Source organism: Ochotona princeps, chromosome 17 (assembly GCF_030435755.1).
Source record: "Ochotona princeps isolate mOchPri1 chromosome 17, mOchPri1.hap1, whole genome shotgun sequence".
Classification (NCBI taxonomy): domain Eukaryota; kingdom Metazoa; phylum Chordata; class Mammalia; order Lagomorpha; family Ochotonidae; genus Ochotona; species Ochotona princeps.
This window is the reverse complement of record NC_080848.1, coordinates 13,218,307-13,286,128: the sequence shown is the minus strand read 5'-3', so window position 1 is coordinate 13,286,128 and position 67,822 is coordinate 13,218,307. Positions and strand designations below refer to the sequence as shown.

The following is a 67,822-nucleotide window of genomic DNA, read 5'->3' as shown; positions in this document are numbered from 1 at the left end:
GCTGCGGGACGCTGAGAACGAATCCATGGCTAAGATCGCCGAACTGGAGAAACAGCTCAGCCAGGCACGCAAGGAGCTGGAGACCCTGCGGGTGAGGCTGCGGGGCGTCAGGCTGGGTCTCCCGGGCAGCACAGGGGGCGGGAGAGGGAGAGCTTTGTGCCCGGGATCTTGCTAGTAGGCACTGACCCCTCTCTTGGGGCTCGCAGGAGCGCTTCAGCGAGTCGACCCCTACGAGCGCCCCTAGACGGCCCCCCGAACCCGAGAAAGTGCCTCCCCCCGCCCCGGCTCGTCCCTCGGCTCTTGAGTTGAAGGTGGAGGAACTGGAGGAGAAGGGGTTAATTCGCATCTTGCGGGGACCGGGAGGTGACGTCTCCATCGAGATCCTCCCGGGCGCTGTGGTGACTCCAGGGGTGCCCGCCGGCTACCCCAGCCCAGGTGGGCAAGAGCTTCCCGCGGGATGGCGGGGAGGGCTGGGGGCGCTAGGGCCGGAACCGGGCATTGGGAGGGAAGCAGGGGAGGTCAGGGGGTCGGGATGGCATGGGGAGCGGAGCCTGGGGCGTCCCCTGCACGGCCAGTCTGTAGGGAGGGGAACATTTGGATCGTGGGCACGGCGCAGGTGGATGCGGGCGGACTGAAATGGGCCTGTAGGCATGTGGCGCGGGGTCGGGCGGGGGGCGGCGGGAGGATGATGGGAGGTGAAGACGAGACCCGCCCTTTCCCTCCAACCCCAATCCAAGAAATTGAGACGACGTTCCTCCTGCCCCAGGTCTCCCACCTGCAGCAGAGCCGGTTCCAGGAGCTGTGCAGCCGCCACCACCACCGCCCCCGCTCCCCGGCCTCCCCGAGCAGCAGGAAGCGCCGCCCTTGACGCCCCCTGCGGCCCCACCCCTCCCGGGTAGCCCCGAGCCCCCCCCACCACCGCCGTTGCCAGGAGACCAGCCGCCCCCACCACCCCCTCCACCACCGCCGCCTCCTGGCTCTGAAGGGCTAGTGCCTCCGCCCCCACCACCGCCGCCTCCTCCTCCGGGAGGGCCCCCTGATGCCCCTGGAGGACCTGGTCCAGAGATGGGCGCAGGTGAGTGGAGTGGTCCGCCTCGGACTTGGGGGAGGGCGCATTGTGCCCGCCAGGACGCTGTGTCTGGGGACCTCCCACTGGCTGCACATGGCCTTGCCATGGAAGGGTACTCACCGCTCTGTGGCCTCCCAGGAGTGAAAGCCAAGAAACCCATCCAGACTAAGTTCCGGATGCCCCTGTTGAACTGGGTGGCCCTGAAGCCCAGCCAGATCACAGGCACCGTGTTCACGGAGCTGGACGACGAGAAGGTGTTGCAGGTGAGTGTGGCTGGCTGGCTCCCTGGCAGGGCAGTGGAGTGGGCCCCTGGGCACTGTGGGTGATGTCTCCTCCACCACCCCTCTCTGCAGATGAAGGCCTGGAGACTGGGGAGGGCATGGAGGCCACCTGGCCCAGGGCACTATCCCCCCCACCCCCTGCTTCCCACAAACAGATCAGGGCTTTAGCTTTCCTGATCCCGCCTCTGGTTTTCCAGCAGTGATGGGTTCTCTCCCTCGCCCCTGCTGGTCCCTCTGACCTGCGTGCTCTTCCCTGACCTCTGCTTCCTGCTGGCCGCTTCAGCCTAACCATCAGCTTGGAAAGCCCTGACTTCCTGGTCCCCCGGACTAGGTGGTTGGCCATTTCCTCTTGCTCCTCCGTGCTGTTGAGCTCGCTTGTGCCCCCCCACCCCCCGTCAGGACCATGGACAAGCCCAGTTCCTGGCTGGTTGCCCTGTTGCTGGCCCAGTGAGGAGCCTCCCTCTGTAGCTTCAGAACAAGTGTGGTGCGCAGCCCACCCCTCTCCCTGCCCCCTCAGGAGCTGGACATGAGTGAGTTTGAGGAGCAGTTCAAGACCAAGTCCCAAGGCCCCAGCTTGGACCTCAGTGCTCTCAAGGGGAAGGCAGCCCAGAAGGCGCCCAGCAAGGCAATGCTCATCGAGGCCAACCGGGCCAAGAACCTGGCCATCACCCTGCGCAAGGGCAACCTGGGTGCTGACCGCATCTGCCACGCCATCGAGACGTGAGTAGTACCCCAGGTTCCCCCACTGGGCAGATAGCTTAAGGGGAGAGTGTTGGGCCAGCCCTAGTCAGGGTGCCTTGTCCCCGTTTCGGCCCAGAGAGCCTTGGGCCATCCTGTGATTCCCTGGCCCCTTGTTCATCATGGTGGACACCTGCCAAGGAGGAGAGTTGGGGGCCTGAGCTTGCTAGCTTCCTGTGTTGCTGGACTCCTACCTCTTGTTTCCTGTGATGCTGTTGGCAAACAGCAAATACTGCCACTGGTGCATCCATTGGACGTGCCGGCCCACTCTGCTCTCACCTGCCCTGTCTGCATAGGTACGATCTACAGACCCTTGGCCTGGACTTCCTGGAGCTGCTGACCCGCTTCCTGCCCACTGACTACGAGCGCAGCCTCATTGCCCGCTTTGAGCGGGAGCAGCGGTCGCTGGAAGAGCTGTCAGAGGAGGACCGCTTCATGTTGCGCTTCAGCCGCATCCCACGCCTGTCGGAGCGCATGGCTACGCTTACCTTCCTTGGCAACTTCCCGGAAACGGCCCAGCTGCTCATGCCGGTGTGGGCGGGGCGGGCAGGGCGTTGTGGCCTAGGCTGGGGAGGGGGAGGAAGCAGCTCTTGGCCTGGTGATCCCAGAGGGCAAGCTGGGGAGGCTCCGACTCACTCTGCTCTCCCCATGCCACCCTCTCAGCAACTGAATGCAATCATCGCAGCCTCCATGTCCATCAAGTCCTCAGACAAACTCCGTCAGATCCTGGAGGTGAGGGTGCTGGGCTGGGAACCGGCAGGTGCATTCCTGTCTTGCCCGTTCTGTGTAGTGTGAGAGGGAGACCTAGACCCTGCCCGCCTCTGATGGGCAAAGATCATGATCCTGTTTGTTGCATTCATTCTCAGGACAGAGTTAAAGTAGGTGGGAGTGGGCTCCAGCGGCCACAGCTACCACAGCAGCAGCATCCTGAGTCCTCTGGGTGCTGCTGCGTGTGGCCATGGAGTGCCCGAGAACCCATCGTGGACATGAGAAAGGCCAAGTTTCCAAACTTTGGAAGGAATGCTTGGCAACACAGTTATGGATAGCAGGAGCAGTGGAAAACATCAGGGGTGCCCCGGTGCTGTGCGTGTCCTTATATGCCATGGTTTCGTGTGCCAGGCGCCTGAGGGGTTCAGGGACATGGTGGAGGCCTGGTTTTGCTGCGTTTTCTCCTCCTCATACTCCCACCCCGTGATTCTTCCAGATCGTGTTGGCTTTTGGCAATTACATGAACAGCAGCAAGCGTGGGGCAGCCTATGGCTTCCGGTTGCAGAGTCTGGATGTGGTGAGGAGGATTTCCTATCTCGGAGTGCGGAGAGGTGGGGTGGGGTCCAGCAGGTAGATTGCGGCTTACAGTAGGTATCTGTGCAGCTGCTAGAGATGAAGTCGACTGACCGCAAGCAGACGCTGCTGCACTACCTGGTGAAGGTCATTGCTGAGAAGTACCCGCAGCTCACAGGTTTCCATAGCGACCTGCACTTTCTGGATAAGGCTGGCTCAGGTAAATGGCAGGGCTCTACCCTGGGGTCACAGGGATGAAATGATTTGGGAAACAACAAGGAGGGGGACACCAGGATGTGACTGGGTGGGAGCGCTGCCTCTCCTGGTCCCCTGACTCTGTACTGCGCTCCCCTCCCTGCCCCTGCCCCTGCAGTGTCCCTGGACAGCGTCCTCGGTGATGTGCGCGCCCTGCAGCGGGGCCTGGAGATGACACAGCGGGAGTTTGTGCGCCAGGACGACTGTGTGGTGCTCAAGGAATTCCTGAAGACCAACTCACCCATCATGGACAAGCTGCTAGCTGACAGCAAGACCGCACAGGTGGGCTGGCCGGGCCCTGTGGCCCTGGTGGGAGGTGAGGGGGACGGGACGGGGTGGGGGACTTGCCCAAGTAGCATCAGCTAGAGGCCTGGAGGAGTGTGGACTCTGCTGAGGCCCAGAGCCTGGGACCCTGGATAGCCCTAGTGGAGCTGCTCCCTGGGCTTTGCGGGAGCCGGGCTGATGGGACTGTGCCTTCAGGAGGCCTACGAGTCGGTCGTGGAGTACTTTGGCGAGAACCCCAAGACCACAGCCCCCTCTACCTTCTTCTCCCTCTTCAGCCGCTTCACCAAAGCCTACAAGGTATGTGGGCCTGAGAAAGGGCTTGGAGTCCTGGGAGTGTGGTGCTCTGGCCTGTGCACAGGGCCTGCAGGAAGGGTGGGCAAACAAGGAACCTTGTCCTTACCCACTGTCCTCACCTGCCTGGGCACTCCAGAAGGCCGAGCAGGAGGTGGAGCAGTGGAAGAAAGAAGCTGCTGCCCAGGAGGCAGGTGCTGACCTGCAGGGCAAGGAGGAAGCCCCGGCACCCAAGGTGAGCAGCTGTCCCTGGGAACAAGCCTGCAGCGGCCCCATGTGTGGTGTCGCTGTTGTGACCCTCATACGTACCCCACACTGTTAGAGACAGATGCTGCCCAAGGGCAGGAAAAGAGTGGTCCTTTCTCGGGGTTAGGGGTGGTGCTGGTTCCAGGGCAGTGGTGGCAGAACATCCTGGAACTGGGGGCGTCTTGGGTCACAGGGTGGGGCATCCTGGAGCTGAGGTTCTGCTGTCCCCAGTCCCCACCCAAGGCTCGGCGACAACAGATGGACCTCATCTCTGAGCTGAAGAGGAAGCAGCAGAAAGAGCCACTCATCTACGAGAGTGACCGAGACGGGGCCATAGAGGACATTATCACAGGTGAGGGTGGGCTGGGCCTCCGACCTGGTCAGACTGTCCTGCTGTGCTAGCCTCTGAGCGCTGCTCCCCTGGGCGCAAGGGGCGTGTCTGACTACCTCATGCCTTTGCTACCTTTTCTGTTTTTCTCTTTCCATTTTCCTTTCTGTTCCTCTCTGTCCCCCACCTCCTCCCATCCCCTCAGTGCTCAAGACAGTGCCCTTCACGGCCCGCACTGGCAAGCGGACATCCCGGCTCCTCTGTGAGGCCAGCCTGGGCGAGGAAGTACCCCTCTAGCCCCCAGGTACCCTGCCAGCCTGGCATCCTATGGCTGTGCCACAGGCCTGGAGTGGGGTTGGGGGTGGGGGATGTAAGTCCGGTTGCCCAGGCCTGGGCTGCTGCATGCCTGAGATGCCCCAGAGGGTGAGTCTGTCCAACAGTGCCTCCTCCCAGGAGCCTACCACCTGGTTCTTGAGAAGGGTGCCCTGTACCCTGGGGCGCCCCCCTGAAGGGCCCACGTGTCTCTTCTTGCTCTCAGACCTGCGCAACCAGCCGTACATCCGTTCTGACACTGGCCGCCGCAGTGCTCGTAGGAGACCCCAGTTGCAGGTCACTGCGGACCTCTCAGTGTAGCCGCCGTTTCTGCAGGTGAATTCTGCAGTGGGATGCGGAGAGGGGGAGCTGTGGGCAGGCTGAAGCTCCCCAGCTGGCTTCTAGGCCGCCCCAGGAAGCTCCTGCAAAGGGGCCAATGCTGTTTCCTTTCATTGGCCTTTGGCTGCCTGCCTGTGGCACTCCCCAAGGCCCCCACCAAGAGCTGCAGTTGGCGGGAACCTGGCCTGTAAATTGTAAAGTGCACCTCACCACAGCGCGTGCCCCATGAACACCCCTCGGACCTTATTTTTATACGAGATGAATAAAGATGTTTGCAAAAGACCTGCGTCCGTGCCTTCCCGCCCCTACACCGCAGCTGGTTCCACTCAGCAAACGCTTTATTTGTGCCAGAACCTCTTTGGTGGTCGCTGCATACAGGTGGGTGAAGGGGACCAGGGCTGCTTTTGCATCAGCCTCAGCGGGGAGCGAGGCTGCTTCCAGGAGGACCGGTGCCCCAGCGGCTGGCTCCGGGGCCTTGCAGCGATGGGATGCTTGCCACGGGTTAAATGTGCAGCTGTGGGCCAGATGCGGGCGTTACTGCCCCCCAACCCGTTTCCCTATTCCACCTCCTACTGGGTCCGCCCTACCTGAGTCACGCCAGTGAGGGATCTATGTTCACACCTCTGCCTCCAGCTGCGCCTGTCCACCTGCTCCCACTCTTGGGCCACGCCATATCCATGGGCCCCGGCCGTCCCCGGAGCCCCGTTTCCTGGCTTTCACCTTGACAGAGTGGCCCCAGATTTGACCCGAGCCCAGGGCGGCTGAATTGGTGGCGCTTGGGAAGTCGAAGTGGCAGCAAGGGGTTCGGCTCTGGGTGCTAAGCCCCCCACCAGCTTAATTATCTGAGAATAGGGGCTGCGCGCACCTGAGACAGGCACATGGGGAGAGGCTGAGGAGACAGTCCTGGTGGCGGGTCTTCGGGAGCCGGAGGCGGGACTGGAGGTTCTGTGTAGCTGAAAGGGCTTCCTCCCGTGGGCTCCCCCCCGCCCCCGTCGGGGCGCATCCGCAGTCGGTGCAGCGAGAGCGCCAGCTCCGCGCTAGAGAGGCTGGTGAGGCGCGCGCGTGCACGCGAGGAGCGGTCCTGTCTGCGCGACCCTTCCTTGCAGTCCGGAGTGCCTCGCAGGGCCCGTTGCTTCTTAGTAGCTTGGAGAAGAAGGACGGGGTTCCCGCGTCAGATTCCACACTGCAACTCTCTCCATCTTACGATGGAGGAAGCGGCAGCAGTGGGGCAGGAAGCCACTCAAGTTTGGCCTGGGACAAGGAAAGGGAACCAGCCCGGGGTTCCGTCTTGGGGGCGGGGTGTGTCTGAGCCGGAGCCCTGTGCTCAGAAGCTCACCTTATCATCTCCTGGCGAGACTTGCAGGCCACCGGGCTCTGGGAGAGCAACTTGAATAGCCTCTGTAAGAACAAGGTTTGCAGGTCCTCGGGGTCCTGGGCTTGGCTGCTTTTCACCTGGCCTGGGCACACAGCATGGGGCAGGCAATGAGGAGGGGCTTCCTCCAGGCCAGGCCCCCCTGGGGCGTGTGTTCCCAGCCTTGCTCCTCATCCATACACTGAGCCAAGCGGTGGTCATCGGTGAGGACACCCACAGTCTTTGAAGCTGACGACCCCATCCCCTGGGCGGAAGAGAGGGGTTTGCCAGCAGTAGCAGGTGCTGGGGAAATTTGCGGGTGGACCCCAGTGTGGGTGGGGGTAAGGAGTGCTCTTCTCCCAGGGGGCCCCAAGGCAGGCTGAGGGTGAACACAGCCGCAGGAGCTGTGAGGTAAGGAGGTGTGTTGATAGGGCAGACTTCCTGGAGGAGGAAACTCAAAAAGACCAACCAGGAAGCTTACGGGCCAGCGAGGCGTGTGTCAGCTGAATGCCTTGGAGGTGAGTGGGAGGGGTGGCGTTGCCCACCATCCAGATCTGCCTGCCTCAAAGCCTCGCGCATCTCCTGTGAACACAGCTGGATGCCCGCACTGTGCAGGGCTAGCTTCATGTTGCGCATGTCCACTTTGTGGGTCAGGCCGGAGCTAAATAGCCTGAAGACGTCCTGGAAAGCTGAGGGCGCATTGGGGGCAAGCCAAGGCGTGAGCGGCCCCTCCAGGGCTTGGGGCTGCCTACTGTGGTGCACGGGGGGCACTGCAGTGCCCTGGGTGTTGTGACTTGCAGTATAGTTCGTCTGAGAACCATTCACAAGTCAAGCCCAAGGTCACACTTGCTGGTCTGGTTTGGAGCCCTGTAGGGGATGCTGGACTCAGAGCAGACACTGGGTGTTGTTGAGAGTCAGAGGGGCACCTGGGGCCCCTCTGGGGCCTGACTTCTTCTATACTCCTTTGGCTTCTATGCCCGTGACTCAGACCCAAGTCAGCCCCATCCTTTGTCCCCCCTTTTTCTTTTCCGTCTTGTCCATCCTTCCAGTCCTTCAAATGCTTTCATTCATGTACCCACCAAGACATTAAGCTCTCTTTCACTTCTTCCTTTATAGGAAGGCTTGTGCACACACGCATACACGCATACCTCTGCACACATCTGTGAGTCCTCAGGTGGTAGAGGTGATCAGGCTAGATTGTCACTGAAGGCAAGTTAGGGTGGTCACAGCCTCAAGGCTTGCACTCCTGAAGATGGTGCCCTGAGCATGTCCTAGCTTTTCTCCTCCCCGTGGTTCACCTGCTAGGTCCTGGCATGTCAGGGCCTGTAGGTTCTCATTCATCAAGATACCCCTGGAGGATAGGATGGAAAGGGGTGGCACTCGCTGCAGAGAGAGGCCAGGGCCAGGCAGGCCTCCCCCTACCCAGCACCCCCCAGGCCTGGCCAGCAGCCCCTCTGCCCTCACCTGGGAAAGTCAGCCTCTAGGCCCAGCTGGATGACTGCTTCAGGGTCCTTGGCTTCTCTGACCCTCTGCATGCTCGGCTTAGTCGCCATGGCCACGGTCACCACAGACTCCATGTGGCTCAGTCCATGGCGTCTTGGTGGGTACATGAACGAATGGCTTGTTGTTCTGCTGGATCTCGTGGCAGCAGCCTCTGAGGCTTCCGTGGAGACCTTCGGGGCAGGGAGAAGACATGTTAGCGGGCTCAGACACTAGGGCTCCTGGGCTCAGGCTGGCAGCTGCATGGCTTCCCCCTGCCCTTTCCACCCCACTCCCACCAGCTCTTATCTCTCTGGGGGCTTCTGGGGGTGGGGCTTGGGCACTGATGGCTCCTTCCACCTGCGACCCAGGGGAGCGGCAGGGCTTCTTGCTCTGCGCCGGTTCCCTGTACCTTCTCTTTGATGCTGGTGGGCTCTTGGTCTGCTGCCCTCTGCTGCCTGGAAGGCAGAGTCACAGCCTCTGCAGCCGGTCCAGGGCCTCAGATCCACAGCCCTGAGGCTGCCTGGGTGGTGGGGTTTCTAAAAAAGTATTTATTTGAAAGGGGGTTTGGGGTGGAGATAGATCCATCTTCCATCCACTGCTTCACTCCCCCAAATGCCTGAAACAGTTAGACTTGGTGGGCCAGGCCAAAGCCGGGAGCCTGGAACTCCATCCAGGTGTCCACTGGGGGCAGGGGCCCAGGAGAGTCCACCAGTCCACCTCCCAGTGTGTGCATTAGTAGGGAGTTGGAACCGGATGCAGAACATCTCAACCATGACCCCGAATGTCTTCTAGCACAGTGAGACATGTTGGCTTTCCCTGCAGTGGATTGGCCCCTGGTTGGTGAGATATATACACACATATTTAGCAATCACCGTGTTTACAGTGGTTTTATTTTGCCTTCCCAAGCTTGGAAAGCCACCCAGAGGTCCTTCCTGGGCGAGTCGACAAGTCGAGGCCCTCTGTAAGAGGGTAGATGGCTCAACACTAGAAGGAAATGAGCTGTGCAAGCCATGAAGCTCCACGCCCCCTGGGGTGGGAGGGATTGGACGCACATGTGACAAGGTGATGAGGTCCCTGAAAAGGTCACCACTCTGTGGGGTTCCACTGATTCTGGAAGAAGCATGACCTAGGGGTGCAGTGGCTTTCTGGGGCAGGGAGGGAAGAAGATCCAGGCAGGAAGTGGGACTCTGAAGGCATGGAGCTACTGCATGGGGCACCACCCTGTGAGCACGGGGTGGCACTGATGGTCCCTCACCGGGAGTGGACCCTGAGGGATGCTGTGGAACTTGTGAGAAGGAGCGGGCATTGCAGCTCCCTCCATTGTAGCAAACGTGCCTGCCTGTGGGTGGGGGAGCAGCTGTGTCTGGTAGGATTCTGTGGCAAATGGCAGCTCTTGTGCTTTCTGTTCAACTTTGTTGCAAACTTTAAACTTCTCAAAAAGTAGACAAGCTCAAGCCAAGTCCTAGAAAGGGGACACACCTGGGCCGGCCTGTCCCTTGACACTGCTGTGTCCCCTGGCCTTCCTGCCGCTTCTTGTACCCCTTCCTTGCATGGCCTCCAATGCTGGGTGGCTCCTGAGGGTATGCAAAGCTCTGTCATGAGGCCAATCAGTGCCCCGCTACACCCACATGCCGAACCCCTTCCCTCACTCATGATACTCTCCACTCTGCTGTGCCCTGGGCACTCAAGGCTGGGAGCCATGTGCTTACTGATGTGTCATATACATGTGACTGGGTCAGAGGCCTGAGGGCTTGGGTGTGTGTCTGTGTGTGTGTGTTTGAGAGAGGGAGAGAGAGAGACAGAGACAGAGGGAGAGAGAGAGAGAGAGAGAGCGAGAGCGAGAGAGAGGTGAGTGTCTATATGATATTCATGGCCTCTGGGTTTGTATGCACCTGTCGGTGTGACGTGGGGACGCAGTTCACCATGGGCTCACTCAACTCCAAGGCTGGGCCACCTAAGGGATCAGTCTTTCAGCCTCAGTTCTTCTCCCTTCAAATTCCCGGACAGCAGGAGCCCTTCCCCTGTGCTGGGCCTGCCCTGTGGAGGGACAGGAACTCTCTTAGAGACCTGCTTTCCCCTCACCCAGGCCAGAGTCTGGGGGTCACCCCATTGGGTGAGCCCCACATGGCCCTGAAAGCCCATTTCACAGTTGGAGACACTGAGGCCTCCCACGGCTCCTCAGGAGTCGTTCCTGTTGGCCTTGTGGTCAGGTTAGCTGTCCCTGGGGATCAGTAGCCAGGAGCAGCTGCTGGCTGAGCCTTCGGCGGGCAGGCAGGGTCGGGGCAGCTCCAAAAACGGGGTTGGGGGTGTGGTTGTGTGTGACATTCCTAAAAAACAGGCTAGGAAGTGATGGCCAGGCGAGCATAAGCACAAGAAGTCTGCGAGGCCAGCGCTGGAGGCTTTACTGGTTTTGTCTAGTCATTTCTCTGGGGTGGAGGGGGACGACAGCTTAAAATGGATTTTCAGCAATAATGGATTCCCTTTCTTGGTTCCCGGCACCGAGCTGCAACACAAGAGAGACACAGTCACAGGGGCCCTCCCCCCGGGCACTGGTGAAGGGGGGAGGAAGGCAGTAGGAGTGAGGTGCTGTCCATGCTGGGTGGCTGGCGCTCTCTTGTTGTGTCCACTCAGCCCCCAGAAGTGAGGGGCATGGCTCTGGAGAGCCCCATGCCTCCTCCTTCTGTGGACAGAAGTATTGGTGGGCACCAGGCTCTCAGTAGGACTCCCGGGGCCTGAGCCTCTGATGCTGGCATGGCTCTTGTTGAACCCAGGTCCCAGCCCTGTAATGCTCACCCCTCCATGGTTCCAGGGCTTTGTCTAGCCCTGGTCTTGCCGCTGCACCCTGGTCTACTGGAACCTGGCTCCCAGCAGCCTTTTATGAGGTCACTGAGCTTCAGTTATCGCTGAAGTCTACATGCACCCTGCCAAGCCCCTCATTCTGCTGCCTGCACTCCACCTACACTCTCAACCCTGCCCTGCAATAGGAGTGGGTGGAGGGGGAGGCTGCCTGGCATGGGGGCCTCACTCACTCTTCCCTGGCTCCCTGCAGCTGGGAGGACCTGGCTGGTGGCTGGAGAAGCACCACTTCCCCTTCAATGTTGGCTCGCTTGACTCCTGGCTTGCTGAAGTCAAGGTAATGGCCAGGGGACGTCTTGTTCTCTTGCTTCTGAGCGTTCTGCTGCCCCTCCCCTGTAGGTGTTTTCTGTAGCAATGTCTCTGTGCATGATTCCGGCTCTGGCTTGTCTTCTGCTGTGGCCTGGGCCGGCTCTGGAGGAGGCTCCTCGGCCTTCTTGGGGGAAGCTTTGACAATCTGCTCCAAACTGGGTATGTCCATCTTACTGGAGGAGGCCATGGCCAAGGAAGAAGCTAAGCTGACCAGCTCTGCCAGACCGATGCCCTGCAATGGTGGGGCACTGGCGGACACGCTGGGGCTTGGGGTCTGTTGGAGTTCTGTGGCTGGTTGCTCTGGCAAGACAATGGCGCTCTGGGAGCTGGGAACAGTGTCCCTGGCCTCGGCACCCTGGCCTGGGCCATGTTGGGCCTGCTGCCTGAGGATTGCCTGCTGCAGGCTGTGCTCCGAGGCTTGAATGAGCTTGTCAGCCCAGAAGAGGTGCTTGGAGGTCTGCACACGGATGGAACGGTGCTGGCTGGATGCCAAGGTCTGGTAGCTCTGCTGTGCCGGGCTCTGCAGCGGGGGCAAGTCCTCTATGCGGGAGGGGAAGGATTCAATCTTGTAGCCCTGTGGCAGGGTGTCCTCATTGCTCAGCTCCGGGGTGATGGTCTGCCATGCGGGCTCCAGGTCCGGCTCGGGGTCGGGCTTGGCTGCCGGGAGCAGCTCCTGCTGCAGCATGTCTAAGTCTTTCTCTGAGACCACATCTAGGTCTGGGACCATGTCCAGGTCTAAGTCCTCTTCATGGGGGACATTCTGTTCCCTTAACTCTGCCTCCAGCTGCAAGGGTACAAGAGACAGGTGAGGGAATGAGAACTGGATGGCCCTGCCATGGAGGGCCTCTGTGTCACCAACCCTTCCCCTCCAGCCCTGCCCTCTGGGCACCTGTGCCTGGTGCAGGGAGGCCAAGCAGGGCTGCGACTGCATCTGGGTGGGTGGAGCTGGCCCCTTCCTGGCTAGGCCCTAAGTCCCAGCAAGGTCAGCAGTAGAGGCTGGCTAGGATTTAGGGAAATGCATCCCAGAGAGCCTTGCCTCTTGCCTTCCACACCCCCACCTTCCCCCTAACCCCCTGCACAGAGCAGGGGACCCTGCCCACTCTCACCTCTACCTCTTTGTCTTGTAGCTCCTGCGGGTTGATCAGGTGGTGGCTAAAGTCATTCCTAAGACAAGAGGAGGCAGGTAGGTGGCTTCAGGGGGAGGGGGGCTGTGGCACCCCCTCCTCACCCCTCCAGCCTTGAGAAGGAGCTCAATAGGCAGCCCTGCTCTTTCACTGCCCTGGCCCCCATTCCTGCCAGGTGTCTTGAAGAGGGGTAGGGCTCCAGGTGGGGGGTGTGCAGGAAGCTCCTGGCAACTTGCCAACTCCTTCCCAGTCCCCAAAGTTGGAGCCAGGATCAGGACTCTGCTTTTCACCAAAACCAGCTTGCCTGGAGAGTTGGGGCCCAGGAAAGGCCTCCTCACCGAGGGCCAGGCCCCTGGACAACGCCCTCTCACCCAGCTGCCCAGGCCCCGCTGGATCTGACACGTCAGAGGTGCCTGTGGGTGAGCTGTTGGTTGCCATGGAGTCTCCTTTCTGCTGCCCCTTCCCACTGGTACTGCTCTGTCAGTGCACAGGAGGGTCAACGGGTCCCATCCTTCCATGCTCCCTGTGGGCCTCTCTGACTTCAAGGACTAAAGGCAGAGACAGAAGTGGGTAGCAGCGCCCCTTCCCCAGCCAGAGACTGGCAATGGGGAAAATTTGGAAATGGGCAGGATGGAGGGAGATCTAGCTCAGTGGGTCCAGGGTGTTGGGGTTCAGGTTGGAGGCTTGGTTCTTACGGTATCTCCACAGTCTCCACTGACTTCTGGCCGCAGCATGGAAACCCACTGGGACCTGGTAGGGAGAAGGAGGTGAGGGCAGGAGCTGCAGAGGGGCTGCCTCCAAGGGCTTCCAGAACCAGAGTCCTCCTCTTGCCCTCATCCCACTGACAGCCCCTCTTCTACTCCATCTGTCTGCCCTGGTCCCTGACAAGAGAAGCAGCTCCCAGAATTCTCCTGGAAGGATAATCATGTGTTGTGGCTTCTTCCTGGAGCCAATGCATGCCTGGCTGGTCCTGGGCACAGCCAGGCTTTAGCCTGGGGTGGGGGACCTTGGCTCAGCTGAGTGGGAGGGACCTTTGGGGGTACCCTGGCAGATAGAGCTTCCAGCGAGCAGCTTGTCGCTGGCCACCTTTCTCCCAGTCCAATTCTTGCACTGCCCTTGGACCCTGATGAGTTGACCACACTACCCTGATTCAAGAAGATGGGGGAAGCAGAGAAGGAGCCAGAAGCCACTTTAGCTGAGGAGGAGAGGAGTCAATTCAGAGGAGAATGGACCTAGACGGGCCATCTCAGGGATGCCAGGCAAGATGGTGTTTGGGCACACAGCGCTGAGTTAGGCACTTGCAGTGAACAGTGGGGTATTACCCTGGTCAGATATCAGGAGACACCCCCTTCTGGCACTTAAGAGTTCCCCTGCTTGTTCATGCCTGCCAGGAAACTGGAAAGGAAGTGGAGGTGCGACTCAAATCCAGGCACTCCAGTGTGGAATACCAGCAAGCCAAGCAGTGGCTTAATTTGTTATGCTACAATGCCAACCTGGAAATATTTAAAAGCTAAGTCTAAGGGAGTTGGCAGAACTAAACCAATGGCGTCTTGGGGCCTGCGGTGCCTATGATGCAGGGAACTGGTGCTCTTGGGATGTGAGAGCCAGCCCAAGCCTGCAAGCCTGTAGGGAGGAAAAAGACACCAGACAGGGAACAGCACTGGATGACAAGACCACGGCTACGCTGAGGGCAAAAATGGGGATGGGCCGGCTGTTTTCTACACCGAGTAAGTGCCTCAGCACACTTGAGCCATCTGCACAGGCTCCTGTGTGAAAGCTACAAGAACTTTGTGTGAGGGAGTGGAAGACGCAGGGCTGAGCACAGTTTTCACCCTGCAAGTCCTACTCAGGCCTGTTGCTATGCCTGGGAGAGCCATTCAACTCTGTTCCATTCTCGCCTGTATTCCAGACGCAAACTCCTCTCATGGATGGCACACCTTTCCCTAAGACGACTTCCAGGTCACTTGGTCAAAACTCCACGCAGCCCTTGTGAGAGGCAGGCTGTGTCCTCTCTCCGGGATGCTATGATGCTCCGTTCCGTGTGGGCGCAGGCCCTGCCAACCCTGATGAGCACGAGGTCCTGCTGGCCCTCAGGAAGACACCCTGGGCCAGAGGCCTGTGCTACTCACTTTGAACCTTTGACCCTCAGGTGCATGCTCAGCAGGTGTCCCTGCCACCAAAGGACTTCCACTTCTTTCCCGTGTTCACACGCTGGGATTTTTGTACCACGTCCCTCTTTCTCCTGCCCTGCCCTCCCCCCACCCCGTACATCTTTATTTCCAACCTCTCACTCCTTGGCATATTCCTCTCCTTCACCCTGACTCATCCTTGACCCTGGTAGCCAAGTGAGAGCCCTCAGTCACCTGACACCCTTGGATGCATCCCTGTTCCATTTCCTTGGTCTCTTTCCTTGTCTCCCTACACCAGAGCCAATCTCGACCTGTCCATGCTGGAAGATGAGAATCTGGGGTCGAACCCAGGCCCTGCCCTGGGTGCCAAGTGCCTCATGGCTGTCAGATGCTGGGGAGAGTCTTCTCTCACACAGGCAAGGGGACACGCACACAGTAATCCAGCTGTTAGAGCAGCACATGCCTGAACACAGGTGTGTCTGGCTCCAACACTGTGGTGCTGATCACCACGCTGTCTTTAATCTCAGACTGGAGCCTATGTGGAAAGGCAGGCCCTGGGCCTCTCGCCTGTTCTCCTTCAGCTCTAGGTGTCCTTGCCTATCCTCTATCCCTGAATTGAGGGGATTGACACAGCTGTCTCTGCAGGTTCCAACACCAAACTCCACAGGTCCTTTGTGCCTCCCATAGATAAACCCTAGAGGCCAGCTTCATCCCCAGGGCAGAGGCAAATTCCCGTTAGAATGCCTAGACCATCTGTGGCCCATCAGGCCATCAGAAATTCCCTAGAGGGTATGGCAGCCACTGGCCAGAGTAGACCACGGGCACCACTAACCAGCTGGCTGATGAGGCAACTGTCAGCCCCAACTGTACTCTATGGGAGCCCTTAGCTCTCTCTTCAGGGAGCCGAGGGATTTAGCAGTTGCTGCCTGGCTCCTTGCTCTGCAATAAACACCCCCTTCTCTTACAGTACCTTGGTGTCAGTGCACACAACCGGATATGGGGACTCTACAGCAACACCCCCAATGAGGTAATCCCTTTAGGCCTGCAGCAGGGACCACAGCAACCTCACTCTCCCTGCCTCTGGAGCCTCTCACAGACCCAAGGGCGAGGCTGCCTTAACCCTGCCCTCTTCCCCATATCCAGTGAAGCTGGTAAATTTGCTGCTGGTTCACCTCTCTGGGCATTCTGCTGCCTGACCCCACAAGCTCCTGGCAAGCCTGGTTGTGTTTTGGTGGTTTTGCATTTACTGTTGTTGTGTAAAAAGCCCTTTTTGGCAAAAGGCAACTTAATACCCCAAACCTCAACTCAATGTACTGGGACACGCTCACTGGGACAATCCTAGCTGTCCATCACCCTACCCCTCACAGCTGCACTGGAGCAAGCGTTGAGGGGGCCCAACCAGGGCTGCTGGCTGATGTAAGGGTCCTGCATCAATTCCTTGCCAAGCGGAAGGCTGCTCTCTGGTGATCGATTCTTGGCGCGATGGTGGCGCTAGCCCACGTCTCCCTGGAGGGGAAGAAAGTCCAGTTCCATGGGGACTGGGGATAGCAAACCGGTGCCCAGGGAGGAGGGCGAAGGATCAGGTGCCCAAGCCCACTTGGGTGGGAGGGTTCCGGCATCCAGCCGCAGCACGGCGGAGGAACTAATCCTAACCCACCGCGCGCCAGGATTGACAGCGGTTTGAGCATAGCAGCTCCCTGCTTTTTCTGAAGATGGGGAATCCCTAGCGGGATGCGCGGGGAGCCTGCCCGGGTGTGTCTTCCTTTCTGGCGCCTGGGCAGAGTCCAGGCTGCCCGCCGCCCCTCCCCGCCACCTCCCCCTCGTCCCTTGCAGGCGCCGACCCCCGGCGCCCGCCCGCTCCCACCTGTCACCCCCATGCTGACCGAGACTTTGTCAAGCAGGCGGGGAGCCGGCTGGTGGCTGCTGCCCCTCTGCCTCCGGTACGCTGTTTGGCTTAGGGGCGGGCGCTGGAGATGTTGGTGTCCACGCCTGTGATGTCCCCGCCACTGTGACGTCCTCGCAGCTGCGACCCCTCTTGGCGGGAAGGTGATGGGCGCCCATTTGTGGTCCCCGTTGTGGGCAGGAAGCAGTTTGGATTTCTGTGTGCTGAGCCGCTCTGGGTTGGTGGTGGCCGAGAAAGCCTCTCGATGAAGGTTGCCCGCTGCAGATCTTGGTGAGCAGAGGCAGACAGTGAGCCCGGTCTCTGGTTAGGCTGGGCCTAGGCACTGCAGCTGCAAGTGTGCACCTGTCACAGTTTTAGGGTTGCCCAGCAAGGTTAGAGGAGGTACCCCAAGTATTTAGAAATCCATCCTCACAAATGACCGCCTCATGGTCAAAGCACTGACTCAAGGCGGGGCTGAGTTCCTGGGTGTCAGGCCTCAGGGACAGGAGGCAGGGTGGGGGGTTCTGGGAGGTGTGGGGGCCTTTTATCTGGCCTGGTCCATGCCTAGCATATCCTTTTCAAAGATTTCAAAAAGAGAGATGGGTAGGGGAGGAAAGAAAGCTTCATTTTTTGGTTCACTTCTCTAGTGTCCACAACAGCCAGGAGCCAGGAACTCAAACCCTGAACTCTCACATGGGTGGTAGGGACTCAAGTGCTTGAGCCATTCCTGCTCTTCCTGAGGTGCACACCAGCAGGAAGCTGGACAGGAAGTAGAGGAGCTGGGTTGGTCTTGAATCAGGGACTCCAATAGGGGATGGAGTTTCCCGGCAGTGACCTAACCACTGTGCCCCATGCTGGTTAGGCATCCAGTTCTTGTTTGCTATCTGGTAGGCCGGAGTGGTCCAATATGCAGACAGCACAGTGTGCTGGCCAGCCAGGGACCAGGGACCACTGGGTTGGCATTTCCCCCAACTGGTCTGAATGATGGCTCCCAGGTAGGAATGGGTGCACCCTGCAGGAGTGGCAGGAAAAGCGGCCCCTGCTCAAGAACTGGAAATAATTGAAGGATCCCCCAGGGAAGGCGGCTGTCTGGGTCAGGAGGCAGGCAAGGCAGGAGAGGAAACACTCATGGCTACAAACACATCATCACCTCACACTTTATTGCTCACAAAGATTTTCTCCACCGCAGACTCCACAGTACCAAGGGGCTGCAGCTCCTCCTGTGCTGGGGGCCGGGGCTCGGCCTCTGCCTAGGAGCTGGCTGGACAGAGGCTGCCAAAGCGTGCCGCAGGTGCCTGCCCCCAGCAATTCACAGTTGATTAATGCTACACGAGTCCTGAGTGGCGCCCCTAGAGAGGTGTGGCTGGGGTGATGGACAAGGATGCTTACGGGAGTCCCATGCACCAGGCAAGCCTGAGGCCCTCTGACCTATCCCCTTGCCTGCCTGTGCCCACACAGGGCCCCTGGCTTGCATTGTGGAGGGTGGCCAGGAAAGTGCTTTGGGGTCATTAGAGTGCAAAGTGGAGCTGGTGGCGCCCTGGCCAGGGCCAGCGCAAGTGTGTCCAGGGAGCTGGTGAGCTAGAGGCCGAGTGCGTGGCCTAGGGGGTGTTAGCACTGGTGTCTGCTACTCTCCTTCGCATCCGGTGTACCCCATGTGCAGGTTGTCCCTGCCAGGTGGGCCTCTGTCCCCCTTCTCTTGTACAGGTGAGTGCCAGCCGCCTGGGGTGAGGGTTAGGCCAGCTGCTCCAGGCAGGAGCACAGCCCAGTGAGGGGGCATGCGCTTGGGGCCGAGAAGCATTTCACTTCGTCACCCTCTGTGGCCCTCACCTGGACCAGAGTCCCACTCAGGCCGAGTGCTGCAGTGCCCTGACTGGTGCCATACTGGGTGCGTTCCTCCTCGACTCAAAAGACCAGGGGGAGAAGGGCAAGTGGCCAGGTAGGGGGTGAGAGGTCTCCCATGAACCAAGGGAAGCACAGCCACTGCTCTGATTCCGCACACCCCAGTGTGGGCCTTAGATGTTGCTATTCTCTCACTTCCTGGAGGCCAGGGAACTTGGGGCTTGCTCACCCCTCCTGCTCCAGGCAGGTGTGCTGCCCCGTGACTACTTTGGCGGTCACTGATCACAACAGCCCTGACTCCTTCAGCAGGAGCAAGGCAGAGAAGATCCCACATGAAGTCCTCTGTTCTCCTCCTGGGTGCAGAATGATCTCTTGGCGGGGCTGGGCAGGACTCAGGCGGGCAGTCCTGGGAGGCATCGGTGAACCTCCCCCTTGCACCGCCCCTGGCTGCTGCTGGCTCCTGTCACACCACCGAGCCAGGGGTTGGCAGATCCCTAGAGGCCTCTGAGCCTCTGTCTCTGCACAGCACTGAGAAGGAAGGCCGCTGGGGCAGAATGGAGCCCGAGGCAAAGGCAGGGCTAGGGCCTGTTCTCCAGCTGCCCATGTTTGACCCTCCAGCTCCAGGCGAAGCTACCGTCGGGGGCCAGCGTGCACTGCAGGTCGATGCCCGAGTCTGGCACCTCCATATCGTAGCCGACGGGCTGCCCATCCTTGGTCACCAGGCTGAAGGCTGCAGCTGGGATCTGGGGGTGGAGCAAGCCAGTGGACTGAGTCAGTGGCCCAGGACCACAAAGCCTCTCAGTAGTGCAGATCAGACAGCTCCCACCCTTGTGGGAGATGTCTCCTCCCAGCTCAACAGGCAGCCCCAAGGATACTGCTGCCTTCCATTCTGGAGGATGTGGGGAGTCCTGCCTGGCCCAAAGGTAGGTCCTGAGGACCCCTCAGCCACCACTGCCAATTGTGCTCTTGGACTAGGGGATACTGGAGGCCAGGCTCAACTGTTCTTGGGGGGCATTGCTTCTTATGTCTAAGCATTCTTCCTGGAGGGCAGGCCCAGGGTCCTGGCTCTTGGGACTCTGCTCATGAAGTGTGTGCCTGCCCCCTTACCTGGCTGCTGATGCCAGTGGCGATGTCCCCCACCTTGACCCGGTGGAACTCTCGAATGTGCAGGTGTTCACCATTAAGAGACTGTATTTGGACTTTTACACCTGGAAGGTAGTAGGCGAGGTAATGGTCAGAGATGGCTGTTGGCTTCCCAGGAAGCAGGGCTCTGGCAGGGGCTGGGGAATATGTGAGTGTGTGTGTGTGTGTGTGTGTGTGTGTGTGTGTGTGAGAGAGAGAGACAGAGAGACAGAGAGAGACAGATATGGGTGTGAGAAAGTGGTGGAGATGAAATCTGGGCTGGGGTGGCCCCGTCTTAGGCACCTGCTAACTCTTCCTCGCTGTGCACACCTGAGTTGGCCCTGCATGTTGCTAAGAGCTGAGGAGTTTACCAACTTGGATTTGAAGCAGTAAGGAATGCAACACAAAGATTCCTAAAATGGACAGTGGAAAATCCAGGCTGTCCCCTGGGTTGAAACTGTCCAATCAGGCAATGGGGTCCTGATGCCACACATCACATCAGCCATGGGGACAGATAGGAAACTATGTGTTGAAGCCCTTGTAGCATAATTATAACTAAAACTATGCAGCCAGGCTTGAGAACTATGAACTTGCATGCTGTCTTTCTCATCTTCTAACCTCCAACCCCAGAGAAGCACAACAAGGCTGTGGTCCGGCAAGGCCTCTCAGGCAGTCGATGCCTCCAGGCTGGGAAAGCCTGCTTCTCTCGCCGAGCAAGAGGGCAGTTGTTGGGGGTCCAAGGTCCTCCCCCACCCCACCAGCGGAGGCCTCTTCCCCGTCAAGGTTTTTCCTCTGCACCTGACTCACTGGCCACAGATGTGACACTCTGGATACCAGGTGCTGCCCTCTTCCCTTCCCACTGCTCCAGGAGCCCTCCCTGTACTCCCTGGGGCGTGCAGCCCAGCCAGAGCCTGTACCGTTGAAGTAGCTTGGGGTGTCAGTGGGCCGACCCCGGGCCAGCACCATGTTCCAGCTGGAGCTCCGCGCCTCGGCTTGGCTGCCCCACGAGTGTACACCAGAGCTCAGGGTGTCTCGTGAACTCTGAGAGGCCTTCGATGGGTTCTGAAACCAGAGTGGGTACAGACTCAGTCCAGGACCCTCCCCAGGTGAGGAGCTGTGCATGTGTGCTGCTGTGGGGGTAGGAGTACTGTGTGGGAGAACAGACCTTGACACCTGCTGACCCTCGTACTAGTCCCCTGTCCTAATTCCAGCATGCTCAAGACACATGGTGTCATTCTGGGACGCCAGGTTCCCCCGGGCCTGGTGAGGACTCCGCCCTTTTCCCACCACTTGCACATAGCCTGTCCCCAGCCAACATCACCTACTCCGTGCCAGGACAGGGAGGAGCCTGACAGGTAACTCACCTTCTCGCTGTCGTCTGATAGGGAGAGGCTGTCAACGCTGAGGCATGAGAGAATCTGCTCCTGCTCCTCCAGGGAGAACGGCTGGGACATGCTGTTCAGGAACAACTCTGTGGGGAGAGGTGGGAGAGGCGTAAGCTGGAGGCCACACTGTCAGGCTTCTTCCTGCCCACACTGCAGGGGAGGGGCTATGAGGAAAGCTGCCTGCTGTGTCTGGAGAGGCCGAGGCCTGTGGGGCAGGCAAGGACCAGGGCTCAGAAAGCTGGAGGGCTGGGGGTCATGGTGTGTGTGTATATATGCATGCGTGTATGCATGTGACAGTGCTGTGTGTACATACATGTACATGTTGTATTTGACAGATGTGCATGTGTGTGTGAGACAGCACTGTGGTGTGACAGTGGTATGCACTGTATATGTTATAGCGCTATAGTCTGACAGCAGTGTGTGTGTGACAGTGCTTGGTCTGACAGCAGTGTGTGTATGTGTGTGTGTATGTGTTGTGTGTACCTGTGCTATGGCAGAGGTTCCCATACCTATTTCCAGCTGCTGCAGTTCCTGCTCAGGGAAGGTGGCCTTCCGCTCGGGTGAGCTGGGGTTTCTGCCAGGGCTTGGGTCGAAGGAGGACAGAGGCAAGGGTTCCCAGGTGCCAGACTCCTCCTTGCTCAAGTTCAGGGTAGGAGACTTATTTGGCTCTGGGGGCTCTGGTGGCTCTGGTGGCAGTGCAGTCTGAAGGTTGGGGGCCCCAGCTGTGGTGTCCCCTGACACGGGCTCCCCCAGCTGGGCGTGCAGGGCTTGCTGACAGCTGGCTAGGTTTGGCGGGGGAGGCCTTGGTTCTCTGTAGTCGCCTCTCCAGGGGCTCCGCAGACCACCCACTGCAAAAGAACATAAGGGGCTGAGGTGGGGCTGTGCCCACAAAGGGCTGCTGGACCAGGTCAGCATGACCTCTGGGTGGGTGAGGACAGGGGGGACCCTGTTGAAGCCCCACTTTGGCAGATAAGCAGACAGGCAGCCTATTTAGTTAGGGCAGGAAGAGGACTCCCTTTCTGCCTTTTGTTTAATTTTCCTCCAGGTATCAGAAATTTCATAACTAGACAGTCAGCTCTAGTTAAACCTTTTGTTAATGATCAAGAGACTTTAGAACAAGCCTGGGAGAGCAGGCATCTTGACTGGCAGTTAAGCTGTCCATCTACAAGGGAGTGCCTGGTTTCCAGCACATTCCCCGCTTTGGCTCCTGATTCCAGCTTACTCCAATGCACATCTGGGAGCAGTAGATGCTGGCTTTGCCACCATGCAAGCTCTGGACCGCATTCCCGGCTCCCAGCTCCAGCTTTGGTCAGCCCAGGGCAGCAGGCAGGAGATAGAGGGAGCCTCTCCAGTAAGGGGGCTATGGGGATGGACAGTCTGTTTCTCTGCCTCTCAAAGTAAGAATTGCAAGTGCAGCCCCTAGATAAAATAGCTGAGCAGGTGTCTCTAACTGCTGCTGCAGAGAGAGTGTGGCCAGAGGGCACTCCTTCTCTGACATTGCTCTGGGGTCCCGTGCACCTGAGTGATCACCTTTGTAGGAGGGGCCAGGCCTGGTGTCTCCAGTTTGGTTCATACCTTCACTCCCATGACCATTGTCTTTGCCTGCTTTCCCCACCTGCCTCCCGCCACCCCTGGCGACACTCATGAGACTTTGAATCTTGCTCCTGCAAGTTGTTGCTGTCAGTTACCCATTTTCAATGTACAGACAGGGCACCGTGTTCCTGGTCTCACGCTGAGGGCTCCTCTTGCCTGCAGCAGCATGGCTTTCGGATCTGCCTAAACTGCCCTGTGGGGTTCCAACCCCATCTTCTGCCCCTCCATGCTCTCACTGGTGGACCTTCAATTCTCACAAACAATGCTGCAAAGCCCGTCCTCTGGCATGTGGAGCTGGTGAGGCTTCCTCTGGCCTACCCGACACTGGGCACCACCCACTGGTCTCTCCCAGACCGTCATGTACCTAAGCTTTCTTTTGCTTGCTCTGCTCCCTCAAGAGTGTGAGTCCCCGCCATTAACTGCCCTGACATGCTCTCCCCATCTCCTGAGCTTGAGCCCAGCACCCACACTCATGTCCCCAGAGTGTCTGTGTGCTGAGAGGCCGAGGACCTTGTTCTTGACCGATACCTGCCCTGGCCCTCCTAGGTCATGGTTTTACTGTCCCCGCTGGGAGGGTTCAGCCTGCACCCGGTTCTTACCTTGCTGCAGTGCCCGGCTGACCTGTCCCCCAAGCTCTGCAGCTGATGCTCGTTGGATGGGCTCTTTCTGCAGCCCCTCTTGGATGGCCTGGGCTGTGAGGGGGGCACAGGAGGGTGGGATCTCCCTCACTGGCGGAGGCTCACTGGCAATCTGTGGACCAAAGGACGACATGTGAGGCCTGTGGTCCCCCTGGCCCCTGACTTCTCAGCACAAGGCCTCTGATCTTGCTACCTCTTGGATTCTCCATGTTGTGCTGAGGTCTGTCCTGAGAAATAGAGAGATATGGGGTAGAGCCTAGGATGGGGCATTTCCTTCAGAGAGGGAGAAGAAACCCAGGTAGACCAGGCAGGAGGATGCCCAAGGTCCCCAGGCCCAGCCTGTCAGGTGGTGGGTGGCAGAGGACCACGAGGGCAGGATGCCAGCTTGGCCTGCCTGGGAGCCTAGATACTTCCTCAGGATCCCATGATGACAAGGCCTCCCTCTGCTCACATCTGGCATGGAGACCACGGGGCCCTCGAGTCTGTAGCCTGGATCCCAGCCCCAGGTGTCACTGACCTTGAGGCAGAGCGGCCCGTGGAAGTACTGGGTCCACGGGTGGCACCCGTTGAGCATGTGCAGCATCATGCAGCAGCTACTCCACACATCCACCTTGTCATCGCAGCGCCGGCCCATCACCACCTCTGGGGCCATGTGGGTCTCCGTGCCGGGGATGTAGTCCCCTGAGAAGACCAGGGCAAGATGCAAACATTACCTGTGAACTTGGATGGCTATGAGCAGGCAAAAGCCATCCCTGTTCATCCCTGGGGATCCTGGAATTTGTTTGGTTAAAGTACTTTTAGAAAGATGAAGTTCCTGGGTCACATCCGCCAGGGATGAGTGGAGCTGGGACTGTGCCTGGGCTGGGCCGGATCTGTTGTTAACACCTACATCCCATTTGAGCGTTGGCTCAACTCTCAGCTACTTCACTTCTGATCCAGCTCCCAGCACTTTGGAAAGCAGCAGAGGATGGTCCAAGTACTGGGACTCCTGCACCCATGTGGGAGACTTGGGTGGAGTTCCTGATCCAATCTCAGCCATTATGGCCAAAATTGAAAAAGTAAGCAAAGGGGCTGGACATATAACATGAAGTTGTTAAGTGCTGTGATTATTCTAAAATACTAGTGAGTAAAAAAAATCTATAGAAAATTTTTACACAAAAAAGACCAGAAGGATCAATAGCAGATGGGAATTATCTTTTCCTGGTGATTTGTATTTAACATTTTTTTTTAAGATTTATTCATTTTATTACAGCCAGATATACACAGAGGAGCAGAGACAGAGAGGAAGATCTTCCGTCCGACGAGTCACTCCCCAACTGAGCCACAATGGCTGATGTGCGCCAATCCGATGCCGGGAACCTGGAACCTCTTCCAGGTCTCCCACGCGGGTGCAGGGTCCCAAAGCATTGGGCCGTCCTCGACTGCTTTCCCAGGCCACAAGCAGGGAGCTGGATGGGAAGTGGAGCTGCCGGGATTAGAACCGGTACCCATATGGGATTCCGGGGCTTTCAAGGAAAGGACTTTAGCTGCTAGGCCACGCCGCCGGGCCCTGTATTTAACATTTTTTGCGTTGCTCTACTTAGATCTTAGAAAAGATTACTTTTTGTTATCATCATCATCAACAACAACAACAACAACAACAAGATCCACTGAAGTTGCTTTAAGGTGAAGTTTGATTATCCATGCCTGTTTACATTTGTGGTATCACGCCGGTGCTCAGAGTTTCAAATTTTGGAGTATTTTGGAATTGTGGATAGAGATGTAAAACCAATACATTTAAACTTATATAAGACCTTTTTTTCCCCCCCATTTGGTTACAGTGCAATCATTTTAGGGGCCATTGTCATGGTGTACCGGGATAAGCCACCACCAGAGATGCCAGCATCCAATATGGCACTGGTTCATGTCCCGGCTGCTACACTTTCAGTCCAGCTCCTTGCTCATATGCCTAGTAAAACAGCAGGATATGGCTCAAGTGCTTGGTCAGAGGCAGAGCAGTCAGGACTTGAACTGGTGTCCATAAGGGATGCCGGTACTGTGGGTAGCTGCTTTCTCTGAATGGCCAAGCCAGGAGCTAAGCCTGAGATGTCTGCCTCTGAGGCCTGCTGCTTTCCAGCATGTCACACTGCTGCTCCCTGCTGACTGACAGGTGTGTGTGTGTGGAGAATTTTTGAACAAGCTCCCTGGTAACAGGCTTGGGTAGGCAGCAGAAGATGGCCTAAGTGCCTGGGCTCTGGTACCCATGTGGTAGACCTGGGTGAAGCTCCTGGATCCCAACTTTCACCTGGCCGAGCCATGGCTGTTTGCGGCCATTTGGGGAGTGAATCAGTAGATGGAAGATCTCTTCTTCTTTTAATTAACTAAATAAATCTTTAAAAAGAAATGTTAAAAAAAATTAACTTTCTGTATTATGCTACATATACACAAACATAAACAAGCTGGGCAAAACTGTGTTATAATGAATTTAACTGGGTACAGGGAAAAACTGGGCAGAGGAATGGTAAGGATTTTTCCTTTTGTTTTATGTCATTTAACTGTTCTTGCTAAACCACCTTATGGTGGGCACAGACTATTTTAATAATCAGAAAACTAGAAGCCTTGGTTATGGGAGCATTAGCATGAGCATGCGCGCCCACTGCTGCATGCACAATTAAGACAAGAGCCACCCAGGGTGGTCGTGGGCTTAGGTGTCCGGGAGACAGCAAGAGCACCATGGATCCTCCCTCCTGCAGGGCCCAGTGGGTATGCAGCCAACACTGGCTCTCAACAGGTGGGGAGTCATTGCCTGTGGGTCTTACCTGTGAGCAGGGACTTCCCCAGACCATCAGGGTGAAGACACACAGCATGGCCAAAGTCGCAGAGGGCTGCGCGATTCCCATCGCTGGACAGGAGCACATTGTCCGCTGCCAGCCAGGTCGGGGAGGAAGAGTGACAGGTGAGTCATGCTGGGCCCTGGCCCACCCTGGATCCTCTCAGCATGGCCCGCAGTGTTTCTGATTTGTTACAGAAGGGAGAAAGGCACCAGTACAGGCCAGGGGCAGGTGGCATCTTGGGGACTGTGCCACTCTCCTCTGCTGCCCTCTCTTTCCTAGCAGTCACCAGTGGGTAGGAGCTAACACCATCCACTGGAAACTACAGTGTCAGGCTGAGGGCCAGAAAATGTCATTCCCTTCTCCCCAGGCCCAGCCTGTCAGGCTGACTCAGGCCCCTCCCCCCAAGGAAACAACCAGGTAGGCCAGTGTGGGAGGAGCCCATGGGGAGCAGGGCCTCACCTTTCACATCTCCATGTAGAATCCTTCGCGTATGCAGGTATTCCAGCCCCTCCAGGGCCTGGCCCAGGTAGTAAAGCGCCCGGTCCTCTGGCAGACAGCCCTTCTGCTTGATGAGCTGGCCCAGCGAGCCACCTGGGGGACCAGTGGTCAGGCTGGACACAGGGCGTCCCCAGGCCTCCCAGCAAACAACATACAACAGCTGAGGGCAGTAGGGGAAATGACCCCTCCCACAGGTGTCAAGGGTAGGTAGGTTAGCTATGGACTAACTGAAAGCCAAGGTCAACTTGGGAGGAAACATGGCTTTGAATTCTGAAGAATGAAGAATGGGCTGTGGCCTCTTACCTTCCAGCAGTTCCATGAAGATATTGACCCAGGGGCCTTCTCTCACAGCTCCATACAGGGGGACAATTCTGGGGGAGGCCAACCCCGCACAAGCCATCAATTCCTCTGCTCGGAACACCTCAACCCGCACCTGCAAGGGCCCAGAGGTGGCTTGAATGGGGGTGAAGGGAGCAGGCCAGTCTGGGGGTCCTGTCAGGACTCTTGGTATTCCCAGTGGGAAGCTGCAGCCAGGCAGCCTGCTGGCCCTCAGGGACTAGCCTGAGTATCAGGGCACTTGGTACAGATGCCACCTCCTGACAGTTGGGCAGCACCAACCATCTGTATACATTCCCTGTCCCTTCTACCCGCATGCTGCTGTCCCCAAGAACCAAACAGGCTGGGTCCCCCTCCAGTCGAACATCTGGGTAATTTCTGGGACACACGGCCACAGTCCATCACCAGTGCTGTGTCCTCTGCATCCCTCAGTACTTTTCTCAGTCCTCATCCTCCCTTTCGTAGAGGCCTGGAAAGTTCATGCAGACAGGGCAGTGTATGTGTGTCCCAACTGCAGCTGTTTCCCCAGGACAGGTCTAGGGTGCTTCCCCCACCTGCCACTCAACAGGAAGCAGCAGTGGCATGCTGGGAAGCAGTAGGTAATGGACACCTCAGGCTTAGCTCCTGGCTTGGCCACTCAGAAAAAGCATGCTCCCCACTGACCACGGGCGTCCTCAGTCAAAGGGTTGGAGGAACCGGATGGACAGTGACATATGTTCATGGCAGAGTGAGGATCTGGGAGGAGGGCAGTTGGCATCATGCCTGCTGACTGATTGAAATGCCAGCTTCCAGCTTCCTCCCTTAGCTGAGCACACTTCTTCCTGACGGCTGTGGAAGCTCTAAATGGCATCACCAGGGGGCGCTGCTGGAAACAGGACCAGCTGGGAAGCTGACAGCTCAGCAAACAGCAGTTGAAACTTGGGCCTGTCAGTGGAAACTCTTCTGGTCGCGTACAGAATCTGGCCTGGTTAACCAATTCTCATGATCTGTGACTGTGTCTCTAGCTTTGACAGGTCTTGAACCTGAGCTGGCACACATTCACCGAGAGGGCTCATGTGGGTTATTGCCTTGAACCTGTCCCTACCCAAACAGAGCCAAAGATGCCAGCAGGTGCCAGGGGACACGCAATGCCTGAGGAGTCCCAGCATCTGTGGGGCACTATGTGAACTATCCACTGGATGTGGCTCAGTGGCAGAATCAGCTCCCGTGTCCGTCAGGGCGGAAGGGAGGACACTGTGTGAGGGAATGCTGCCAGGGGAGGCGGCGGGCTCCCGTGTGACTTCGAGGTCTGAAAGTCTGCCTGGTGCTCAGGTTGGCTTCCGCTGTGAGTTATCTGGTATTCATTGAGAATGGAAAGAAACTTATTCTTTCAATTTCTGTGTCCTGCCCTTCAGATGGCCACTGAGCTTTTAACATAAAGACTTATTATGTTGGGTCTGGTGTGATAGCTCAATTGGCTAATCCTCCCCTTGCAAGCATTTGGGTCCCATATGGGCACTGATTCATGTCCCGGCTATTTCATTTCCAAATCAGCTCCCTGCTTATGGCCTAGAAAAGCAGTAGAGGCCCCCACATGCATGGGGGACCTGGAAGAAGCTCCTGGCTCCTGGCTTTGGATTGGCTCAGCTCCAGCCTTTGCTGCCATTTGGGGAATGAACCAGTGGATGGAAGATCTTTCTCTCTGTAAATCTACCTTTCCAATAAAAATAAATCTTTAAAAAATTTTTTAAAAAGGACCCAGCAGAACCCTAGCAGCTGAAGTTTTCGCCTTGCTTGCGCTGGGATCTCATATGGGTGCAGTACCTATATGGGATGCCACCACCACAGGTGGCAGCTTTCCCAGCTATGCCATAGTGCTGGCAGTTTGAAGTGAAGTGTTATTTACATTTTACAAGTCATAGGATGGTGGCATCATTATCCCCATTGTTTATTTTTTATTTATTTGAAAGGGAGAGAAGGAGGGAAGGAGAGACCGATCTCACACCGTGGCTCTTGGCCAGGCCAAAGCGAGGAGACAGGAACTCAACCTGGTTCCTCACACAGGTGGCAGAACACAGTGAGCTGTGAGAACTGCCTCCCGGGTGCATTGGCAGGAAGTACAGAGCAGCCAGAAGCCGAACCCGGCTCTCCAGTGCAGTTGTGGATGTCCCAAGCAGAAGCTTACCATAAAGCTGTGTCAAATGCCCACCTAATCATGTCCACTTTATAGATGAGGAAGCTGAGGCCTGGGCAAGCACTCCGTGCAAGGTCACCAAGTGCAAGGTATCACAACAGAACCTTGGCCAGGGAACCTGACGCCAAGGCTGCCAGCTGGCTGACTTGGAGAGAACTCCCCAGGCAGGGTCCTCACCTCCTCTCACCACACACTCACGGGTTTCCCATGGGTAGCATGGCCAGCAATCATCTGTTGCCACAGCCATGAGCCACGTCCTGTCACTGAACACCTGTGCCTGGACGCTGGCACGCTCCCTTGGTTGCATCTTCTCATCTATTTTATCCCAACAGCAAAGGGGGTGGGGTAGCAGCAGCAATTCCATAAGTTCTCTGAAAGATTCCAGGACAAGAACTACATGACAGTGACTAATATAGAACAGGACACACAGGTGTCCAGAGCACAGGAGGGACCCCAGCCCCATCTCCTCATGGACACACAGTCTCCCTTCAATGCCCGCTCTGTTGTCACTCTAACTTTGCTGGTGGATTCCCCTTTGCATCACAGAAATGCCTGTCACCTGGTCCAGCTCCAGTCCCTCCAGGACATGCCTGGGTTCCATACCTCTGTCCCCAGCCCCTGCAAGGTGTCTGGCACAGAGCAAGCACTCCCAGACAGCTGATTTGACTTGGCACAGGCAGAGGCCAGACTATTCCACATCAGTGACTGAGCCAAAGGGCGGCTCCCAGAACTCCACGCATGAGCCAGGCACCCTAAAATGGATGGGCCTTTACCCTTTGGGCCACTCACACCTCGAAGAATTGGATAAATGATACGGAGCCTTCTCTGTCACAAACGTGTGTGCCACAGACATGCTTTGGAACAAAGTCTCAGGAATTCGCTAAAAAGCATGAGAGCTGTGCCTGTACCAGCCTCTCCCTCCATAAAAGCCACTGCAGGTTGATACAGGCTCAACTAATCTGAAAACAATGTCATGTTCAAGGTCTGGCCCCTCTGGAAATGGAATTGGGGAACAGGAATGCTTTTTTTGGTAGCCTGAGAATGCTTTTGATAATAAGTCTATGTTTGCCTATAACTAGAAGATCACAGAATATCTTCTGAAAAAGTAAAAAATTCTGCATTAAGCCCTGGACATAGACAATAGTCCATGATGATGTGATCTAGGCCAAGAATGTTTTAGGACAGGAGAGGGGAACCTTTCTTTGTCTAGTGCCATTTGGATATTTGTAACATTAGCCTTGGGCCATACACAATTAGCAACTTAAAAATTAGCTGCTAAAGATTTACTGTGGTGGGAGGGTTTGGGGAGGGGTGGGGAGAACCCAAGTATCTATGTAACTGTGTCACATAATACAATGTAATTAATGAAGTTAAATAATAAATAATTAAAAAAAAAAAAGATTTACTGAATTTGGAGTCTCGCTGCAGGTGTTTTGGCAGCCCTATACAGACCGGATGTTCCCCACTCATTGTAGGAGTGAGGGAGAGCTGGCATCACCACCTCACGCTACATGTCCTGGCTTCTCCAGGAGCATCAGAGGGCACAGCTCACTGTGATCCTGTGTGCAGGCAGATTTCTGGCAGAGGCCCAGCTCCCAGTCCCCACCCCCACATCAGGACACAGCTTCCTGTGAAGCCTACCAGCTCTTATGGGCTACCACTGTCTCCCCATCTCTCCCCTGAGACAAAGCAGCTGCTGTCTACGAGCTGGGGGTCAGTGTCGGGCGGGGGGGAAGGCAGACCTGAGAGGGCCCAGCTCTGGGGCAGGGAGTCTGTGTCTCTGCTGATTGTGGGAGAGTCAGAGTGGAGCATTTTCTCCTCTTCCACTGTGCTAGGACTGTTTATCTTGTTGCCTGGACTCGCAGGACCTTGGAGGGGTAACAGCTGAGAAGCTGTGACTAAGCTCTCCAGGACACTTCACACTCTCTCACCTCCTCCCACTGCCTCTCAGCTGGGACAGCTGGGCCTTCTCTGGTAGCCTGGGGAGTGGCACCGCTGCTGGACTAGGTCAGGATGCAGCCCTGGCCTCTGAGTGTAAGAGGACCATCCACACTAGCAAGAACATGCACTGTGCTTTGTCAGTGGGAGTGGTGAGGGTGGAGCTTGCCAGATGTTTGGGGTAACACCTGCACACATACTCTGATGCCTAAACTCTGAATGTGACACCCTAATCCCAAGTCAGACCCAGTTAGCCAGGTCTATTCATGTGTCCTCACCCTGGAAGTCGCAGGCCCCTGGGTCACCATGGCAGAGCCCACTCTGTACTGTCTGGGCTGGGCTGGCGGCCATGTCCATTCCTTGTTGGGATCAGTGTGTCACCTGACCCTGACCACAGGCCAAGAAAGCAGTCCACATAAGTGTTCCAAGATGGGGTTCAGGACGAGGTGGCTTCCAGCAGAGGGGGGCTGTGTCATAGGCAAGGAAAGTGACACTGCATGGGCTGGCAGTATGAGGTTCCAGCAAGCTACATCCTCCTCTCTGGGCCCTGGCTCTGACATCAGTGAGAGGAAGGGGCAGTTGGTGCCTTCTGGTACTAATCAGAACTACAGGCCTCTGACCCTCCTTCCCTGTCACCTTTGTGAAGGGAGAACAGGAGCTGAACTCTAGGGTCAGATCAGCCTGTGTCTGGATCTTGGCTCTGCCACCAGGCAGTGACCTAATTACACCTAGCCAAGGGCAGGCAGAACTTGAACCTAGGGCAAATCTAACATCCAAAGTGCCAGGCCTCTTCCCAGGAAGCATCTTGTGGGCAGGACTACTGTAAGTGTGGGGAGTACTGTGCTAGATATAAGGGTCTAATCTCAGCATGAGCTCCGTGATGACCCATCTACCCTCCAGGCTTGGATTTGCCCACGAGGGCCTTGGCACCAAGAGTAGCCTGGGCTGGCTTCACACTCTGAGGCTGTATGCCTACCCTCCCTGCCTCTTACAGGCATGCATGCCAGGGGGAAGTGCCAGAGCCAGTACACATGACAGGCTGCTCCTGTCAGCTCCAGCTGACCCAGGGCGGCTAGCAAAGGTCTGATTCTGTGACAGGGTCAGGAGCATAGCTCTCCTAGGTTACCCCGGCACAAGCCAGAGAACACGACGGGCCCTGTCTGCCTTTGCTCTTCCGTGCCAGGAGTCCTGGTGTGCCACTCTCTGGGCCTACCTTTTTGACGGCACACTGGAAGCCGGTTTGCTTGTCCTCCATCCTGTGGACCTCTCCGAAGGAGCCCCTGCCTAGGCGGGGCTGATGCGTAGCCCAGTGCACTTCTTCCCGGTACTCATAGTCCAGTGGCTTAAGTTTCTGAGGTGGCAGGAGAGAGAGAATAGTTTTAGAGGCCAGGATAGCTCAGGGACAAAGGAAGTACTCAGCTGGCCAGAGCCAAGCTTTGGGCTGGGAGCCGGTCACGGCAGAAAGACTTCTGGCCTACGGCAGGATTCTGGGGGCCAGGAGCAAAGGGGCTGACAGGATGAAGCGGAAGGCCAACCAATCTTGGTGATGAAAAGCCTTCCAAGACACGAGATGGGGGGACAGAAATAGAATTGTCAGCAACTTTGACAACAACAAGACAGACCTTGGAAGCTGGAAGGTGGAAGAAAGGAAGCAACAATGGAGAGAGGCAGGAGTCAAGGGGGGAAAATGGGTCAACAGATTTATGTTTGACAAAAATCACCTCAAGGTCCCGAGTTACCTATAAACTCAGGACAAGAGACATGCTGTGGGTGGGGGTAGTGGCACTGGCAAGGACCTTCCTCATCTTTCGTGTGGGGACCACAAGGCATGGTTTCAGGCTGCCCCCATGGGTCCCCTGTTCTCCATGTGTGTACATGTACAGAATGCACTCAAGTTAGCAATAATGAAGTGACAAACCAGAAGAACGGCAAATGGAAACAACTAGAAAGGCTATGGAAGGTGAGGCTGGAGGTGGCAAGGGAGACTCTGCTTGTCACTCAGCGCAGTGCTATCATCTGGTCTGTGTCCTGAAGCATGAGCTGACTCTGATGGCAAGAAAACCTATCCCCGCAGTCCGCCTGGTCACAGACTGGCTACTGCTCTGCTAGTGGGTCTGGTCTGGCCCTGATGGTGGATGGGTGGGTAGGCGGACAGGGCTTTGGGGATTAGTTACCTCAGTCAACAGGACCCCCTCGCAGTCCTCAGTTTCGGGGCTGGGCTTCTGGGGCCGGGAGCCCACTGCCGACCAAGTCTTTGCCAGGCTGGTTAGGCTGTGGGCTTGGCCTGAGCTCACGCTGCCCTGAAGGGCATGGACCAGGTATTCTTCCACCGAGAACTTCTCCCGGGTACCAGGGGCCAGGTAGCTGGGCTCCAGCGGTGGGCCAGGCAGGGACTGCTGGCTGTCTACACAGGCCAATTTGCCCAGGACGAAGGACTCCAGGGGCTGAGGTTTCCGTGGCTGGAGAGGGTAGAATGGGAAGGGGTGGGGCAGTCTGTTGTATGGAAAAGGGTGAGGTGGCTGGGGTAGGGGGACCACGTCCTGGGGGTGGTGGAGCTTCCACACGTGGTTCAGACATTGCAAGGGGCTGATCAGTTTGTGGAGTTCCGATCGAGGCAGTGCCGGCCGTAGGCCCTCACCAAATTTCTTAAAACAGAGCTGGCCAAGGTCTGGTTCCTTCAGAGGCTTGGTGAACTGGGGGCTGTTTTTAATATATGGGGTGCCTAATGGAGACTCATCCTCCTGTGGGGGAAACACAGGTGTTAGGATAGGTGTTTGTAAGGTCCCAACAGCCTAGGGTCTGGCCAGAGGCTGCCAGGCCTCACCTGCACGGGGACTGTGCAGCTCTCCTGCTCGGGAGTTCGGGGGCGGGCTTTGGCCAAGGCCAGCCCTGCCTGCGCTGGAGAATTGGAGCTCTTCTTCTTCTTTCGTTTCTTCCGGGCTTTGCTGCGACGCTTTCCCTTCCAGCACACACGGGCTGTTCTGCCTTCTGTTGCATGGGCCACATTATTGGGGATTTGATCAAGGCCCTCAGATTGGCTGTTAAAAAAAGGTGAGGTGGGTGCGGTGAGGGTGGGGAAGCAGGAGGCTAGGATGGGTCAGGGAGCAGTGGAGTTCACAGACCTGTAGTCTAGTTCCTCTGGGCTACAGTGGTTGCTTACTGTTAGCAGTATGTGTTAGATGCGCCTGAATTTGACATGCTCACACAAACTTGGGTTGCTACAACGTCACAGGGCTGCGTAACAATGTTATGAGACACTTTCCCATCATGTGACATGGAACTAAAGGCATGCAAACTTGGGAAAGGTCTTAAGACTTGAGGAAAACTCAGTTTTCTCATTTAACTTCATCTGCCATGCAGGGAGGAGGTGAGGTTCCAATGAAAGAGCTCATTAAACAGCCTACCCCCAGGGTCAGCCCCCAGCCCAGGTGCAGATAAATGGTTACTAGGACCCAGTTCTCTCAAGGGGGTCAGTAGAGACATGGACCTCTCTGTGCTCTCTCCAGGAGGGCTCCTAGCAAGAGGTCAGGCTCATCTGGGGTGTGCTCAGCTCTGACTGGTAGGAGTAGTCGCTGTCACTCATTATCCCAGGAGGTACCCAGGAGCTGCCTGCCTGCCTAGTGCCTGGGGAGCAGGGAGTCTGCCCAGAGGCCTCTGCCCACCACTGTCAGTTAGGAAAGGGACTGAATGTGGAGAATCTCTGAATGTGGCGTGCAGCAGACCACAGCCTCTGTCACCCTCTCTGGACCTCAACTTCTGCCCTACAAAGGAGGCAGGCTCCCCCAGGCCTGGAAATGGTGAAGCCCCTTCCCTGTGAGGAACTCAGCCAGAGTCTGAGGCTTCCTGGGTTCCTAGTGGCACCTTGCTATAAGTAGCAGCTTCCGGATCACAGTGGTAAAGAAGCCGGCCTACAGTTGGGGGACAGAACCATTTCTAGACTGAACCCTCAATGGACAAAAATTGCCTCTGGGAGAGGGCACAGGGAGCTAGGATCAGCCAGTCTTACCCATACTCCCCCGCCTGCCTGTTCCCTACCTCCCTACCCTGTATCTGTATGCACCAGTGGGAAGTGGCTCCTGTTCCCAGCACCCTCCCTGCTTATGGGAAACCAGGGGTGCCTCAAGGACTCAGGAGAGAATAAAAATAAAATGTCAGGCTGATGGGACCCAGAGGCAGTCATTGCGTGCCCTGAAAAGCTTTGGAAAGGCTTATTTGGCTGAGAGAGCAGTTCAGCCAGGAAAGCCTGGGTGTGCGCCAAGAGCTGAGCCACAGGTGTTGGAGGAGGGAGCCAGGGCTGGCTGGGAGCAGCCTGGGCATGCGCAGGGCAGGGAGGACACCGATTCCAGGTCCCGGGCCTTGCCCAGCAGGCCTTCTTACCTGTACTGTTTTGACCCTGCGATGAAAATACGTTCAGAAAAGGTGGGGCTGAACTCTTGGCTGTTCTCACCTTTGAAATAAACGGAAAGAGGGTGAGTTCGCAAAGAGAAGGAAAGGAAATTGAGCAGCAGGAGGTGCATGTTCCAGTCTTCCTCTCCCCACAGACCCATGCCTCCTTCTTTCAACAGACATCAGGCACTCCTCCAAGCTTCACAGTCAGAAGCAGAAGGGATGCTGAGAATCTGGGGATCAAAGGGTGCTCACCTCATTTCTCTTACTGTGGTGCTTGTATGAGGCAGTCTGTACAGTGTACACGCTACAGTGCCTGGTAGACAGGCACAGCTCTGTCAGTCTACTAGGAAGCTACTGCAGGTCTACAGTATGAACATGTGTGTTCTACACAAGACAGATGTGAGTGTGTGTGGGTCTACACACAGCCATTATTACACAGCTTGCCCTGTTTTCACTGTCTCCTTCAGCAAGCAAACAGCAGCAAGCAGGAGAGGAAGGCTGCTTGGGTTACTGCTCACCGTCAGGCCCTAGAAACTTCTGGGGTAGAGTGGAGCAGGTGGACAGGAGGAGGCTTTTATCCCAACCCTGAAGACTCCTAGATCCTCGCCAAGGACTATCAGTATGAGCACCGAGGACTACATCCCTACTGCCAAGGAGACCAAGGGGAATTGGAGTGCCTTCGGAGCCCAAGAACTCTGAGGTCACCCACCCCCATTTGGATCTACCACATGGGATAGAAGAAGCCCAAATCCCGCCTTGCAGGATCCAAGGTCATCGGAACAACAACCAGGATCCCTGAGCAGTCCGCAGAGACAGAAGAACAGTCAACTTCCTTCGGGACTAGGGAGAGGAGCTTTCTCTGGTCCTTGCCTGCTTCCAATTTTGGGTCCCCACCACCTCTCATAATAACCATCAGGATCGCTCCAGAAACCTCTCAAAACAAACAAACAAACAAAACTAGGCTAGATAGACAGAGAACAACAAGGAAAGCTTAGAAACAGACAGGAAACGGTCAGCGGGGATGCACTTATAACTCACTGGGTGGGACACAAAGATTAGTTACTCCTCACTGGGGTATGGAGGATTTCTCTGTACATCCCTCCTAAACATGCTCACCTAAACTGTTGACATATATCCTGTTAGAATTATAGAGTTAGACCACCTGAAAAACAGCCAGGTTCAGCGAAAACATGCTTCAATGCTATAAACTGCTAAAGACTAAAATTAAAATAGGCATGAGACAGCTGAATAGCAATCTAGGCCATTTTAAGGTGTATAGAACACGGTTGAATACAAACCAAAATTGAAATGTCTATGAAGAGGTCGCAGGTTGTGGTTGAGAACCTGCATTTTCCTATTAACATATTGGTTAATTAATACCATGTCAATTAATGCCACAATGTTGTAAATGGTTGGAAATATTATGTTGGGGCTTTTAATTGATTGGGATGATACTCTGCTGGCTCTACCTTCAGACCAGAGATGGTCTCACCAAGAAACCATTGAACTTACCAGGACAATAAGATGCTGGACTCTATGCTTGGTAAATACCTCCAATGAAAGAATGTCAACTGAATTTGAACTATGGAAATGCAACAAGGTGGAGCAATCCGCCATGGGGGGAGGGTGTGGGGAGGGGTGGGGGGAATCCCAGTGCATAAAAAATGTATCACATAACGCAATGTAATTAATTAAAAAAAATAAAATGCAATTAAAAAAAAAGAAACTTCTGGGGTTAGGTGGCAGGTGTCTTAGACTCCTGGTCTTCCCTGGCCCTCCCTCCATTGCCTATCCTCTTGAGGTGCTGTGAGTATAAGCTGAGAGCACCAGGCCCAGCATCTCTCTGGGATGGTTGTGGTGCTGGACTGGGGGCAGGGGCACAACTAGGTGGAAGGTGGCAAAGGACCTACAGGTCCCAGTGGGGTTTCTGTGGGGTTTCCAGAAGACCTGACCTTCCTGGCTGGGGCTGCTCAGGGTTACTGGCCCTCTTGATGATCCTGCAAAGAGCCCCCAAGTTACCTGCCTATCAGTGCTGCTTCCTACTGTGGTCATCATGGGTGCAAATTCTGGTCCTCATATCACCCGTCTATTTCACAATAATTCTGGGCCAGGGCCATGTCTTGGGAGAATCCTGTCTACTAGTCACCTTGATCCTTTCCTTCCATAAGAGACCACAAGCCTGGCCTCCCCTGTGTCCTGCCCATCACCTGCCCCTGTGCCCACAAGCCAGGCCCTTACATTCAGCCTGGGCGATGATGGAGATGGCGGCCAGCCCGCCCCCAGAGCCTTCTTTGGCTGTGCCCTTGGTAATCACGTCATTCAGGGCCTCCCACTTTCCGCAGAACACGGGGTTCTTCTCCACGGCCTCAAGATGAAGGAGGGAGCTCTGCTTCTTCCCCAGTGACTGCGTCTTCTCCTTGGCTTGGGCGAGCTCCTTCTGCTGGTCGACTGTGGAGCCAGGGGCGCCCGGGCAGGCTGTTTCCATCACTGCCATCTCCCAGGCTGTGCTCACACTGGGGGAGACAAACACAGAGCAGGTCACTCGCAATCCCAGACCTTGCAAGGATTGGGCTAGAAAAACACAGAAGACAAAAGGTCTCTGTTGCTGCACTTGAAAGCCATCTGCTGGCTTACTCCCACAACAGCTGGGATCAGGCGAAGGCTAGGTGCTTGGAATGCCATCGTGGTCTTCCACATTGGTGGCAGGGACTCTGCTCTTCCCAGGGTGCACCTCAACAGGAAGCTAGAATCAGGAGTGGGGCCAGGGCTGACTGGGGCACTCTGATATGGGATATGGATATCCCAAATGATGTGTCAATCACTGTGCTGAATGCCCGCTCAAGGTCTCTGCCTCTTTATGCCACATGTACTATTCTCCAAACAGTCTAAGAGGTAAAAGGTCAAATCTCTCATGACACGTACCAGCCCTGGTCCTACCAGCACCTCAACACGAACACACCAACAAGGAGGATCACAGCCCACTCCTGGAGCATACAAGGAGACATACCTGACTGCCCGTTTTTCAAATGACTGTGAGGAAGGCAGCTTTGCTTCCCTAGGACAGGGTGGTGGGACCCCTCCCCAAGACCACTACCTCACTGATCCTGCAGAAGCTGGCCTTCTCAGAGGACAAGTCTACATTATCCACAGTAGCTTTTCTCCAAGTGGAGAGAATGTGGGCTTTGTTTTATATCCTAGCAGGAGGTGGATAGGTGGTGTGTATTTATGTCTTACATGACCTAAAAGCATGCAAATGGCACTCAGCCCTTGGCTCCTTTCCTAAGATGCAGCTGCTTGTCACTCTCCAGCGGAACCGACACGCTTCCTTCCATAGGGCAGGCTCATCAGCTGAAAGTTTCCAGCTCTCATTTTTCTTTCAGGCGAAGTCAGCAGTAGTTTGTATTGCAGGCCCTCACACCCGTCTATGCCTCCATAAACACGGGGACCAAATGCAAGAACTGGTCTCTGTCTGGGTTCTACTCTGACCGGGCAATCCCATACAAAAAGCAGGCAGCGTGGTTGTAACCCAGAACCACACCCAGCTCCAATCGTTACCATTCAGAAACCTTTCTAAAGCCTGGGATTTTCACAAGGGCAGGGAGCCTCTTGGGTGTGACTCGTTTTAGACCCACCTGAGAAGGTACCAAAAACAGGCCAGTTTGAAATAATCGCTCTCGGGCCTGGCGGTGTGGCCTAGCAGCTAAAGTCCTCGCCTTGAACACCCAGGGTTCTAATCCCGGAAGCTCCACTTCCCATCCAGCTCCCTGCTTGTGGCCTGGGAAAGCAGCCAAGGACGGCCCAAAGCCTTGGGACCTTGCACTCACATGGGAGACCTGGAGGAAGTTCCTGGCTCCTGGTTTCGGATCGGCGCAGCACTAGCCGTTGCAGTCACTTGGGGAATGAATCATCGGATGGAAGATCTTCCTCTCTGTCTCTCCTCCTCTCTGTATCTCTGACTTGATAATTAAAATAAATAAATCTTAAAAAAAAAAAGAAATAATCACTCTCTGATGGCAGGCTGTGGTCTTTGTGGCTGTTACACCCTTCCACCCAACCACAGCTGCTTCAGTTGCCAAATCTCAAATGCCCCCAGCCGTGTGCCCTCACCTAAAGGTAAAGGTTAAGGGGAAAGTAGGAAGCTACGACATGGGAAGCCTTTTTCTCTCCGGACCTGTCCACTGTCTTCTCCTGCCATGATGGCCATGACAGGCTGAGCTGTTTGGCTGTGGGTTGCCATGGGTTTTGTTGAGCTCTATTTAAATCTAATCAACCTTTAGAAGCCTCCTGGCTGTGAACTCAGAGCAGCTCCAGGACCCAGCAGAGATGCTTGGGTTTGGCTCTGAAGGCTGGATGCTGAGCAGGCTGAACTGGCAGGTCACTGTTCCCTGAGGCATTCACAAAGCTAAGAGGTGTATGACAGCCAGCCAGGCAGAGGGCCTCTTAGGCAGGCTGTTTGTCTTGGAGCCATACTTCTTCATTTCCTGCACCCCCCATCCAGTCCACCTCCAAAACAGAACCAATTTAAGGTCCACTGTAGCTCCTGCCTGTCTCAGCCTCTTTATCAGAGGAAATGAAATCTTGGGAACAAACTCCCAAATCTATCTGCCAATAGCAGAGGTATGTGCACAGAAAGATGATATGGTTTTAACCTTTTCCTTTTTATGTGAAGGACTTGAGGTCTCAGGAAGTGGAGAATAGGGCCAGGATCTGTGCTGTGCTCCCCACTCACCACCACCTCCCCCTCAAGTCTCCTGAGGGTACCTGGGGCCCTTACCCATGGCACACCTCCAGTCACCAGCACAGCAGGATGGTGGCAAGACAATTGATGCTGGCTGAATGAGAGTCACAGGGTGACAAGTTCCTTTCCATGACCTTGAGAGGCATGATCCTGAGCACCCAGCATGGAGAGGGAACCCGTGATGAATGAGAAAAATGAGGCTACCGGCTATTCTAGGGCATCCAGCTGTGCCTAGGCTCTGACAGCCTGCCTCTGCTGGCAGGAGCCTGCCTATGTTCTGGATGCTTTGTCCTGAGCTAAGGCTCCTCCAGACAGGCTGTGGGGCACACACAGGAACTATGCTTCATGTTGGAGGTTAGCTGGGCAGCTGACCTGGCCCTCACCCTCCCTCCATGACCTTGCTGGGCTCCCCTCTCCCTGGAAAAGCCGAGGCTGAGGCAGTGGAGCTCAGAGACTCCTCTGCACTTCCCTGATGACTCATCCCACAGCCTGGCAGGTTGAGAGGAATGAGGAGGCTGCCGAGGCGCTGACCCAGCAGATGGAGCTGGGCCTGAGAAGGGCATGGGGCAAACAGGCTGGCCCTTACCTCCCAGAGGCACAAATCCACAGCCCGGGAGCTGGGAAGCTTCTCCTGTGCCACATGACAGTGACTCAGACTCTCTGCCAGCCTCCAAGATCAAGAGGCTATTCTGGGGACAACTTGGCCAGGCGGCAGCTCTCTTCCTCACATCTCCACGTTTGGTACCTCCCTCCTTTCCTACTCCCATGTGGGTTCTAGTCTTCCAAAACCAGCATTCTGCATTAGGCATGGCTGCCAGCCAGGAGGTCTTCCCAGCTGGGCTTTGGCCCTGGCTTGTCGCCCAGCTCACAGCCTGGCCACTGTACTCCACTCTGGCAGCATGTGGGGAGTACGGACTAAGTGGGAACCAGTTCTGCCCCTGCCTTTGAGAGCCAGTTGAGTTCCTGGCCCGTTACTCAGCCTGGACACCTTCCCGAAGGCCAACTAGGCTCAAACGCATCCAGGCCCTGCTCTCTGCATCAGGGCTGAGAACGCACACAGTGGAAACAAAAGAGGAAGGCAGCAGAGAACTCACTCCGTCAGTATTTTATTCCACTTGTGCCCTCCTCTGTGGTGTTTCTGCAGCTCCTGCAGAAATGCCTGGAGTGGGACCCAGCATGATGGCTAGATTGGATAATCTTCCCCTTGCAAATCCCAGGATCCCACATGGGTGCTGGTTTGTGTTCCAGCTGCTCTACCTACCATCCAGTTCCATGCTTATGGCTGGGAAGGCAGGCAATGGAGGATGGCCCAAAGACTTGAGGCCCTGCACCTGCAAGAGAGATCAGGAAGAAGCTCCTGATTTTGGAGCAGCTCAGCTCTGGCTGTTATGGCCATTTTGGGGAATGAACTAGTGGATGGAAGATCTTTCTATCTCTCCTTTTTATACATCTGTCCTTCCAACAAAAATAAATGAATCTTTAAAGAGAAAAGAAAAGCCTGGGTGGCCCAGGCCAGTCAGTTCTGTACCTGGCTTTGGGGAGCCTGCAAGAGCAATTACATGCAATTACATGCAATTTTTTGAGGGGATAAGTCCCCAGCCCTTAACATACTCTCCAAGGGTCTGCCATTCCCCAGGCTCCCTAGAAGGCAGGGCCAAGGGTAACAGTCACTCCAGGGAGGGGCTCTCTCACTGCAGTGGTTTCCAAGCTGACTGCAAGTTAGAATAACCAGACCAGCTCTTGAAATGCGCTCATCCTAGACCTGCTGAATCACAGGCACTGGGCGTCAGGCCCAGAATCTGTGCTTCTGACAAATTCTTGGGATAATTTTGATACCAAGAAACCAGGGGCTGCCATCTAAGGTGACCCAGTCCAAAATGGTAGCCAGTAGCAACATGTGGCTATTTACATTGAATTAGAATCCGAGACAATTTCAAAGCCAGCTGCTTTGTCACCCTGGCTCCCAGGCCAGGCTGGACCAGGCAGATAAGGAACATTGCTAACACTGCAGGAAGTTCCACTGGACTAAGCCCACTGGCTAATGCTGTGACAGCAAGCTCTTCTCCAACCACAAAATTTGCCGCTAGAATTCTGGCACAGGCTTGGCTAAACACATTTCTGATTCACTGAAAGGTACAGGAGTCTTGTACTAAGGTTGATTTTCTAAGATGCTAACCTTCCCCAGATACACATTTTAGTTCCCTGTTTCAGTGAAAATGCCAGGCAAGGAACCAGAAGTTACAGGTTCCAGTCTTTACAGAGAGAGGAGAAGGAAGGTGGGATAGAGAAATCTTCCATCAATGGGTTCACTCTACCAAACTGGATAACAGCTGGAGCTGGGTCAGTCTGAAGCCAGAGCTGGGAGCTTCAGTTGGGGTCTCCTATGTGGATGCAGGAGCCCAAGCACATGGGCCGCCATCTGCTGCTTTCCCAGGCACATTAACATGGAGCTGGATGGAAAGTGGAGCATCTGGGGCTCAAACTGGAACCCATAAAGTATTTCAAAATTGTAGGCAGTGGCTTTAACTGCTGTGCCATAGCATCAGCCCCACCTTGGCAACTTTTAAACAAAAGAGCAGTGGAACTCTTTTTTGTCAAATGAAATCATAGCTTAACCCCCAACACACCCATAAAAAAAGTGCCAGGGGCGCCTGTCAGAAACAGCAGCTCTGGTGTAAGCAGTGGACAAGGGCTCCGCACCAAGGACCCCTGTGGCATCCTAGGCCTCCAAGGAAAGGGTCTGGAAACCAGCTGCTTAGAGAATCTTGTGAAGTTTCCAGGATGCCACAGATTTCTTGAGAATATTTGCAGGCTGAGGATCCCAATCCTGAATAAGACTTGTCAATATTTACTAACAACTGCCATTATTGATCTCTGATGTGGCTTAGAGGAGCTCAGTTGCATGCCAAAATCACTGGACAGAAAGGTGGGGCGGAGGGGTTGAGGACGAGCAGCTGGCCTTGTGATGAAGACACTGGGTTGATACTCACGTTCTGTATTAGGGTAGCTGGGTTCGAGTCCAGCTCAGCCCCCAATTCCAGCTTCCTACTAATGTGAACCCTGGGAGGTAACAGCAGCTCAAGTAATTGGGTCCTGCTACTTCTGTGGCAGACCTGGATTGAGTTCCTAGCTCCCATGCCTCAGCTGTTACAGGCAGCTGGGGAGTGAAGCAGTGGATAGTAACTCTTTCTCAAATAAGTCAAAATTAGAAAACAAATAAATGACGAAAAAGAGGTGGGGATGTCACCTCTAGAGCTGATTTCTAAACTGGAGTAGGTGCTGTGGCGTAGTGGGGGTAAGCCACCACTTGGCACACCAGCATCCTATATCAGAATTCTAGTTTCAGTTCTGGCTCCTCTAGTTTTTTTTTTTAATTCTTTGAAAAAACTTTAAAAGACATTTATTTTTATTTGAAGGCAGATTTGCAGAAAGAAGGAGAAAGTTTTCTATCTGCCAGTTCACTTCCCAGATGGCTGTAATAGCTGCACCTGGGCTGATCTGAAGTCAGAAGCCCCCTCGGGGTCTCCTATGTGGGTGCAGGGGCCCAAGGACTTGAGTCATCTCCCACTCTCCTCCTAGTTCACAAGCAGGGGTCTATATTGGAAGTGGAGCAGCCAGAACTGGAACCAACATCCATATGGGATGCTGGTGCTGCAGCCCGAAGGCTAGCCTGTTGAGCTCCCATGTGGGCCCTGGCTCCTCCACTTCTGATCCAGATTCCTGCTGATGTACCTGAGAGGCAGCAAGAGATGGCTTCAGTATTTGGTCCTGCCGCTCATCTAGGAAACCACATGTTGTTGCTCCTGGCCCTGACCTAGCCCAGCTCCAGCTGTTGGGGCTTATTTGGGGAACATTTCTTCTCTCTCTGTTATTCAAATAAATACACACAAAAACCTTGATCAGGGCCATTTCTTTGAGTTTCTTCAGTTATTCCGAGGGAGGGAAAGTACAGGAAGAGCCAATGGTTTGTTTGGCCAACAGAGATACCAAATAAATGCTTAGTCCCTTCCCTGTTGCAAGACTACTGAAACCATCCTTGAGACGACCAGCCTCTGTTCCAGTACCACATAGTCCCCATGTCTGGAGCTTTCCCTAAGTGTCCCTATCTCCAAGGGACACAGAAATCTCTGCTTCACAGGTCCATATCAGCACTGGTCCCTGAGGGGCCCAGGCAGATCTCTCTCCTGATTGAGATCACATCTGGAAGTAAAGACTTGTCCTCCTCTGAATGCCCAGAGGGTATAAACAGCAGAAGCAGAATGACTCAACTTCCTTAATAAGATACGGCTTGAAAACCAATCTCATCCTGATGCTTCCTCTTTTAAGCCCTTAGCTTGCCAGGCCACCAAGTCACATTGGGCAAGCCTCTGCCCATCCACAACGACAGCCTGAGCAGGAAGGGGAACCAAGGGCCAGTGCCAGACAGAGCGGCTGCCTGGCGAAGCAGCCATCTGACCAGGTGGCACCAGAGGTTCTCACACACAGCCTTAACTTCCCTGTCTGCTCTCCCTGAACCCAGCCCCCAGCCTCTGTACCGAACAGATGGAGCTCTTTATGCGCCTGAGCAGGGCAAGAGGGGGCAAGCCTGCAAGTCCCTTTCTTCACTCACCTGCTCCTCCTGTCTCAGGGAACGCCTGCCCAGATCTCACCCCTGCTTTAAGACAACAGTCACTCTATAGTGTCTTTAGTGGCAGGTCCTGCTTTGACTTGATGCCAGGGAATGTGATAACCACTACCGTCCATGCACAGATGTCTTCTGAGTGCTGGGGGCTGCTCTGGCTGCACTGCTACTGAAGCCATGCACAACAACCCTACGAGGTTGGCAACACCAAGCCCTTCCACAGAGGCAGAAACTAAGCCTAAGAGAAGGCACCAGGTGAGACTTGATTCATACAGCGAGAGTGTTCCCCTGGGGTTGAGGGCTCAGTTCAGGATATAGCTGACCCATTCTCTTGGCTCTTTTTCTCTAGAACGAAAGCCTGAGGGCAGAAAGCCCTGAGACATTCAGGGCCCAAGCAGGATTACTACCCATGGGGACATTCCACCCTTATTCCACCACGAAGAGCTGTTAACAACACTGTTGGTAAGAGTTTCTCAGACCTTGTGGGACGCAGCACAAGGACCACAAAGCAGGAACTTGCCAGGAAGGGCCAAATCAGCTGCCAGCATGTCCGACTTATAGCTCAGTGGCACCGGTTACAAGTTCCTGGGGTGCTATCATTTTTAACCTGATTAGTTCTAACAGGCTGTTTTATGCTCTTAAAACAACCAAACACATCCATACAGGATAGACACATAAGCAAACAGAAGTTCCAAATACGCCTCTCCACCCTCTCTACCCTAGGGGCCAGTGCCATGACATAGTAGGGCTAATCTTAACCATACAGCACCAGTATCCCTTTGGGCACTGGTTTGAGTCCTGGCTGCTCCATTTCCAATCCAGCTCCCTGCTAAAGAAGGAAAGCAGTGGAGGGTGGGTCAAGTGGTGTTTGGCCGCTCCATCCATGTGGAAGACCCAGAAAGAAATTCCTGGTTTCGAACTAGCTCAGCTCTGGCTGTTGCAGCCATTTGGGGAATGAACCAGCAAGTGGAAGATCTTTACATCTCTCTCTGACATTCAAGTAAATAAATAAATTAACCAAAAATTCAAATTTAACTACTATACAAATAGAAATACAATCCAGGGTTTCAAACCAGAGAGTAAAGTAGGAAAAACAGAAAATTTTGTCTCTCTAGCAGAAGACAACGATGAAAAAGGAAGCAAGAGGGATAATAAATATGAAATCACAAGTTAAAGTAGCATACATAAATAAAAAGTTAATGTTTAGTTACAGAATATACATGCAAACATTAATCAGGGCTAGTGGAGTAAATTACTGCCCAGGACACAGGCATCCCAGGTGGCTGCTCCACTTCCCACCCAGCTCCCTGCTGATGAGCCCAGGAGGGAAAGCAGCAGAGGATGGCCCAAGTGTTTGGCCCTTGTGATGCATATGAGAGATGCAGATGGGGTTCACATGGCCTTGCCCTGGATGATGCAATCACTTGGAAAGTGAACCAGCTGATGGATGATCTGTCTCTAACTCTCTCTGTCACTGTTCCTTTCAAATAACGTCTTTTTAAAAAAAAAAAAAAAAAAAAAAAAAACTGCTTTAAAAAGAATAACAGCAGACAATCAACCAGCATTTAAAAAGAGCCAGCCAGGGCCCAGTGTGGGAGCCTAGTAGCCTCTTGCCTTGAACACACTGGGATCCCATATGGGCACTGGTTCTAATCCAGGCAGCCCTGCTTCCCATCTATTCCCTACCTGCGAACTGGGAATGCAGTCAAGGACGGTCCAAAGCCTTGGGACCTTGCACCCACATGAGAGACCTGGAAGATGCTCTGGGCTCCTGGCTTCAGATCAGCTGAGCACTGGCCATTGCAGCTGCTTGGGGAGTGAATCAAAGGACAGAAGATCTTTCTCTATGTATATCTGACTTCCCAATAAATACATCTTAAAAAAAAAAAATAAAGTCATTTCCTTGTGCGCACCAGGATCCCATATTGGTGCTGGTTCATATCCCAGCTGCTCTTCTTCCCTTCAAGCTCCTTGCTTGAGGCCTGGGAAAGCAGTAGAGAATGGCCCAAAGCCTTGGCACCCTGCACGTGCGTGGGAGACCTAGAAGAAGCTCCAGGCTCTTGGCTTTCAATTAGCCCAGCTCTAGCTGCTGTAGCCACTTGGGGAATTAGCAAACAGAAGATCTTCCTCTCTGTCACTCCTCCTCTCTGTATATCTGACTTTGCAATAAAAATAAATAAATCTTTAAAAATAAAAAGAGACATCCAGATGCTGGCTAAAAGAAAACAAAATTATATGGAAAAGCTGAATATGAAGGGAAGGTGACAGTCAAGACTAAGAAAAGACAGGCCGTATTCACATCAGACAGAGCCTTAGCACAAGATCTTAGCAATGTCTCACAGGCCCCTCATGGTCCGATGACTGCAGCAGGTGGAAGCTTTGGGGTGAGCAAGGTGGCAGCCTCAGGTGCCCTGTCCAACAGCAGGCTCTTAGAACACATGCTGGCCCTGCTGGCTGTTGGGCCCTGGGCAGTGCTGGGGTAACCCCAAGGAACACCATCCAGTCCCAGGGGAGCTCAGCCCAGTGTGGAGAGAGCTGAGCAGTCAGACACACAGTTTGTACAGCAGAGGAACCCAAGGACAGACTCACAGAGGGACACCCAGTCTGGAGGGATCTTACAGGACGTGGTGCGGGGCTGAGGCTCGGCAGTGAACCAGAATTACTCCAGAAAAAGGGACAGGGTGATCCAGATGGAGGAGCCACAAAGGGCAAGGCTCCATGGCAAGTGCATGGAGGACACACAGCTTCCAGGTACAGGTTGGTAAAGCTGAAGTCAGACAACTGTGAGGCTGGAGGTGAGGCCCAAGGATGTAATTGGTCTTTACATATCCTGAGGGCTTAAGTTCTTAGAAGAGCCAGGCAGGTATCATCCTCCCAGGTTGTTGGGGGCAGGATTGCAGATGGAGGACCCACAGGGAAGGGACACCTGCTGGGCATTAAATGAAAACTGTGTTATAGGCACAGACCCCTCCCTCTGGCAGGACTAGAAAGCTCCCAGGCCACAGGCCTTTGGGAGGCTTGTCCAATGTTTGGAGCAGGAAGACAGAATGGGCCTGTGATGGGTGGGGCTTAGAAACATACAGGGCGGGGCCCGGCGGCGTGGCCTAGCAGCTAAAGTCCTCGCTTTGAACGTCCCGGATCCCATATGGGCGCCGGGATCCCATATGGGCGCCGGTTCTGATCCCGGAAGCCCCACTTCCCATCCAGCTCCCTGCTTGTGGCCTGGGAAGGCAGTCGAGGACGGCCCAAGGCTTTGGGACCCTGCACCCATGTGGGAGACCCGGAGGAGGTTCCTGGCTCCTGGCTTTGGATCGGCGCGCACCGGCCGTTGCAGCTCACTTGGGGAGTGAATCATCGGATGGAAGATCTTCCTCTCTGTCTCTCCTCCTCTCTATATCAGACTGTAATAAAATAAATAAATCTTAAAAAAAAAAAAAGAAAGAAAAAAGAAAGATACAGGGCGGACCCGGCACAGTGGCCTAGCAGTGAAAGTCCTCATCTTGAACGAGTGGGATCCCATATGGCTGTCGGTTCTAATCCCGGCAGCTCCACTTCCCATCCAGCTCCCTGCTTGTGGCCTGGGAAAGCAGTGGAGGACGGCCCAAAGCCTTGGAACCCTGCACCCATGTGGGAGACCTGAAAGAGCTCCTGGCTCCTGGCTTTGGATTGGCGCAGTACTGGCCGTTGTGGTCACTTGGGGAGTGAACCATCGGATGGAAGATCTTCCTCTCTGTCTTTCCTCCTCTCTGTATATCTGACTTTGCAATGGAAATGAATAAATTAAAAAAAATAGAAAAGAAACATATGGGAGGATGGAGGAAGGTACAGCATGGGGGCCCTGAGAGTGCAACATAGCTGGAGGACCCTTACAACCGGTCTCCAGGCCGGCTTAGAGCCGGCTTCCCAGGAGAGCCATTGCTGAGGAAGCATTTCTCATTCAGGAGGATATGAAATGTGAAGGCACATTAATCATCCAAGTCTCACAGATCAATTCCACGGAAAGAAACCTGACCCACCCACAAACACTCAGTCTCACTGCCAGGCCCACAGATCTGATGGCTGGGTCAATACACTTTGTGGAGAAAGATTTATGCCTGCCTTCCTGCTCCCACCTTGTGCTAGCCGTGGTCTGCAAGTCTCAGGATCACAGTCACAGACACTGAGCAGGCCCGTTTGGGTGCCTGGGAATGGGTCTCAAGCAGCTGCTCCCTGACCTTGGTCCATCCTACATGGATGCTGAGCTAGTCCTAAGACATCATGGCCTTAAGACAACCTCAAGCTCAAAGACATCTGCAGGCTCTGCACTGCTCAGGGCCCCGTCCCAAGTCTGTGGTCCATAATCTATCTGACCACTGCTTCCTTAAATACAGGGTTTGGCTCTGGCCTGCCTGCTCTCTCCACAACCCCAGCCACTCAACTCTACAAGTCTCTGGAAGCGGGGGTGAAAGGGTGGGGGGGAGAGGGGGGCAGGTGTTGTATTTCCTGCCCTACCTGCCACCCTGACAGCCTCCCATTCTGACCATTATGGCACCTGCTCTTCTCTCTCTCTTTTTAAAAAATATTTATTTATTTTTATTGGAAAGTCAGATACACAGAGAGGAAGCTCTTCCATCTGATGGCTCACTCCCTAAGTGACCGCAACGGCCAGTACTGCACCAATCCAAAGCCAGAAGCCAGGAGCTCTTTCGGGTCTCCCACATGGGTGCAGGGTTCCAAGGCTTTGGGCCATCTTCGACTGCTTTCCCAGGCCACAAGCAGGGAGCTGGATGGGAAGTGGAGCTGCCGGGACTAGAACCAGCAACCATATGGGATCCCAGCGTGTGCAAAGCGAGGACCTTAACCACAACACTATCATGCTGGGCCCCACCTGCCCTTCTCTTACAGATGAAATGCAGATGAAAGAACCTCAGACACAGTGAAGTGCCACACCAAGCGAGGACAGCTGCATTCTGTGTGTACAACTGCAATGCACAGCTGGAACAAGCAGAAATACAGAAACAGCTGCGTAACCAAGGATGTTCCAGCATTTTTTTGTAATAGTAAGAAACTGGAACAAAAATGTCTAGTTACAGGAGAACGCTAATTATAACATAAATATAGCACATTCGTTAGTTATAAATCAATTTTAATAATATGGAGAAATGCTTACAAGATACAATGTTAGCAGAAAAAGGATATGTTATACCTAAACTATGATTTAGGGCAAGCATTTGGCCTGGAGGTGAGGGCACTTCCATGCTACATGGACGCACCCAGGTCTGACTTCTGGCTCCAGCTCCTGCCTCCAGTTTCCTGCTCCAGATTCCTTTGATGATGACAACAAGCTAAAGGGAGCAAGGATCTCTGGGGACAGCAGGAACGTCTAGGAGGCAATGTTCTTGGGTGGAGTTTCATCAACACATGGTGTGTTGACCTCCCCCTCCCCGTCACCCCAGCATTCCCTCCCCAGAATCTTGCAGGCCAGTCACTGGGCTGGGCCATGAGAGGACTGCAGCTGCGTGGGCCCATCCCTCCTGGCTTGGGTTTCCTTCCTTCCTTTCTCAGATTTATTTTATTACGAAGCCAGAGATACAGTATACAGAGAAGAGGAGAGATAGAGAGGAAGATCTTCCAGCCAATGATTCACTCCCCAAGTGGCCGCAATGGCTGGAGCTGAGCTGATTCAAAGCCAGGAGCCAGGAGCCTCTTCCAGGTCTCCCATGCGGGTGCAGGGTCCCAAGGCTTTGGGCCATCCTTGACTGCTTTCCCAGGCCACAAGCAGGGAGCTGGATGGGAAGTGGAGCTGCCGGGATTAGAACCGGTTCCCATATGGCGTCCCAGTGCATGCAAAGCAAGGATTTTAGCTGCTAGGGACTGCTTTGGGTCTCCTGGTTTGGGTTTTCATTTCACTCCCTTTTTTGTCCCCCCTCTCGGAACTGATGAATTTCATAGTTGTGGCCCCAGAAGTAGCAGGGTGCTTAGAGACACCCCACCAAGCAGACCCTGCCTCCAATGGTCACCACTTCCTCACTTTTATTTATAATCACCCAATGACAAGTGTTTTCAGTGGTTACAGGCTTGCTGTGGGGGTGCAGAGGATGCTATTGGGCGTGAGGGAATCCCATTACAAAGGGGGAGCACAGGAGAACTGGACCAGACAGTAAACTAGCACCCCTCTTCAGCTGCTGTTCAAACGTGAGATTGGAAGGTTGGTTCCAGTCTGGGAAACCCAAAGGAGGCTAGGCTGGGTAGCTTTTCCTATCTGTCTTACATATAAATTTGGATTCCATTTTTTTAAGATTATGGATTTATTTGAAAGACAGAGTTATAGAACGACATCTACCATCTACTGGTTCACTCTCCAAATAGCCACAATGACAAGAGCTGAGAGTTTCAGGAGCCAGCAGCTTCCAGGTTCCTCACTTGAACCATATTTTACTGCCTTTCTAAGCACATTAGCAGGGAGCTGGATTGGAAGTGGAGCAGCCAGCACTCACACCAAATGCTGGCTCTGCAGGTAACGGTTTTACCCACTCTAGTGCAGCACCAGCACTCTGACCTTGTCTTTTTTAAAAGGCAAAAACCACTTTTGAAAAAAAAAGGGTTTTTGAAAGAGCAATTGCTTTTATAAGCAATAATTGTTCACTGAAAAAAGCAAGCAAACAGTTTATACAAAACTGTACAGAGACAAGCCCCATGCTGTTTCTACCTCCTGGTAACGTAAGACATGCTGAAGTAAGCCTGCTGTTCGGTTCCATGCCTAGAGTTCTTCCACGACTTCTAAGAGCTCCATAATATACCCTGGTCCAGACAGCCCAGAATTTAGCCACTTCTCCCACACATGGAAAACTGTTTCCATGGTTTACTTCTAACTAATACTGCATAAACTCCTGTCCTTATTGACACTGCTGTGTAACTGTAGGAGTACTTCCAAGTGTTGACTTTCTGGGACAGATTTTCTGTGCAGCCCTCTGGACTCCTTCCTCCTGGTGCTATGTCAGGAAAATAGGCAGCGCTAGATTGTGGTCCCCAAACCCTGAGGTTGATACTTGCTGAAAAGATACCATCCTTGCCTTCAAGGTGCCTATAATCCAGTTGGGGAACAGAGTTGGTAGATGGGTAAGTAAATGATAAATGAATCCCAAAGTGATTTCTGGATAAGCAGACCACTTGTGGAAATTTATTCCAATACATCACTCACTATTGGGACGGCTGATTAGTTATAGAATAGGAAGGTCTTAGAGTCAAAAGATCTGAGTCTTAGTTTCTCAATATTCTGATCAATGAGCAGGACAGCTCACTTAATTTGAGATTCAGGTATTTCATCTGTAAAACAAGATTCTCAAACCTATATAGTCGGATGTTATAGGCTGATTAACCCCAAGAAGTAAGAGCGTTTCAAACAGTTCATGGAGGGGTCAGTGCTGGGTGTGGTACAACGGGTTTATGATGCCAACAGCCAATATATGAACACTAGTGTAAGTCCCAGCCTCCAATCCTACTCTGTTCTCTGCTTCCAATCCAACTTCCTGCTTATGCACCTGAAAAGGCAGCAGAAGATGCCTTAAGTATTTAGGCCCCTGCCAATGCCATGGGAAATCTGGACGGAGCTCCTGGCCCCTGGCTTCGGCCTAACCTTGGCTGTTGGGGTCATTTACGAAGTGAACCAGTATATACAAGATCTCTCTGTAAATGTCTCTCTGCCTTTCAAAGAAACAAATCTTAAAAAAAAAAGTTAAGATGTTTATTTTGGTGTAAAAAGATGTTAAACCTATGCCTGTTTCATACTAAATATTCTCAACGAGCCTTTTTTTTTTTAAGATTAATTTTATTTTTATTACAAACTCAGATATACAGAGAGGAGGAGAGATAGAGAGGAAGTGGAGCTGCTGGGATTAGAACCAGCGACCATATGGGATCCCAGTGCATTCAAGGCGAGGACCTCAGCCACTAGGCCACGCCGCTGGGCCCATCTCAACGAGCTTTTTCAGGACTCTTCCAATGCAGTGCCTGGCAGGCCGAGGACACCTGCTCTGTCCATGTCAGCAGAAGCCCGGGAGTGGAAGATGACAGGGTCAGTGTCCCACTTGTGCAGGCAGTGCTGATGCCCACCCCGCACAGCTCTCACCAATGGCCCTTGTGTTAGGAGAAATGTCTAGAACTGACACTGCCCAGGGAGGAGGTAAAGAGCCTTGAGAGCAGAGGGGCAGAGAATGCTCAGCAAGAAAAGGACAATCTAGGCCCAGCGTGGTAGCCTAGTGGCTGAAGTCCTCACTTTGCTTGCACTGGAATCCCATATGGGCGCCGGTTCTAATCCAGGCAGCCTTGCTTCCCATCCAGCTTCCTGCTTGTGGCCTGGGAAAGCAGTTGAGGACAATCCAAAGCTTTGGGACCCTGCACCCGCGTGGGAGACCTGGAAGAGGCTCCTGGCTCCTGGCTTCGGATAGGCTCAGTTCCAGCTACTTGGGGAGTGAATCATTGGCTGGAAGATCTTCCTCTCTGTCTCTCCTCCTCTCTGTATATCTGACTTTCTAATAAAAATAAAATAAATCTTTAAAAGAAAAAAAGAAAAGGACAACCCATAAGACTGTCCTCTAAAGAGCCTTCTATATGTGGAGCTGACCAGCCTCTGCCTCCATTGCTGTCACAGAGTGATCTGGAACCCACCACCACGCTCGGCAGCCAGCACTGACATAAGCTGTACTCTGGTCATCTCTGTTTTCTGCAATCCACTGCCATCTGTCTACACTTAATTACATGCCAGTTGTCAATAGTAATGCAAATTAATAATGGTACCATTACTGTTTGCTATGTATTTGGCAATGTATGAATCGTGTCCTGAGTTTCACAACCCCACCATCAGGGTACCAATACTATTTCTTCTACATGAAGGAAGAAACTGAGTCTGGGTAGGTCAAGAAATTTGCCCCAGGTTACTGCAGGGAAGTGGCAGCAGCAAGCTTTGCACATGGGACTTTTATGTCAAAGCCCATACTCTTAGCCATGACACTGAATTCACTTTCAAGTAATCTAAGCTTTAAAAATTGGAACCTAAATGCAGAAGCTGTCACAAGCCAAAGATTTGTTAGTGAGAAACCCAGGGACTGACCCAGGAGGAAGCGACTTAATTAGGAAGCATGAACATAGCTGACAATGTTTGGGGGAAAAGCAGCTTTAAAATGACAATGGGGGAACAGGGGCTCCAAGAGGGCTTTGTGGCAATCTTAGCCTATAGGTACCCCGTGTAACTGGGCCCTTCTCAAGGGTTAATCCAATCACAAAGTTCAAATGTGCCACTCATTTCCTGGAGCTTATTTTATTCTATTTATTTTATTTTATTCTATTTATTTTATTTTATTTTATTCTTTCATTACAAAGCGTTGAACATCAGCTGCTAGCTCTGTAATTATGATCACACTACTTTGTTCCTAGATCCCCGGCATACAGCTTTTGATAAGCTTTAAGAGTATGACAGTGGCTAGCTTTGTGGTACCTCTGATTAAGCCACCACCTAGGACCAACATCCCATATCAGCGCTGTTCGAGTCCCAGATGCTCCAGTTTTCTGCTAGTAACAGTGGAAGACGGTCCAAGTATTTGGGTCCCGGCCACCAAGCTGTGAGGGCTGGGTGAAATTCCTGGCCCAGCCATGGCTATTGTGGCCATCTAAGGAGTAAACCAGCAGATGGAAAATCTCTGTGTGTCTTCCTCTCTTTCTGTAATTCTACCTTTAAAGTGAATAAATAAATATTCCTAAAAAAAGTATGACAATGGTATCTTACATTTAACTTTCAAATCTTTCAGAAGGAAGCTGACAGCAAACAAAAGCTGTCACAGAGGACATCACCAATCTACTGAGACCAATATGGAATTGGAATATGTGAGTACAAGGAGGTAATAGTACAAAACAACAAGTCTACTTCATTTTATGCAAAAAGCACAAGGAATTTTGTGCATTCATTATACACAGAAGATATCAAATGTCATTGAAATCCATAAGCTGGGGTATTTTGTGTAACTGAATATTCGTTTTTTGGGGGGGACATAGTGAGTTTCATCAAATAGCAACTAACTCCTTAAGATTATAGTGCACACTACCCTCACCAGACCCAAGCAGCTTCTATGATAAATCAGAATGCACTTTCTGATCTTGCCAACCCTTGAATCACCACTACAAGCAATGTTTACATGTGTGAAAAACCACTCTCCTTGAGCTCGGCACAGTGGCCTAGCGGGTAAAGTTCTCGCCTTGAACGCCCCGGGATCCCATATGGGCCCCGGTTCTAATCCCGGCAGCTCCACTTCCCATCCAGCTCCCTGCTTGTGGCCTGGGAGAGCAGTTGAGGACGGCCCAAAGATTTGTGACCCTGCACCCGTGTGGGAGACCTGGAAGAGGTTCCTGGTTCCCGGCTTCGGATCGGCGCACCCCGGCCGTTGCAGCTCACTTGGGGAGTAAATCATCGGACGGAAGATCTTCCTTTCTGTCTCTCCTCCTCTGTGTAAATCTTTTTTTTAAAAAAAAAGAAAAAAGAAAAACCACTCTCCTTAAACTATTCAGATGGGATTCTGGGCAAGGAGTAGCTCCTCACGCTACTGTCGATTGCACTGAAATCCAACCCACTGCCCTTTTCTGGGTTTTTAGACCTGTCTTTCACAGGTGGAACTGGCTTCAAGCAGAGTCTACAAGTCTTTAAGAGATGAAGTGAGACAGGTTCAGCCTCCCTGTGAGGGGAGAGGCTTCAAGTTCATGCAGTCACCATGAGTGGTTCTGAAATTGAGGAACTAGTTTGAGGAACTTCAGAATAAACAAGAAACCCAGAGACTCTCGGCTTTCCACAGAAGACTTCCAACACTTAGGAGAGATGGAAGGAAATACACCGCATGCCTGGCTCCACCCTCCAGCAGTGGAACCCTGACCATGACCTAGTTTCAGAGGTCGTACATTTAACCCATCCCTGATGATAAGGGGTCATACATTTGCCTTCCCCTAGCCACGGAGGAAAGGGTTTGGCACCCGTCTATGACAGGGAATATTCTCAGATCTCAGAGCAATGCTGGGTAAAGCAAAGTAAACTTTCAGGCAGCCTGTAGCTCCCTCACCCTCCCTCTGGCCAGTGGAGCCTAGTGGGAGAAGTTTGGCTTGCAGCCTTGTATTTTCACTCAACAACAAGTAGCTACCACATTCCAGGCACTGCGCTGGCCTGCAGGAGCCGGATGGCACCCAAGACTGCTCAGAGGTTCACTGTGGTCATCCTTGAAAGGCCTTGAATGCAAGACCTAGTTGCCAAGAGGCAGTCACAGCTCAGGACTCGGGTGGTTTTTCGTGGCACCAAACACACAGGGTTTTGTCAGTGGAAGGGGAAAAGCCAGCCATGACTCTCCCATTTGGCCTCTCATTACCTGCCTCTGCTCTGGACTCTTTCAGCACACTCTATGACACAGCCTGCATGTTTGAAAATACATGCCTTTAACCAGGGCACTGAGGTTTACAGATTGTGACCAAGCTTCTATTCCAAGCTGACAAAGGTACAGGCCTCAGAGTAAGAGAACACGGAGGATGCACATGCTTGCGAAGCGAGGAGGGCCCTTCCCTGAGGGAGCTCTGTGAGTGGCAGGTGGATCGGCTCAGGCTGGAGAAGCATGGGGCTGGGGTACCTTCCTCATTTCCCACAGCTCCCAGTCAGGGCTCCCATTCAGCAGCACCTGTCATGTTCCTGCTCCCCTGTCCATCTTTCCCCAGCTCTGGCAAACACCTTAAGGGCAATGCCTCAGCAGTATTCACTTTTACAGACATTCCTCCACTTGTGATGGGGTTTCATGGCAGAAACAAGACCATATAGTGGCAGCCCAGGAAAAAATCCAAATTCAAATCTAAATTATGGGGCCTGGTAAAATGGTTCAATGAGCTATTTCTCCCCTTTATTTTTTTTAAAGATTTATTTATTTTTATTGATAAGTCAGATATACAGAGAGGAGAAGAGACAGAGAGGAAGATCTCCCATCTTCCCCAAGTGGCAACAACGGCGGGTACTGAGCTGATCCGAAGCCAGGAACTTCTAGGTTTCCCACACAGGTGCAAGGTCCCAAGGCATTGGGCCATCCTCTACTGCTTTCCCAGGCCACAAACGAGAAGCTGGATGGGAGGTGGGACCGCCAGGACACAAACTGGAGCCCATTTGGGATCCTGGTATGCGCAAGGCGAAGACTTTAGCCACTAGGCTATTGCGCCAGACTCTAATCCTTCCCCTTCAAGCACCAGGCTCCCATACCGGCATTGATTAGTGTTCTGGCTGCTCTACCTGTGTGTCCATGCTATCAGCTAGCACAGATGACAAGCATTAACTGAGTGAAAGAAAGACCAACATGCTCCTGAGGAATACTGAGTGCGGTGGGCTCTGAGACCTGGCTGGCATGGGGCACTACTGTCCACACTGTCCAGCCACCTGCCCTGCTACCTGCACACAGGGGTCACAGCATGATGACTGCATTCTGACTAGACCCCGGCAAGAAGATGTCCCACATACTGGCTGCTGAACCATCCCCATCTGATGGCTGACCTGGACCCCCAACCATTTCTAATCACTTGAGAAGATGACCCTTCCGAACCGGGCAGGATCCATCCAGGCTGACTTGCATAAACATGCCAGGCAGGGAGTTGTACATGAATCTTTTACATTCATTTCTGTAAAGCTCTCAAAGCACAGTTATCTGCCACCTGAGACTGCTATGCATGGGTTCCAGGAACCCGATTCATCTGATTAACCCCTGGGCCAAAGGACTCCATCTGTAATTCTAACTGGCAATCACATCCTCATTGAAGCCTGGTTACTTTTCCTCCCAACTACCCCCAGCATCAACCACAAGATCAATTCTGGTATGGCAAAGGGAAAAATCAATGTCAGCAGAAGGTGGGTGGTGGGGCTTGGTTACAACAGCCCTCGTACCAACAAGGAGCCAACATCCAGATATGACATCACATTTTGCCCTCGAGGAGGAGCCTCTCATTGAGAGAAGTCAGGCAGACACAGCTGGGATGGTGCCCAATTGTGGCTGCCCTGGCCACCTGCATGTCACAGGCAATATGCCTCTTTTTCAATGGAAGAAAGATGTGGGAGAGCTTCCTGGTGCCCAGTGGTTTTGGATCTTCACCATCAATCAGAACTAGGTTCTGAATATTCACTCAGGGTTAGGACAGCATTTGCCAAGGTAGGATTGTGCTGTGCCAATGCAGACAACCTTTGAGACTTCCGGGTAACCCTGCCCAGAACTGTATTTTCTTATTAACCTTGACTGCTTTTTGATGAGATGAACTTCACGGTACAAGAAAGCGTCAACTAACAGCTTTGTGTTGACTTTCTCAGACGCAGAGCAGCAGCTGCACTGGCTCCACCCTTTCCAGGCCTGGCAGAGGTTGCAGAGAGGTTTAGACGGGGGCTGTGAGGGGAGCACAGGGAAGAGCTGGTTAAGAGAAGAAAACTTCTGTGGCAGGAACAGTTGCTTTGTTCAGTGAGAAGAGCTTGGGTGTTAACTCCAGCCCTGCCACTAGCCAGCAGAACCCACTTAGCTTCCTAGGGTCACTTTCTCTTTTGCAAAATACAGGACTCTGCAAAGGCTAGTAATCACTCTCTGTTTGTAATTTCAGAGCTTTTTTTTGTTAATTCTAAAGATTTATCTGAAAGGCAAGAGGAGACAGGGAGGTTCATGTCCCAAATGCCTGAAACAGCTGAGTCCAGGCCAGGCCCAAACTATGGGTCAGAAACTCAACCCAAGTCTTCCATGGAGGTAGATACCTAAATACTTGAGCCATCACCTGCTGCCTCCCAGGGTGTACATTAAGAGGAATCTGTACTTAGGAGCAGAGCAGGGACTCAAACCAGGCACTCTGATACATGCCAGCACTGCAAGCAACACCTTAACCGCTGTGCCAAATGCCCACCCCTCTATCAGTTCTTTCTTACAAAGCGGTGAAGATCCATAGATTTGCCCATGCCAGTCTGAAGAGATACTTCTGGGCTGTAGGTGCTGGGCTTAGGGAAGGGTCAAGAGGGAAATGGAAACAGAACACTGGCAAGGGAACAATGGTCCTTCTGTCGCAAGTTCAGTAAGGTCAAGTCTACTTTGGGGGTGACCCCCGACACATGCATGGGTGTCCTGATTATCAGCCGTCAAGCCCAGCAGGTACACCAGTACAGAACAAGATCTGAATAAAACCTCTGCCCTGCCAGATCCCTGATCGTGGGAGGAAGATCAGCAGAAGGTACAGTCACCAGATGCTGGGAATGCATGGCTCAGTTATCCCACTGCTGCTCTCTGAGTCCAAACAAAGGTGCTAGGGAAAGTGGCAGGTTAAAATTCCAAAAGCTTCCTGCAATCTCAGAATCCCACCTGAGGTGGTTTAAAACAACAGCAAAGGATTCCCCCAGAGGTCTTTGCACCAAAGTGCAGCTTGTCTCTCTTTGCTCAGTGCCAAGGGATTTCCCAGTGCCCTGGGGCCAAAGCTCCCCTCCACTGCTTTGCTGTCACTGGAAGTGAGCCACTGTTCTCCCTGAAGGTGGCTGGACTCTGGAGTGCACTGGCACTGCAGACCTGGGCCCAGGGCTCTGACCACATGACCTCTGCCTGGGGGGCGGGGGGGGGGGTCTATTGGCAGCAAGCCTAGGGAGCCTCTTGTCTGCTTCCTGCTGCCCCACCCGCCACCTTCCCTCTGAGCCCTTGAGCCGGGAAGGAGTGGTCTTTGGCAGTTGCCTTCTCAACCAGGTCTGCTCAGGACTTCCTCTGCCATTGTGCTGGGGAGCAAAGGGTCTGTCACCTACACCCCTGCCTGAGTGACTCACCTTCCAGAGAAGATGAGCTCTACTCACCTAAGCAAGACTCTTGGGAAACGACTAAGACACCTATCAAATGTACTCTGCAAGGCCAACCAGGGAGTGAGCGAGGGAACGGGGTCCAGACATACGGCTTCTCACTTCTAGTCTGGAGGCAAGGGCTGAGCCACAGCCCCAGGCCTGTTGCTTTCATTTTTGTCTGAGCTGAGCTCCGCGTGAGGCTTGACATCCGGTGATCTATTTTTTCTAAAAACTAGGTTCACTTTAGAAATGACTCTCTGGCCATCAAGACAGCTTCCCCAAGAGACAACACAATGCTATTTAAAGGGAACACCAGCTTGGTGGGAGCCTGTATTTTTGTTTTGTAGTAAGGGGTAAAAATGACTTGAAAATCGATTATGAAAATTTTTTTTCTTGTGAGATTTAAATGGATTTTTGTGAGTCCCTGAGTGCAGACCCAGGGCCCCTGGAACCAGGCTTGGGAGATCAGCTTGCTGAGACACATTCAAGAGAAAGAAGGCGAGGTGGAGGGGAGAAGGGGTCCAGTGGGGTAGGCACCTTGCCCTGTAGAACCATGGGTTCCCTCCTAGCCCTCCAAACAAATCCTTCTGATTTAAGGCCGAAGAAGTATCCATATCTGCTTCTCACTTACAGAGCTACAGCCGGGGTCCCCCTAATCACGTGCGGGACACAGGGAACCCCCAACAGCCCTAGTTCTGCTGTAGTCCTGGAGGCGCCGAGAGGAGCCCCAGCCTTCTTTGGCTCATCCATGGTTGATGAAGGAGGTCTTGGGTGGGTGACAGGGAGCATCTGACAGCTAAACATTTTAGGCTGGAGAAATGACCCCCGGAGGGGCGACTGACACCGTGACCGTCCTGCCTGGCAGTGCGGCTCTTCCTGACATCATCTCCCAGAAAACTGATCTGGCCACAACGCGGTAATCAGCAACGACAGCGATGGCTATCACCACCACTGCTACCACCAACCGCAGTCACAGTGCCCCGTGGCTTCTGTGCCAATGTGCCAGGTGCCAGGCTCAGCACGTCATAGACACTCTCGTTGCAGACTTCAAGCAGTTCTGTGAAACATTCCTGATGCTAGGAACGGAGGCAGTGGCCCAGGCTCAGAGGGAGAGGGGGTTAGCCGAGGGCACATGGTCTGTGGAAAGCAGCAGTCTCAAGCGTGCACCCCCTTCACAGGGACTTGGGCTACTGCTTCAGATGAACCACGTGACCTCTTTGCTTCTCCCGTTTCCGAGTCTGCACAATGGGCTTACACAGATCTGTCTAAAGGACAGGCTATTATTCATGGTTCAGTTTTTTTATTAATTAGCAATCAATATCAATGAATAATTAGTTGATAATGACAACTGATGTTGATCATTGATTATTGCAATAAATAGATAAAGCCACTATCCTGGTTATGTTGTTATATTCAACACTGACACATTCTGGGGGGTAAAAACCCATATCCTTGGATGAGCAAGTTACAAAAAGCAGTGAGATGCATGGCAAGGCAAAGGGGGCTGGATTTGGGCAGGACATTGATTTCCTATCTTTTCTACTTGAATTCCCCTTACAGGCTTCACTTGTCTCATCTTCGGTCTTATTTTTCTTCTTGTAAGTATTGTGAGAAAATACAAAGAATGGCTGCCAATCACTCCTGAAGTCACAGAAGTGCAAGGAATTTACATCAGGGAGCTAAGCAATTGTAGGATGTGAAACAGAAGCGAAGATCTTGAAACCTGAGTATACAGGAGGGCTGCAGAGGGAGAGCGCTCGGGCAGCGAGCCAAACCCGGAGCCAAGGCCCGCCCTCAGCATGCTCTCCTTCATCACCTGCCCCGTGCTGGCCATGGCCTTCGGTCTGGAAGTCACTGCTCTCAACACAGCCGTCAGGGCCAGCCAACAAAGGGAGTCCTCACCACGCACTGCAAAGCTCCCCTACTCCCAGGAGATGCTTAGCCTACCTTCTCTCCTTTCCTCAGGTCCTGCTGCGCAGAGCCCCAAGGGTGAACTTATCCCCAGGACTCCCCAGCTCTACCGGCAGGCAACTGCGCCCCTTTCCACCAATTTTCCACACCAGGGCCATCAAAAGCGCCCATAATGCTCAGAGGTTTCCAGTTTAACTGAAATACTAAAATGGGGCAAACAGGAAGCATCAGACACAACTGCGGTAGTGACTTATTAATCATGAAAGCAGAATTTTACTTGCATTTTAACCTTTTGCCAGGAAAAAAAAAAAAAAAAGAGCTGAGGTAGGGCAGCAGCCTAGAGAATTGAGTTGACTTGGACCTTCCATTTCAGTCTGAATTTGGTTTTAAAATATCTGAACTGGGGTATAGCACGTAAAGTCACCCATTTACAGCGCCAGCATCTCATTAGGGTCACTGGTTCGAACCTCGGCTGTTCCACTTCCCATCCAGCTCCCTGCTAAGGTACCTAGCAAAGTGGCATAAGATGGCTAAGTGCTTGGGCCCCTGTACACACATGGAAGCTCTGGGCTCCTGGCTTCTGCCTGGGCCAGCTCTGACTGTTTCAGTCATTTGGCAAGTGAACCAGCAGGTGGAAACTGACTTTCAAATAAATAAATCTAAAAAAGAAGAAAAGAAAGAAAAGATATCTGAACTTTGCCCCAAAAAGAATACCTGATGAACCAACCAATAGCGATCTATAAATCCTTCAGCAAGGCAAGTCTGTCAGGAAGGCCCATGTGCGAGCCATCCGGGTAAGCAAGAAGCAGGAAACTCAACAGTGGCTCCCCAGGCTCAGGCTGTACACGGCCCTAAGGAGGGTGCCAGCAGCAACAGGGACAAGACCGGGAGAAACTCTCACCTCTCCTCAGCTCCCCCAGAGCCAGGTCAGGGGGGCGGGTGGCCTGTTATCTCTCCGCAGAAGCAATCACAAGGCTGCTGAGGGCTTGCACACCCAATCAGGACCAGCCCTCCTCAGCACCAACTGCTACACAAACACTTGGGGCCGATCACAAAGGAGCCAGTGTTCATCAGCAGAACCAAAATGAGGAACTAAACCTCCATCTGTGGGGGCACGCGCCACCCCCCCAGACATTTTCTGTTTAATAGGAGGGCTCCCTTGGCAGGGTCTCTGTGGGGCCGCTCCCACAGATGCTGACAGTACCCGGGGGGCAAAAAACCCCCTTTGAAACGGCTCTTAGTAATCAGACAAGAGCCAGGAGATGACCTAGCACTTGGCAAGCTTATTGCTGGCTGATTGCACAAAAGGACACACTACCTGGGTGCCTCTTTGAACTGACAGTATGAGAGAGCTTTCAAGAAGTTTGTGCAAGCATGGAATGTAAAGTCCTTGGATTTTTTTTTTTAAAGATTTATTTTATTTTTATTACAAAGTCAGATACACTGAGAGGAGGAGAGATAGAGAGGAAGTGGAGCTGCCGGGATTAGAACCAGCAGCCATATGGGATCAAGGCGAGGACCTTAGCCACTAGGCCACGCTGCCGAGCCCAAAGTCCTTGGATTTTGAGCCCCCCGCCCTGCTTATATTGCATTTATTTGAAGATCTTCTCAGAGGTTCATCACATCCTTCAAGGATGCTGTGAAGAGGTCCAAAAGGAACCCTTGCCTCAAATGAACCAAATAGACATCAGTTAAAAAAAACAAGAGCCCCTCCAAACACAGGTATCGCCAGACAAGCCCTTCGGAGGGGCGCTCTCCTATGAGGAGCGCAAACACCATGCTAAACATGCCTCCCTGCCTCAACATCAGAGGTCTTAACTGTGGGCCCATCCAGGAGTCCGAGTGCTAGGTTAGAAGTGCCAAATGCGCCTGCGCACAACACCCGCCTCAGCTGCCTCAACTCTAACCCAGGACAGTCCCACCCAGCTGACCACACAGGTGTTTGATGGAAAAACGAGGCTACAGGTATACTAACATACTAAGTAAAAACACATCACCCACACAAAGATACTATCTCCCCCTGATCTTTCAAAAAGACTGTCTTTCTAGTTACTGGGTTTTCAACATTTTTCCTGGAATAAAGTTCAGACTGCCATTTTGTAACGCGGCCCTGCTCTCAAACTTAATTTCACTTGCTCTTACAATCTTTCACTGCTAAATTCAGGGCTGCTCTAAGTGGCAGAAACAGTCTTGTCATTTACAACACTCAAGTCTTCCTCACCCACATTCACACCTCGTCCACGCTTCGGACGGAGGGCAACATTTTAACCTTCCTTCAAAGCAAACACTTTCTCAAGGGATTGAGAACCAAGCAGACTCCCGGGCCACTGCACAACGGCCTCGTTCTGCTGGTTACCCGCTGCATGTAGCTGCCCGGGCCACGAAGGCCTCCGCGAGGAACCGGCAACTACGATCCGACAGGTGAAGCCGGACGCGGGAGCGCAGAGTTGGAGCCGGGTCGGGGTCAGCTTGGGGAGATGCTGCGGCCGCCCCAGCCGGCACTGTCCCACAGGGCGCCCTCGGCCAGGCTGCGCTCCTTTTCCCCAAGCACCACCCAGGGAAGGTGACACAGGTTTCAGGGGACACGGCGCCTTCTGCAGGGTCCCCCCGCCCGGGGGACCGGGTCAGGCAGGCGGTGGGGAACGGTGGAGCGCCGGCGGCCCAGGGCGCCGAGGAAGGGGAAGCTGGGCGCTCCGGCGTGTGGCCTGCGGACGAGCGCGGCCTGGCGGCTTCCAGTGAGCACGGCGGCGGCGGCCATGGCGCGGACAGCGCGCGGGGAGAGCGCGCCGGACGGTCCCCTCCCGGGCTGCAGACCACCAGGACCACCAGCACCGCCAGCACCCCGGGGCGGCGGGTCAGGCCGCGGCGCCGCCTGGGCCGGAGAGGAGCCCCATCCCCGCCGCTCCCTCGGCGCCCCCGCTCGGGAGCGCGGCCCCGTCAGTCACCTACCGGCCGAGAGCTGACGTCCCTCACCCCGCGAGTGGCTCCGCTCGGGCGGCCCGCGATCTCCCACCGCCCGCCGCCCACCACGGCTGCTCGCGGCCCGTCGCCCCGCCCCCGCCCGGCCCCGCCCCCGCGCCCGCCCGGGCCCCGCCCCCGCCGGCGGCCGCCACTCGGGCGCGCTCGCTTCCCGCCTCCTTTCTCTGCCCGGCCCGCGACCCTTGTCCACACCCATTCTTCCAAGCTGGCTCTTGAGACGGCCCGTCCTGACTGGCCCGTCGTCCCGCTCCCTAGCAACTGGAGGCGAACGAGGCCTAGTTTTCCAGAAATGGGCACCAGTTCCGGACAAGGTTTATACAGAGCAGACACAGGGAGGACGATTTAGGACTGAAGGCGGAGGCGGCTACGCATGCGCAATCGGCCTCTAAGTTTTTTTTTTTTACCGGTCCTCTTCTGGAGTTTACGGGAAGGAAGGGAGCGTGTGCGCATGCGTGGGAACTCCCAGCACTCTAGCTCCGGTTACCTTGGAAACAATGGCGGTCTGGGTTCTGGGTCGCGTTGGATTTTATTCTCTTTGCTGGTTGCGGTGGCGGCTGAGACGGGGTTACATAGTAGGAGTTTTGTTGAACACTGTGTGCCTGCTGCTGTAGAGTCCCTTGAGGATAACTTAGGCGCCAGTCCCTATCCTCAAGGGACTAGGCAGATGTAGTGATGGCATGGAAATGCAGTGTGGTGGTAGCGCTGTAGGGTTACAGGCTACACAAAGGTGATAGAGCAAAGTCAGGAGCTGGAATTCGAATATGCACCGAGGGGCACAAGTACTTCTGTTTGAATGGGGTGGTTGGGGGGAGTAGGAAAGGTATGATGTTTTATTTGCAGTAAAGCATTCCAGGGGTAGATGTCATGGCACAGTGGGCTACGGGTGATGTGGAATGCCCACACCCCTTATCAGAGCATCTGGAGTATGGAGTATGGCTTCTCTTACACCAACCAGGAAGCATATGATATCTCAAATACTTGGGAAACCTAGATGGAGTTCCTGGTTTGTGGCTTGGTCTAGCCGAACCATGGTTATTGCTGGCATTTGGGCCATGGCCAGCAGCAGCTGGAAGCTGTCAGGCTCTGTCACATTCCATGTTAAATCAATCAATAAACCCAAACCTTTTTTTTTTTTTTGGAGTTTGAGTCCGTGGCAAGGCTGGTGATCGGCTCCAGTGTTGGAGCTGGCTTGAGAAATCTGGAAGTGTTTGAATCAAGGCCTGGCCACCCAATGCCCAGAACAACTTTGCAGACAGTCTAGGGTGGGGGGGCACAAAACCTCTTCCTGGAGCTCTGCCCCCAACCCAACATACTGATCATTCCATTTGTTGAGGCATTAATGGAGCCCTTATAACCCTGAGGACGCCCCCCACTCACCCATGCCAAGAGTATGTTCTGTTTGGTTGACTCACTGTTTTTTTTTTTTTTTTTTTTTTTAACTACAGTTTGAATGCCTTACAGTGTGTGGTTTTAAACAGCCCCTGTCCCCTTGTCTTACCCCCCAGCTTCTTACTTTTTGCCACCTGTCTGGTCCCTGGGATCTGTGCTCATGAAGGTTCCCTTGGCCCTTCATCAAGTCCCTTAGACTTTAGGACCAGCCAACCTCTGGTGTGTCTGTTGTCTGTACCTCTGACTGCCTGGCTGGGCAGGTGGGGTGGGCCCGCCCCCCAAGCTGGTTCCACCTCCAGAGCCCGGAGTCATCTTGGTGACTCAGGAGGACCGGTACTCAGCCAGCTGTGCGAGTTGATGTTACAGTCTTGGGTGCCGTCGTGTTCCTGCCACTGCCTGCTTGCCTCTGGGCACACCACTTCTCAGGAAAGACGTGGGCATGGCCCAAGTCTGCCGATGCTCTCTGCCTCACCTCTGCCATCTCCCTCTCTGTCTTTTGAAATGTTTATTTTTGTTTTATTTGGAAGCCAAAGATAGAGATCGTCTGACTACTACTTTTAAGTCCCCAGATGCCAACAACAGCTGGGGATGGGCCCGGTCGAAGTCAAAAAGCCAGGACTCAATTTGGGTCTCCCAGTGTGGGAGGCAGGGATCCAAGAGATTGAGCCAACATCTGCTGTTTCCCAGGGTGCACTCAGAAGCAGGCCAGAACTCGAACTCGGGCACCCTGATAGGCCAGGTGGCCATCCCCAGCGGCAGCTTACCTCACTGAGCCAAAATTTCCCCATCTTACGATCCATATTCGTTAGGACAGTATTCCCCATTTTCCCTTGTGGATGCTCATGGGTAAGAGTAAACTGTGTTGATCTGAAGGTTGCTGGCGGGGAAACAAACCTCTGTGCACTAGCAGGGAAAGTATTTGGAACAAGTGGGACCTCTTCGCATGTGACAACTTTTGTCAGGTCTTTCTGAGCTTTGGCAATGTAGAGAAGGAGACGAGAAACAAGACAACCTTCCCAGCCCACCTGCCAGCTCCGGAGTGGGCACCCTGGTCCCTGAGTCTTGCCTCTGAAAAGAGGACTTTGGGGGCAAAATAACTTCGTCCTGGCCCCAGTCACAGCAGCCTGGGAAGACTTGTAGCCCTGAGTCATTTGTGCAACCTCAGCACCACTAGAAATAAAATCAGTTGACATTTACAGGATGACTCACACCTGGAGCGTGAGCTGGCTTCACAGTACTCTGGGGGCTATCTAATGAGGAGGGCTAAAACTGTGCTATCCCAAAAGAAAAGTAGTAGCTGCTGTGCTTTGAGAACTTAGAAAAATCAAGCAGACTCTCCTGAGGGTCGCATGTGCTCCCCTCATGGAAGAGTTCCTCCAGTCTCAAGTTTCTCAACTGCCTGGGAACCTGTTTTTGGACTTGGGGGTCAGGTAGCTTATGATGAAACAGTGATCATCCTGGCCACTGCTCCCTTTGATACTTGGGGCATTCCTCCTCTCCCCTAGCGTGACAACAACACAAAGAGTCTCCAAGTATTGCCTGACCATCTTCAGGGAGCAGCATTGCCCTTATCTGTAGTCTAAGCCCATGTACTGAGGAGAACCCTACTTCATAGAGGAGCAGACGGAGACTCAGAACAAAGTTGCCCAGAGTCACAGGATCATGACAAGAGACCTGAGATTCCAGCCAGGCATGGCCCCAGCACTCCTACCGTCTTCACCAAGGACTCTACAGAGGGTCTTAGGGTTGCAGGGAGCCAGCTGCTCTTCCGCTCTGCAGGAGAGTGATAAAGAATGAGTAAAGTTTTGAGCATGAGTGGGAAATTCTATCCTTGGATCATTTTTCCTTTCTCTGTTTGCCTTAGAAGAATGGAAACTGTTTTCTAGTTCTTCTTGTCTTCGTCAGCTGGTGTCCAACCACATCCAGAGAGAAGCTGGTTGGGAACAACAGTCTGGGTTCTGTGAGTCTCGGCCATCACATTTTCATGAGAGCCCCAAGTCACAAGTGAGAAGAGCATGGACGTGAGGCTAGGGGCTGGGGGCCCCTGCAGGAGGAGCAGTTTTACTTCCCCTGTGGCA

The 67,822-nt window shown here is 53.9% G+C and overlaps 3 protein-coding genes and 1 long non-coding RNA gene across 12 annotated transcripts in view; 2 read left to right on the top strand and 2 right to left on the bottom strand.

The window, feature by feature from the left end:
* Positions 1–5,705, top strand: part of FMNL1 (formin like 1) — a 23,155-nt gene extending 17,450 nt beyond the window's left edge. For 3 of the 5 annotated variants that reach the window (XM_058675230.1, XM_058675228.1, XM_004597276.2), the window contains 14 exons: positions 1–91; positions 207–435; positions 746–1,075; positions 1,208–1,332; positions 1,868–2,070; positions 2,385–2,619; positions 2,752–2,820; positions 3,293–3,373; positions 3,460–3,589; positions 3,743–3,906; positions 4,105–4,206; positions 4,340–4,435; positions 4,678–4,798; positions 5,313–5,705. The exon at positions 1–91 is cut by the window's left edge and continues 11 nt beyond it. In XM_058675230.1, the coding sequence (XP_058531213.1) occupies positions 1–91; positions 207–435; positions 746–1,075; positions 1,208–1,332; positions 1,868–2,070; positions 2,385–2,619; positions 2,752–2,820; positions 3,293–3,373; positions 3,460–3,589; positions 3,743–3,906; positions 4,105–4,206; positions 4,340–4,435; positions 4,678–4,798; positions 5,313–5,407 (2,071 nt within the window). In that variant the 3' untranslated portion in view covers positions 5,408–5,705. Of the gene's footprint in view, positions 92–206; positions 436–745; positions 1,076–1,207; positions 1,333–1,867; positions 2,071–2,384; positions 2,620–2,751; positions 2,821–3,292; positions 3,374–3,459; positions 3,590–3,742; positions 3,907–4,104; positions 4,207–4,339; positions 4,436–4,677; positions 4,799–4,979; positions 5,285–5,312 lie in introns of those variants that run through there. The other 2 variants (XM_036495941.2, XM_058675229.1) reach the window with 1 other exon arrangement.
* A 4,938-nt stretch (positions 5,706–10,643) lies between these two features.
* On the bottom strand, positions 10,644–16,689 carry SPATA32 (spermatogenesis associated 32). Of its 4 annotated transcripts, none has more exons than XM_058676647.1 (6): positions 16,560–16,670; positions 16,035–16,182; positions 13,243–13,297; positions 12,530–12,587; positions 11,288–12,207; positions 10,644–10,761 (listed from the first exon to the last, which is right to left on the bottom strand). In XM_058676647.1, the coding sequence occupies exons 2-6, from the start codon at positions 16,105–16,107 to the stop codon at positions 10,677–10,679; spliced, it is 1,191 nt and encodes a 396-aa protein (XP_058532630.1). In that variant the 5' UTR covers positions 16,108–16,182; positions 16,560–16,670; the 3' UTR covers positions 10,644–10,676. The 4 variants fall into 4 exon arrangements, with proteins under 4 accessions (XP_058532630.1, XP_058532629.1, XP_058532631.1 ...); XM_058676646.1 differs by having other exon boundaries at positions 16,541–16,653; XM_058676648.1 differs by lacking the exon at positions 16,035–16,182 and having other exon boundaries at positions 16,560–16,689.
* LOC131482447 (uncharacterized) lies at positions 10,733–16,202 on the top strand. The gene is made up of 3 exons (XR_009246998.1): positions 10,733–11,391; positions 12,551–12,606; positions 15,644–16,202. It is a non-coding gene; the product is annotated as an uncharacterized LOC131482447 (long non-coding RNA).
* Positions 16,690–17,699: 1,010 nt separating the features above from the next.
* MAP3K14 (mitogen-activated protein kinase kinase kinase 14) lies at positions 17,700–64,444 on the bottom strand. Of its 2 annotated transcripts, none has more exons than XM_058676645.1 (16): positions 64,326–64,444; positions 37,521–37,795; positions 35,271–35,340; positions 33,718–33,931; positions 33,068–33,634; positions 32,107–32,244; positions 26,750–26,879; positions 26,408–26,539; positions 25,934–26,038; positions 23,653–23,816; positions 23,097–23,247; positions 21,414–21,752; positions 20,884–20,990; positions 20,437–20,581; positions 19,505–19,605; positions 17,700–19,140 (listed from the first exon to the last, which is right to left on the bottom strand). In XM_058676645.1, the coding sequence occupies exons 2-16, from the start codon at positions 37,774–37,776 to the stop codon at positions 18,976–18,978; spliced, it is 2,784 nt and encodes a 927-aa protein (XP_058532628.1). In that variant the 5' UTR covers positions 37,777–37,795; positions 64,326–64,444; the 3' UTR covers positions 17,700–18,975. The 2 variants fall into 2 exon arrangements, with proteins under 2 accessions (XP_058532628.1, XP_058532627.1); XM_058676644.1 differs by lacking the exon at positions 64,326–64,444 and adding an exon at positions 57,905–58,366.
* Between the last annotated feature and the right edge of the window lie 3,378 nt (positions 64,445–67,822).

Coding starts and splice junctions, on each gene's coding strand:
- SPATA32 (XM_058676647.1), bottom strand. CDS start 16,107: ATGCAGGACCCTTACATCAGCCAGCAGCCCTGGTTGGGCCCCCTCAAC. Junction 13,298..16,034: donor CTCCAGTGCAGCTGTGAGGG/GTAGGGTGATGG, acceptor TCTCCCTACCAG/GTCCCAGTGGGTTTCCATGC. Junction 12,208..12,529: donor TACAAGACAAAGAGGTAGAG/GTGAGAGTGGGC, acceptor GTACCCTTGCAG/CTGGAGGCAGAGTTAAGGGA.
- MAP3K14 (XM_058676645.1), bottom strand. CDS start 37,776: ATGGCAGTGATGGAAACAGCCTGCCCGGGCGCCCCTGGCTCCACAGTC. Junction 26,540..26,749: donor CTTCATGGAACTGCTGGAAG/GTAAGAGGCCAC, acceptor CTGGTCCCCCAG/GTGGCTCGCTGGGCCAGCTC. Junction 19,141..19,504: donor CCACTGGCATCAGCAGCCAG/GTAAGGGGGCAG, acceptor CTCCACCCCCAG/ATCCCAGCTGCAGCCTTCAG.